Source organism: Haliotis cracherodii, unplaced genomic scaffold (genome assembly GCF_022045235.1).
Source record: "Haliotis cracherodii isolate W230 unplaced genomic scaffold, xgHalCrac1.p SCAF_13, whole genome shotgun sequence".
NCBI classification, from domain to species: Eukaryota; Metazoa; Mollusca; class Gastropoda; order Lepetellida; family Haliotidae; genus Haliotis; species Haliotis cracherodii.
In genome coordinates, this window is record NW_027266268.1 from 27,012,449 (window position 1) to 27,084,537 (window position 72,089).

Genomic DNA, 72,089 nt, shown 5'->3' on the forward strand with positions numbered 1-72,089 from the left:
GTTGTGATATTACAGTGTTGTGAAATGTAGTGGTCGACAGTCACAATTTGAAGCAGACTGTGACATAAAAAAGGTTGTCCACCTCAGATGCACACCCTTGACACACTGACAGAGAAGTGAAAACAACAAAAACAATCAATTTGTTTCATATTTTAAATTTTTGGGGAAGGAGCAATTGTAAAACAAAATTGGTGTGGCCTGAACAGTGTAGCCCCACAGCATGGAGAAAGAAACACTATCCAATCAAAGATCCCCATTTACAGATTAATCATGGCCGTATACAACTGTTTCTCTCCATTAGACTCAGAAGTCCAGGCAATGGGCTAGAAATCACACTAGAACTCATTCCATTAAGTGATGACTCAGCACAATGTCTATTTTTACCACGCAGAACTCTTACAGACATATATTTTCAAAATTATTATTAAATATTATTACTAAGGTTAAGGTTACAATTGAAGACACTGATCTAATAGATAACAGATTGAGCAGTTGCCCTCAAGTATAATCAGAGATGTCTCATTAAAGTAAAGGGTCACAGTCTCATAAGTAATAGGTTGGTGAAAAAACCCAGAACTATCAGCAATGTCCTGAAATGGAGATGAGCTGATACACTTGTTGGAAATGAATTGCTCTCAGACAGTGACATCATAAGGGGACAAAGATACACAATGACTGACAGTGGACAAAGAACCCTACCAGCAACCATGCTGCATCTCTAACAGAGGCATGATAATGGTAGTTAGAGTGCGTTGATCACTTTGTGGAGTGAGCGAGTATGGTATTACACCGCCTGTAGGACTATTCCAGCAACATCATGGCGGGGGACACCAGAAATAGGCTTCACACACTGTACCCATCGAACCTGGGTCTTTGGCGTGAGCAGCAAATGCTTTAACCAGGGATGAGAACGGATATTTTCGTTTCCAGCTGAAACTTCTTTGCAAAGGAGCATGGTCCATAATTTGTGGGAGTTTATGAGGGAAAGCCATCAGATTTTAAGAAATTTGTTGTCACTAAGATTTGTGGAAATTTGCGGATCCGCGGACGATTCTCACCCCTGTTTAACCACAAGGCTACCCCACCGTTCCCCCTTTGTTGAAGGGGCCCAAATGGGTTGAGACGGAATAAACAAAGTAAACAATAATTATCATTACACATACAAATGTTGCACCTTCATCACAGATCAATGCAGTAGAAAGACCCTACTGACGATTTCAAACAAACAGCAGAAAGCTCTAGCAAACGACTATATACACACTGCTGAGAGGAACAGCTCGGGTATATAGATCTGTTCAGGAGTTCAGCTTCTTGACATCTGCTTTTTGCAAATGTTAGACAATTGCACAACGTGATCAAGTAAAACAAGTTGTAAACATTAGCAATAAAAATAAGAACATTTCGTTCTCTAGGATTTAACTTACAATTTAGCACAGATGACCTACATTAGTTCAGGTATTCTACATATTAGTGTAGATAACTTACAATTTAGTGCAGGTGACCTAGATATTGTTGAAGTGAGTAAACTTAGACCACAATTTTCATCTTTGACGAAAAGCAGGAGTGTTTTGTACATGATAAGTACCCAAGAATAAAAAACAACTCGTTTCTTCTTCCTCATTAGCTAATTAAGGGTAAGGCTTAATTACGATGCCTCATTCACAGAAATCATGCATTTTGCGAACCCATATTGTTGCATAGCACAGGTAAAAGCCACACTGATGGACAAGCAAGTATTTGCAGGAAGGAAAGGGAAATGTCAGAGTGAGGTCACTGACCTCATGCTTTGTATACAATCAGGAAGGACGATATTGATCTAGGTTATATCGACGTAACAATGTAGGAATCTTTCTCCCCGTATAAACAAATAATATACAGTGATAACAGCTTCTGCAGAGAGTAACAGGCAGGGAGTCTTCAGTCCGCAACTCTAGTGCAGGCAACTTTACGATACGCTTTGTGATATATTATCAGTCAGTCAAGCAGTGGCCCAACTACTCCATGTGGGTGAGTGTTAGAGTGTCAGTGTCGGTGGGTGGGTGGGTTTATGAGTATCTGTGAGTGGGTAAGACAGGGAGTGAATGAGTGAGTGAGAAGGGTTTAACTTATTATTCTAGCCACATGACAGCAGGGGGCACCAAAATGGGCTTCACACACTTTACCCATATGGGCAATTGAACAGGGTCTTCAGCATGGATGCCCATGAAGATCTGGGTTAGAATAGGTCTTCATCAACCCATGTTTGCTGCTTGTCGTAAGAGCCGACTTACGGGATCGGTTGGTCTGGCTTGCTGACCTGGTTGATGCATATCATTGTATCCCAATTGTGTAGATCGATTCTCATGACATCAATCACTGGATTGTCTGGTCCAGTCTCCATTATTTACGGACCGTCGTCATATAACTGTAATATTGCTGAGTGCAGCGTTAAACAGAAACAAAACTTGTCTAGTGAGTGAGGGTGTGTGGATGTCTGGAAGATTGAGTTAATGGGTGGGTGGCAATATTGTGAGACTGACACTGAGTTACATCCAACTTGGCGGGAGGGTGGTACTCGGTGGATGGGTGGAATATGTGTGGGTGGGTCAGTGGTAGGGTGTGGATGAGAGGGAGAGATTGATGGGGGTTTGGGAGTAGGAGTAGGTGGGTGTTTGGATGCTAGTGTATTTTACTTCAACATTCCAGCCACATGGGAGATAATGTCCTGGGCTTGTCATCGCAACACACACTATTGAACACATCTGCTCTGTCACAGCAGCTAAAAACATGCTGATGTTTTAAATGATGATATGTCACAGATGGCTGTCAGACAGTGAGAGTGATTATGATTTTCATGTACAAAATGAATTCACTTTCTCGAAATCTAATTTCAAAATCCTTTCAGGTTCTGATAAGTTTACAAACACATAAAAACAAAGCCCAGACACTGTCTGTTGTCGTTCAGAACAAGCCCTCAAGCAAACAATGAAAGTATGACAGGAGCAAGTGTCAATAAGGTGCACCAACATAGTGATGAAAGAAAGGAGTTTGGTTTGGTTATGGTCAAGTTGCATACATTCAGTACTTGCTGGACAAACCAAGGATCATGATTTTAGATGATCTGCTATTCCAACCCACACTGAAACTCTGACTTAGACTACACTTAAAAGTGGGTCCAAAGTGTCAGATGGATGTCCGAAGAAACACCAAAGGCAATCCAACAGGGAGTCAAACCTGGACTTTCTAGGTGAAGGAGCAAGTGCATGAACCATTAGGCTACCTTACCAGTACACCAGGACAGGCCAAGGCTGAATCCAGCAGGGAGTCAAACCTGGACCGTCTAGGTGAAGGAGCAAGTGCATGAACCATGAGGCTACCCTACCAAACCACCCAATGTCACCAACACAAGACATTGTTGCTACTGGGCTAACCACAAAAGCTGTATGTTACCAGATGCCTGCACTGCCGGGGAGGAATCATTAACAAGCACAAACAGTAATGATTTAAATAATATAGCATCACAAATTACAGCATGATATTATACACAACTGCATCCTCGTCAACTAAGAAGTTATGTGCATGCTGTACATGACACAGAGCTAAAACAAGATCACAAGGGAAGGACAAAGGGCTAAAAGCAAGTCTATGTTGTCGGGATACCAACGTGGACATTCCTCAGTAGGGGATATTCCTGTAGTGTGTATGCTGTCCATATATATTCCTACATTAGACAAATGTCTATCAAGACTGTTGACTTCAGTCAACACAATAAAGGCCTTTTTTCTTAATCAAGTTGTGTAGATACTAAAACAATATGATGTTGTGAAAATGATGTTTTGAAGAATTTCACAACATGACAAGAATTCAACATATTAATCATCCAGCTACATAAAAGCACGTGCTCAATTCAATTCATCGTTACAGAGGTGCTTTCCTTTTTTCAAATTCGAGTGCATAATTCTATCAAATTTCTCGGCCTTCATTGGAAGAGCATCACTACTATAGAGTTACTTCCCCTACTTTCACAGGCTTCTCCAGCAGTCAACAGGTGCCCTTGGCTGTATCCCGACTGAATGCTGATGATCTGTGCAGGCAGCAGCAGCAACAACAACAGCGTACAGCAAGCCAGCATAAGTACATTAGTATCAAATATATACAACATGAATGACTACATATATCAAACAGATTAAAAAGGTATAAAGTGTACCTTGATCGTTTAAAAAAGTTGATCTGTTTATCTCCAGCCAGAGAATTTGATTGCACGATTTAATCATCAGCGTAACATGAACCTCTCCCCAAACTACAGTCGGAGATGAAGCCGAAAGACAGCCCTTTGATGTTGCAGCATTAATATCCAATCTGACCACCAACACATCGTAAACAGCACACAATGTAAATGCATTGTCAGCAGTCTTCTAATATCTGTTACCAAAGAGCTGCCTTTCAAACATCAGCAAGATTAAACCTTACTCCATCATTCAAATCTACATCAAGAGGCAACTGTCTTCATTCAATCCTCTTTTGTCCATTATCAATACGTTTCCTCGACAACTGTGTTACTCTTGTATACGTACATTCTTTCTAGAAAACTACAGAACACATTTATATCAAATCGCATCCTTCTTCGGTCTTGCTCAGGGTCCATGATGTTGCGGTCAGCATTTGAAGCAGGTGTTATACATGATGTTGATGAAGCTGGGTGGGCGATGTGTTGCAGGGTTAACTCAATGCAGTGTTGGACTCCGATGGGTAATCTCACCGCGTGAAGTAATGACACCATCAACCCTACCCTACATAGATCTGACTGACCTAGTTACTAGATGAAGCAGATGGACACTGGACAGCAATGGCGTGACACAGCATCATGGACCGTGGACTGTAGTGGGAGAGGCTGAAGCTGCTTCAGGCAGATACTGCCCAGTGGAAGGTATCATCAGTCATCTCCGGTACCCACAAGGTCACAAGGTGAATCCTACTAGCTTACGAACTGATGCAACCCTGTCCCGTACAAGGTCATAAGATGCATCTGTGTAGCTTGATAATTGATGCAATCACAAGGTGAATGTTACGTAGCTGTGTAACCGATGACAACGCAAGCTAGGGCTTCTCCATCACCTGATGGGCCTGCGCAGGCATCTGACTGATTGCAAGCATGGAGCTGTGGACTGACCACCTGAAAGATGACCTAGGTTACCTTGTCACCTGATGATAGTACTTTCACACATTCCAAGTCGGCTCTCAGTCTGTTAAAACAGGACGGTGCATTTTCTAGCATGGCTTGATGAAGGAACTATGGAGACGGTCTGTTCCAAACACTAGTGGGATTTGCCCGCTCCAGACACCTCAATGTTCTCCTGGTTATGAAACACGACACTCAATCAGCAGCTTGCATCCTGGAGATCTCGTTTTAACAACCGACAGTGACATCTTTCAGGTCTGTGAACTAGAGTAATGCTATATGGTGTGCTAGACTTGATCCTGATCGTACAGGTGGACCTCTATGTAGGATGTCGGCACGAAGCCCTCGGAGGTATCGTCCCGCTTGACCCGCGTCCACCCGTCGCCCTGGTCAGCCTCTATGATGTTGAACTCTTCATTCTCCAGCATGGAGATCGACCCTTCGCTGCTTCCTGAAAACCACAGCAACAGGGTGAGTTTATTTGGGAGAGGTAATGTAAAGTGAAATGGGGTTAATGTCATTTTAAAGACTATTGCACTTATATAGCGACGTGCATGCGTGTGCGTGTCTTCCTGTATTAGTCCGAACTATTGCCAGTCTTATAGTGCTAGCCCACTGAGAAACCATGCCGCAGTTCAACATGGACACTCCACTCAGACACAGTATACTGACTCCGAGCCAACCAGTCCTTGTCTTGTCCCCAAACTACTGAGTGTCAGGCAGGATAAAAACAACTACCTTCTTTTAACGTCTATTGGCATGACGTCTCCAGGTAGATGCTGTTTCAACAAGACCATGGAGGCGGTCTTATTTAGGAGGACTGTGTTTTCTGCTGTCTAATGACAGATGGTCAACACGTGTACATAAAGATAAATCAGCATCAAGCTACTTAGGTACGGATGTTGTGATGAAAGTTGGCATGGGCTTTGCTACAGTTGTAGAACTCACCATCAAAAGGATATAATGCCCGACAGGTTCCGATGATAGGAAACGTTTCAAACTCATCCTCCCCCTCCTCATCTCCATCAATAGGCCTGAAACAGAAGGTCAGTATGAGACGTTAGCAGTGAGTGGGAGGCAGTTTCATATTACGATACAGTGAAGTTTCCACACAGAAACATAAATATCAGAGGTACATATCATATATAAGGTTCAGCTAGATGTTTGTTTTCTATGGATGTGAAATGAACGTTGCAAATATTCAGAGTAACATTTGTATCAACATCAAAACAATTGTTATTGTTAATAATTCTTGGAATACTACCTCTATTACATCACTGCCATAATATTGTATTCAGGCTGCGACCACACTAAAACTAAACAATCAGATTTTCATCAGAAGTCCTCCTCACTGTCAACTATACATCATTAGTCGTATCCCTAATAGCACTCTGGACGACCTCTTCCATGTGCAGAGGCAGGTCATTTCGGGTCTAAATGACTTCATTTCCTTTCTAGATGTCATTTCCGGTCTCTCAAAGGTCATAAAAGTGTCATCTATGACGTCACTTCCGGTATTGGTTCCGGTCGTGACGTCACTTATTCCACTTGTGATGTCACTTCAAGTCAGGAGGAAAGACCGAAGTGATTCAGGTCTCAGAAGTTACCACTTTGGTGAAACCCACAAGCTCGGGTGTGCTGCTTACAAATCTAGAAACATTACCTGGGCGAACCAGGATTCAAAACACACGGCAAACTGCGGCACCTTAGACGACTGGGCACCCCGTGCCCCCACAGCACCATGATGTGACAGACACGGACAGCATATACTTACGCATACACATTATGCTGCAGGTTTGGTGTTCCTGGCTCGGAGACCTGCTGTTGACTGGCTGGGGTACTGCCATCTGACACACTTGGGGACAGCGACTCGTTAGACGTACTGTGGCGCCGATGTTTACCATCAGCCTCACCTAGATAATTCTGGAACACATAACACAAACACTCATTTCATCACTCAATATGTCCACACTACCTAGTAAGTTGAATGCTGACTTTCGTGGAACCTCGATAGCCTGGAAATAATTTAGGGACAATGTTGAACATGAAACTCATTATTGCCGGACACTTGTTTATCCAAACAACTAATTTCAGCAAGCAAGTCATCTCTATGAACACAGTAGGTAGATTTACGTAGTCAGTAGTGATGGGTATTGGCCTTTTCTATAGCCATAAATTGCAATAATGATTCATGTATTGCGATACATACCACAATATATTGCATGCCTTCTTTCATTTGTAATTTGTAACAAAATACTAAAAAAGGTCACATACATCACACTTCCCCTGCAGTTTTTTGACAACTTTGTAGCAGTCCACCATTTTGTTGGATGTTACTCTGGCCACAACACAAACGTAATAGACAGATCCTATACAGGAGGCTGGTCGTGAATAATTGGGCTTCTTGGATCACAGGAATCAGATGCTAATTTCATAATTTCAACTGGAGTTGTCACTGATGTACATTTTGCCAACGAGATGAAAATATGCATGATTTTGAAAAACCCAATATACACCAGTATTTTCCAAACATATTGTCGGAAGTATTCATACGACAATCCTTAAGAACTCTCCAGTATAATGTTATATGTTTCAGGACCTACTGATTGACGAGAGTGATCTAACTGACGTGTCTGTGTGTCCACCTGCCCCCTGTGTCTGTACTTGGAATCATATTGTTTAAATGGCATCAACGTGTTTTCACTCACCTCAAACTTTTGCAGATCTTGCCGTAGATCATCTATCTTTTGAGCATTTTCTTCTATTTTCTTATCTAAGGTACTTGGATCTCCTAGAGCCGGGTTGTTTGCATAAACATCTTTCATCTTCAACATGCCTTCCCTGTAACAGCAAGCCATGTATACAGTCAAACACCGTTGTGTGGAAGTTGAGAGACCTATGTCAATACTGAGGTTCCACACAACCGAAAATGATAAATAAAGAAGGAACATGCAGGGACAATGCTTTTACTTCGAGACAACAGTAAGTTTGACACAACAGTGTTTCACTGTAATCTCAAGGTATCCCTGTAAAGGCAAGTCCCATGTAATCTCAAGTTGAACTTTATAGCTATCCCTGTAAAGGCAAGTCCCACATAATCTCAAGCTGAATTATAGCTATCCCTGTAACAGCAAGTCCTATATAATCTCAAGTTGAAACAAAGCTATCCCTGTAACAGCAAGTGCTATATAATCTCAAGTTGAAACAAAGCTATCCCTGTAACAGCAAGTCCTATATAATCTCAAGTTGAAACAAAGCTATCTCTGTAACAGCAAGTCCTATATAATCTCAAGTTGAAACAAAGCTAACCCTGTAACAGTTTAACTCTACATTACCTCTGTCTGTCCTACCCCCAAGGACTACCACAACCCTACAGTTCCTCTCTGCCTGTCTTACCCCCAAGGACTACCACCCTCCCTCAACCCTACATTACCTCTCTGCCTGTCTTACCCCCAAGGACTACCACCCTCCCACAACCCTAGAGCACCTTTCTGCCTGTTCTTTGGCCATTTCCTTCTTGATTGCATCAATCTTCTGCTGCAGCTTCTTCCGACGCTGATTGGGAGGCAGGTCACTGAAGTCTTCCTTTGGGTCATCCACCTGAAGACAATCAAACCACTCATATCTCACTCTAAACTGGTCAATATCCATGTAAACGCCCACCATCTAGCAGATATGTCACAAGTATCTTTAACAAATCGTTTCTAACAAAACATTTCGTATTTACCACAAAGCATGTCATTCACATAACAATACTCTACATGATCATTAAGCAAAGCGAAATAAGCTGCTAAATTTGCGTTCTTTATCTGTGGGATCATGCCATGTTACACAAAATTACTCAATGTTAATTTCATGGCAGGTCACAATTCATATACAATGATATGGCTGTATGTCACTGAAATGACCGCACATCATCATTCCTAAAGGACAACTGTATTAATGACAATGCCACAACGAGGTCAAGGGACCTCATACTAGCATCTACCACTGATAACCCTCAACATGCACGCATGCAATACCAAAGCATACCACAGCATGCAATTTCTACCACTGCTGTTTATAACCACCTAAAACCGTTTTGGTATTCCACTTACTCATTTGTAAGCACGAGACAGCGATTAAGCTGTCTATACTGTTTCATTACTAAATGTTATCAGATGAAATACTTAAATTAATCTTTTTGTTCTGTTTGTTGTTTAAGACCGCACTCAGCAATATTCCAGCTATATGACGGCGATCTGTAAATAATCAAGTCTGGACCAGACAATCCAGTGATTGACATCACAAGCATCAATCCATGCAGTTGGGATACGATGACATCCATCAACCAAGTCAGCGTGCCTGACCACCCGATCCCGTTAGTCACCTCTTATGACAAGCATAGTTGCCGTTTAGGGCAAGAATGGGTTGCTGAAGACCTATTCTACCCCGGATCTCCACCGGTCAGTTAAATTAATCAGTAGATCATAAAGAGCATTTACTGAGCACAGCAAAAATGTAAATAAATATCCCAGGCATTGATTAAATGTCCAGTGAATGGTGCCTCAGTCCATCAAATATCAAACCTGGACACTTGCTTAGGAAAAGTAAAGCATATACTGCAAATGTAACACATTAAATCAACAAAAAATAATTCCAGGCAAAAAAAACTTACTGCGAGCCTAAGGACAATGTAATGTTCTGTTATGGACAACATGCAGAAAACACTGGTGAGAACGCAGGGAATGTTAAGTAGCCTCTTACACCAGTGTGAGGACAGGGTTAAGGAAGTCAACCTGACCCGCCTACTTGTGAAGTCAAGTGTTGATATTGTGCAGCAACACTCCGATGACCACATGGCTTGATTTACAGCTTCTGGCACAATAACAATACTCACTCTCTAATTGCACCTTGTAAACAAAGTCGTACCAAATAGTTGTCACATACTGTTCTCGCTTAGAATTCATAGCCTGAACTTCATGTAATACAAATTGATTTCGTTATTTGTCAAGTAAACTGTAGTCTTCCATATTACAGAGCACCATGTTATCAAGACATTAATCCATCCTCGTGGACAGTTGACATTAATGTATAGTTGCATGTTAAGTCAAATTAACATTTACACAAGCATATTTGTCAACTGTGGTTTGTATTCTGACTTTATGACTGCCCCGTGGCCTAGTGGACAGAGCGTCCGCCTGGAGAATGGAAAGTCAATGGTTCGCGTCCTTGGCCATGTCATACCAAAAATGGTACTTGTTGTTGCCTTGCCTGGTTCTCTGCATCAAGGGGATAAAACAAGGACTAGTCAGCTCAGTCTGTACACTGTGTCTGAGTGGAGTATCCATGTTATACTGTGGCATGGTATCTCAGTGGGCGGGCACTATAAAACCAGTTTTAATCTGGACTAGTAGTACAAGCAGCCATTCACACTCATGCATGTACGTTGATATAAGTAAAACAATCTTGAACACGACGCTAAACCCCATTTCACCTCACATCAAACTTTAGAGTTTAATGAAGCATTTGCACATTTCAGAGTGAGTGAGAGAGTGAATGTTGTTTTTCGCTGAAGTATTTCAGCTATATGGCAACATCCAGTAACTGAATTTCACACAGGAAAACCAGTGGTTGACAGTATGAGCAACTATCCACGCCAGCTAGAGCCATAGTATCAGAAAGATCCCAGGTTTAGAAGTGCTTAAGACAAACATCAGATACTTGGAATCCCCACCGACAGGTCAGAGGGTATAAATGGGTATCAATGGAGATCCACTTCAACATCACTCCGTGGACATGTCATTTGTTTGCTTGCTGTCAAACCCCACACTCAGCAATATTCCACCTCATAGAGTCTGGATCAGAAAATCCAGTGATGACATCATGAGCATCCATCTACACAAATGGGATACATCAACCAAGTCAACAAGCCTGACCATCTGAACCTGATAGTGGCCTCTTGCGGCGAGCATGGGTTGCTGAAGACCAATTTTAACCCGGATCTTGACAGGGTTGAATTCTGAATCAAATCGCAGCCACAAGAAATAACTTTACATGGTGTCGTACATTTGGGCACCTCCAGGGCACAGCCATGTTGTATTAGTAACAGTGTCATGTTAGAACAACACTGATGGTAATTAGAGTTCCCGGCCACCAACATCCAAAGGTCAAGGTCATCATGGTAGTTAAGTACAACAGAAATCATTTGGTTAATAACTCACAAAACAGTGCTGGAGATGGAACTAAATGGGACGGCTTGTTTGCTTTTCTTCCTTGTTTCTAAAAAAAGTATAGTTGCATCTATCTTTTTCAAAAGTTAGGGGAGATAATTATATAAAACATGGTGCTCAGGCTGGTTGCTTGTGACAATGGACGTATCATCTAAAGAGATGAAGATTTAGACACGGTCACACTATGTAGCAAATTTGAGTTAACTTTCTCGAATATTTCTCTCCATAGATAGATATCCATATTTCTGTACCAACACTGCTTTGATGGAACAATTTCCTGTTATATACAATAGATAGACATGCATCTTTCTTGATGACATCACAGAGTCGCTACATGTTCTCTAAGACAGTTACCATGGTTACATACTGAAGGAAGTACATCTAGGACTACAAGTTGTAAACTTGTAACCTGGGCATGCCCTCTGTGAAACTTTCCCAATCATTATGCTGTGCTGTTTGTTAAAGTGCTCTTTGACAATGATTAAGAAAATTTCCCAGACCATCCCACGTTTTATATCCCCATCTGGTGTTGTACAAGGGAGAAATATGTTCTTAAACAATAGCCCACAAGTGAAAATCAGATGCTGAAGCTGTTTTTTCAACCTATATAAGATTTGTTCCTCTCTGAAAATCCTGTTTTCAAACAAGATACAGCATCACAAGTCTACATAACTCACCTGTCCGGATTAATTTTGATTGTATTCCATGCACTTTAAACAGTTGCAACATAAATGTATTTCCTTGGGACTCTTCTGCAAAGATGCCCCATGCCAAACATTGTTGTTTGCGTATTTGATAGCACTACATGTTTGATAAACATCGGATCTTGACAACTATGTGAAAAGAAACTGTCATCTATCTTCACTGATAAAAGAAATTTGTTGGAGGTGCAATCTTCTGTTTGAGAACATGTTTCAAATATTTCTGGATGACAGATTCAACAGTCTTGACTGTTTGCTCAGAAGCCAGAGTGTGATGAATTATTTCCCCTTGTATATATACACCAGACAGGGTGGTAGATTCACAGTATATACCACAGATCCAGAAGTCTATGGCTAACCCAGTTGGAATCATATTACTTGTCATTCTGCTGCCATTTTTCAAAGCAAATGTCATCATGCTATACACATTCAGAGGAAATACAATTTGTTCCTTCCTGAGTAAAAGGATGCAAACACAATTCTTACTTCACAGAGCTCTCAAAAAAAATGAATTCTTGTGATCGTTAAACAGGAAAAAGCCCATTGTGCAATTTCCGACATTTGCTTTGTAAAACAGGCAACAGAAAACATTGTGGAGCAGATTTGCCACACAGTGACAACTAACAGGCTGTAGTTATGACATTTCATTAACTAGTTTAACACTGTGTATACAACTGACTACACTAATCCTAGACATGACCAAATCAACTGTCACAGTGTGTTGCATCTGCTAACTCTAGGAACTGAGTAAGATGCAGGCTCAGTAGATCATCATATCAAACCATATCTGCCCAGGCCAGGATTGACAGCTCCATAATGAATACCAATAATGGTAGCAATATAATGGAGTCAAGAAAGAGACGTCCTTTTGTACATGGGATTCAAGGGTCTATTTAAAGGGAATTTGGGACGCAAATAAAATCTATTTGGTACGTATATTCAACATTTAACAAAATATGACGTACATAATAATTCCCTTTACCGGTATGTATTCTATTTTTAAAATATTTTTCTCAGTCATTCAATTTCAAATCATACCCTTTCATGAGCTAGGAATGAGTTTGAAAGTTTTTCGTCTGCGATCTGGATTCTGCCTTCGTAGAGTGAATTTTAAGAATTGTGTTAAGTAGTCTTTCGGATTCAGGGGTGAACAAATGAGACCGACTGAAAAATGAGAGGGGATTTGGGATTCAGGGGAGCAGGGGATGTTTCCTGAAATGCCATATTCTGATATGATCATCTACTCAGCCTGTTCTGACACCTGGGTCTGGATGCTACAAGATATCATAGACACGGCATACCTGGATGAAACCTTCATATACACTGGGTACATGTGTGACACATAGCATACATATTTGACACATTGCATACATCTGTGACAAGTTGCATACATCTGTGATGTGATTGCAATATATTCCATACTTTAAGCTATGTTAGTATTAAATATATGCAAAATGTTACTGGGATATAAAAAATGATAATTTCGAAATGGTGTAAAAGTTGTTTGTTACAGGGCACAGGGATTACGTTTTAGAAATTGGTTTAAAAAAAGATGTGGGTTGCTAAGAAAGTGGACACTGTCCTATCAGAACGAACAGTTATCACACTTAAACATGACAGGTTGTCATGGTGACATCTTAAGTTTACCAGAAGTGATGTTTTTGTGAATTTGGATGATACTTATGAAACTTTGGATAGCTATTTTTCAACTTGAAATCTAAATTATAACTTTTTAAAGACAAGAAATTCAGAATTTAAAGGGAACATATTTCCTGCATTCCAACATAGGAACACCTAGTTTCTGAGAGCAAACATAGGAGTACTGTGTAGAGTGATTGTCTGTGGCTGTAATGCATGGTCTGTCTATGACATAGTGCAGTAGATCCAGTGAGAGAGACTGACGGACGACGGACAGTGACACAGACATACGAGGTGGGCGACATATTTACCGTGGTAGAGATTGTGGGTAACTGCGATAACAGCTAGAAACAAAATAAATACACACATAGCCTTCAGTTCCAAAGTATCTAGCTTGGATGAGCATCTCTAGCGCTCTATGCTTATATGGATTCAACTCTCTCTGTATGAAGCTACCCAAACTAAAACCAACCAATATCTTCATACCAGACCGAAGTTGCAATTCATAGAAACATGTAAGCACATTGTACCAAGTTGGGATACATTATCGTTAAAGAAGATGGATTAATTTTGAATTTTTTCACCAAGTCAAATAATAATTAACGCATCAAGATACTTTCTGGGTGTTGATGAAATCATCCAACTTGATTCCAAGTAGGCCTGGAAAACGTGCTGAAGAAGGTGAGGTTTCTAATAAAACTGTGCCAACCATCACCTCAGTTCGTCATACTTCCAAACAAATGAGAAATGTAAAATTCTATTGTAATAAATCTTTGTCCTGGAAAAAAGCAATGTAAACAGTGACGCACAAAAGAACAAAATTAACAAAACAATACCTGGAAGCAATCTGACCATGCACCTTGACAAAGATACCCAGCATTATGCCATGATCAGCAGCTACCTCTAGTGTTCCATGGACTTATTGACTTCATAAAAGGGCTCCATTTCAGAACTTTAATTGTTGACTTATTATTGTGGTTTACCATATCGCTGTAGTAACCCTATCTCAGTGCTGCCCCCTTAAAACAATTTAGATTTGGACTTGTTGCTACACGGAGCTGCTGACTGTGCCAGTGTTTTCCTAATAGATTCCCGATCCAAATGTGCATCGTACTTTATAGGCTTCAGCAAAGTGCCAGCGTCATGATCTAACGACAAAGGCAACATGATTTACTTCATGAGACACTCGTCTTCACATACAAGTACTTATATTGTAGATGGAGCAACAATATATTTACTTATCGAGTTGGAAATCGGACTGGTAAAGATTTTTTATCTGCAATAGCTCTCAACGATGACAGCCATAAATCTGTACCTTCTCGAGGATCCATACCCGGTAAGTACATGGAAAGCTGCATGATGGAAAATAGATGTACACATATTTGAAGGCAAATCTATTAGGAAGCAAATTGTCTTGTGGTCCAAATCGGGAATCTATTAGGTAAACATGATGGGACAGCCCGTAGCTGTGCATGGCGACATGTCAATATCAAGGCAGCACAGAGATACACTTACCTCAGCTATCTTTCCATATAGCTTTTAAAAACGCATTCATAAAATTAAAATAATGTGACATTATTCGGATGCTACAAAACTACATGGAACACAAGGTGTCCTCCCCATCTGGCCGACGCTGTCAAACTGCTTGCAGCACAACTACTCACACACCTACTCATGCCATGCTGAAAACATAGGACTGGGTACTAGACAGGAAACTCAGGGGAAACTATAATGCAGGATGGAAAACAGGACTGCATTCTTTACATACCAATAATCCAATGATCTTTAACATGAGGAAAAACAAATAATAACGGCTGGCTAGAAAATAAAACTTTGGTACAAAATTCTCCCGAGAAATTCTGTTGGTTGTTAACACTCACACAAATACACTGAAGAGAAACCTACAAACAAATTGAGTCAACAGTCAGACACCAAGCACTCAAATCGAAAAGAATATATCCTGACGAAAAATTGGAAGCGTCATAACATTAATACGTCTCTTGAGTTAAATCAGTTGTCAGGAAAGATGTATGCAATTCATTAAAATGAACTACGGTGAAAGGTCTGCTACGTGAGACATGAGAATACATGTGAATACATGTGAATTGATGTGATGAACGTTATGTGCCCTTGAAGGATGAAGCCGACGATGAGTCAAGATGAAACATGTCTGACAACTGATCTAACACAGGAGCTTCACTGACATCCAACATCTAGTCTAACTGCCATCAAACAGACCTGAGATTTCTGCAGCAACAGTTAATAAAAATGTTCAGTCAATGTTTAAGAAGACAAATCATCTTTAGAAAACAAACTTGGAAATTCCACATATTTATAATTACAAATTGGGAATAATGGTAAAAACAACTGAGCACAACATATCTGTAGGAATGACTCCATTACGCCCCAAATTTTTAAATAAAAACCTTTTAAAAAAATTAAAAAAAGAATCTGCAAAAGTAACACCTAGAGTAGACCGTACAATGAAGTGCATGATAAATATTCACTTTACACATGATACAGTAGGTCAGATGACCATATGCAAGAGGTTGTGAAATACATCGGAGTGCATACCACACAGTCTCTACAGTGAAAGCTGTATTATAATCTAGCCTATCTGCCAATGCAACAAACACTCTAGCTTGGGTTAGTGGCATATGGCTGCCTACACATAGTTAAGAACATTAGGAATAAAGAAGATTTGCTATAGTATGGATAAACATCTTGTCTTTTTTTGAAAGTAAGACAAACGTTGATTCATTGTAAACAGAACGAATTCCCTCCCTGTAAATCACATCTACTGACAATAATACCTTGCCCTACAATAGTCAAAAACACATCTTACAATCTAGCAGTACTACCAACACAGAGTAAGGGAACAATAAAGTGGGCGAAATATTTTGGCGTTCTTAAAGTTCCTCATAGTGTACCACCTGCTAACATTTTGTGAGTTCACACACACAGCTTGAGACTGAATACTTACTGATCAATTACATCTGTGAAATAAAAGGGGGCTGGCAACGGTAGGATATTGTATTATGTGGGTCTTTTGGTCAAAGGTTCAAACACAGGATTTGAAACAGATATGTAGGATGCCCTATTCACTTCAAAAGTTTCTTTAAGTCTAGATGAGCCAACATGAAATAAAGCTTGGAAAACACCAGCAAAATCAGTAGACATGTGAGATGAGATGTCACAGTCATTACATTTAAAAGAATCTCTGAGTCTAGTTTACCTAAAGGATTACAATAAAATGTGGACTAACATCTAGTCTCTGAAATGAAAATATTTTACAGATAAATTATCATCTTAATAAAATACAACAAAAAGGAGCCCAGGGACTTCATTTTGAGAAACTGCAGTAATCTAGACTTGCCAAATATTACAGACCAGCATGGGCTGTATGGGATCAATTTGTTTTCAGGTCTGTATGACAGACAAAGCAAAATGCATCGTTCCCTTATGTTCGGTTGGTAGTACATGTGCTTCCTAAAAGAACAGTGCACACTCCTGTTAATATGCTAATTCAAAATGACAAATATGTTAGTAGAGAGACCAACAATCTGAACATGACCTACCTTTGATGACTGAAATAAACCAAATATTCCCCCTCGTTTCCGACTCTTGCCAGAAACAGTGGATGTCTTATAGGTATTTTTCATGTCTGAAGGCGCTGATTTGGGTGTGGAGTGGTTCGAGTTTTCGGTGGCCTGCATGTTGCTCAGATCTTCGAATGGAATGTCACTGGGGACCTGAAACCCTGACTTGTGCCTCTCGATAACCATCTTTGAATCCTGAAAACATAAGATGAGGTCCGATGAAATGGAGTAAACGCCACGTCCAAAAGTATAGCACTTAAATAGTGACGTACAAGTGTGTGTGAGTGTGAGTGTGAGTGTGAGTGTGTGTGTGTGTGTGTGTGTGTGTGTGTGGGATTGTCTGGTCTGGACTCAATTATTTACAGACCGCCGCCATACACTGGAGTATTGCTGAGTGCGGGGTTAAACAACAAACAAACAAACAAACAAACAAACAAACAAACAAAGACTCTAACTCTGTCATCTACTTCCTGGTAAGCATAAACATATTCTTCTCTACTAGCAATATTCAACACTACATTCAGACATTAAACAATTGTGCATGGTTGTATTGAAGTCTCACTTCTTTTGCATTTATGGCTGCTGCAGCCTTCTGCATGCCGTCGATGCAGGTGTTGATGATGGGGATGACATTCCTGTCAGCCTCTGCACTCTGACCTATAGCTGACTGGAGGCGGTTGATTCGCTTCTCGTCCATATCTTGTAAACCCTGAAACACACACAAATAAGCTTGTACTTGTAAAAAGATGAAAGGGTAATATGATATAAAAAGTTGATTAAGATTTTTGATTTGATCTGTTTGTTGTTTAACGCCGCACTCAGCAATATTCCAGCTATATGACGGCGGTCTGTAAATAATCGAGTCTGGACCAGACAATCCAGTGATTGATATCATGAGCATCGATCCAAACAAATGAGATATGATGACATGCAGTGAGCCTGACCACCCGATCCTGTTAGTTGCCTCTTACGACAAGCATAGTCGCCTTTTACGGCAAGCATGGGTTGCTGACGTCCGACAGATTTGTTCTTGGGCTGATAGTTTATATAAGTAATTATTAATTAAGTATTTTTAAAGTAATGTGATAAACATGACATAACTTTCATATTTATAAACAGTAGGATTAGACCTTTCAAATGGTGTATGACATATAGTCGCAAACATGTTTTACAAGCTGATACTTTCCTTGATAAATGAGTGAGTGAGTGAGTGAGTTGGGTTTAACACCGCTTTTAACAGTATTCCAGTTATATCATGGCATGTCAGCTTAATGTGGGAGGAAAGCCCGAAGTGATGCAGGTATCAGGCGTCTACCACTTTGGTGAAACCCACAAGCATGGGTATGGTGCTGCCAAACCTAGAAACATAATCGGGGCGAACCGGGATTCGAACCCACAATCATAGGTTTCTAGCGAGTCCAAGGGACGCAACTCTGCACAGTGAATTGCGGTGCCTGAGACGAGTGGGCCACAAGTGCCCTCCCTTGATAAATGAAGGCTTCATCTATCACTACTTAATCCCTGGGAACTCGGTGTGATAGCAGTAAAAGCTTCTGTTTGACTGGTTGTGTTTTGTAATTGATATTGCAAGTGTATGTCTCCCTGCTTCAACAAAAATGTTTGGGTCGAATAGGACTGGAACAAGTCCAAATTTACTCCACTCTATTACCCGGGTACCCACCCCTCTACTCCCCGGGTACCCACCCCTCTATTACCCGGGTACCCACTGTGGGTCTCAAGAGACAGGTACAAAATGTCCAATTGGCAAAACGTATTTAGATACATGTATCAAACAATCTGGTCATGTATACAATAAAGTTGACTTAAGTTATATCTTTATTCAACAATAGTCCGAAAGAATGGGTGCATAGTCAGAAAGAAATGCGAACATAAGTGACTTGTAGCGTAACCATAGAGTTTTAGATAATTTTTGTCTTTAAACAATATATCACGTGACTAACCACAAGTCTGGGTTGTCCTGTGGGTACCCGGGTCCTACTCGTCCTTACTAATTAGCCAAGTCGGTGAGCCGGCAAAGCGCTTTCGAGCCCCCACAGCGCTTATTGGATCTGAAAAAGTGCGCCTGGTAAAGGGCACTACTCCCGAGACCTCTCCCACACTCTTGTATGGTATAATTATTATGTTATCATCAACTTGCTGTTAGGCATAAGTCATATAATTGGCAAATGCAATGTTTGAGGGGTGTCTTCTAAGACTCGTTCATGTTTTGAAAGTGCAAGTGGAAACCACTTGGTTTTGTATTCAGAAATGATAACGTAGACCCATACTGTCAGATCATTTTCTTCAAACATGCTGTCTGTTGTCCCAATCTCACCTGTCGTAAGTTCCTAAGATGGGTCTGACCCTGTCATAATTTTGGTACTAAACTTACGATAACATAGCACTAAGACAGCTTCAAGAAACGTAGCACTAAGACAGCTTCAAGAAACTTAGCACTAAGACAGCTTCAAGAAACGTAGCACTAAGACAGCTTCAAGAATGGGCTTAGATAAGATCTTTTTCACTATGAGACATTTATGACAATCTTAGTAACAGGACTGTGAACAGGCTGCCAGGTGAGCTACAAAAGGTCCTTGCTCAAACAAATTGCATACAGTAAACTACATTTATAACCAAGACGTTTATAACCAACTGACGGATATAACGAACAGTTAGTTTTTTTGTCCTGTCCCTAAGCTGTATATGCTGCATACATGCTTATAACAAACTACGGTTATAACAAACTCAAATAAGTGGTCCCTTTGAGTTGGTTATGACTGTAGTTCACGGTATGTTGTGAATGATGAAGACGGGTGTACTACCTGAAATACTTGTGGCATGCCGGTGGAATAATACTCTCTCTGATGAGCATTGGTCTGCTGGAGCTGGGCAGCGTACTCGTTTTTGCAATCCTCACATTGAGAAGCCTTCGTATTCATCACAATTCGATGCTGCAAAGTTAAGAAATAAAACATGGGAGTCCAAGCATGGTGAAACTTGAAATGGTAAAAGTCCTACTGCAGTCCGTGCCAAATACTCTCAACCTCCTAGTCTGAAATTTTCACAACTTTCAGCTGATAATAGTATATACATAACACTTTTACCTATGTTCCATTTGAGGAACAAACCTGGAGCCTTCCTGTGACAGGAAGATCATTCTCTCACTACACTAGCTCTTCCCACATACATAGCCCAGTACTGAAGTCAAGCTCTACTCAAACAAGACTGACACACAGGGTGATAATTACCTTTTCCACTTCAGCTCGGGACAGATTGATGTCTGCATCAGCCTTCCTGTAATTGTCTAGAGCCTTTTCACTGTCTTTGAAAGCCCTTTCGTACTGTCGTTTTGACTGAAAGGTGTAGAAATAATGTCAACACCATGTAAAGTTATTCTTATACCTCAGAAACAGTACACAACATACCTTTAACTCAGAGATATTGCATCAATCTACATTTCTTCACTTGAGAATATACAATCAATACAAAAATGACCATGTCATATTTATTTTTACTACAATTTGAAAGCATTAATTACTTGAAATGCCGGATGTCATATTTGCATGCAATGTAATTACTCTGATCAGTTGTTTAAAACAAATTCCTCTGCACAATTTTTGTTTGTTTGTTTGTTGTTTAACGCCACACACAGCAATATTCCAGCTAAATGACCAGACAATCCAGTGATTGAAATCATGAATATCGATCCATGCAATTGGGATACAATGACATGCATCAACCAAGTCAGAGAGCTTGACCACCCGATCCCGTTAGTCGCCTCTTCCGATAATCATAGTCGCCTCTTACGGCAAGCATGGGTTGCTGAAGACCTATTCTACCCCGGATCTTCACGGGTCTCCTCTGCACAAACATCAATTCAAGTAGTGTAGTGTCTACCGCTGAAACTGTGATAGCTGGCACACAGTCTTGAGCGTTACCTCTCTTTGTTCAAGAACACGGAAGCAGGCAACCACATGGCATATGTAATTGAGACAAACACCTAAGAAAATAGAGCTTGCATAGCCTTGTACTTATTCTACAAGTTGGTATCTAACAGTACTCCCAATTGTCTCCCCTTGCTCAGGTGTCCCAACCTGTTGGTAACTCCCAACAGAGAAGTCACGGCCATGCATCTCACCTTATCTAACTGTTGGTATGACTGTTTAAGTGAATCTTGAATCCTTGTTCCTTCATGTAAATGCTGAAATGATAAACACACATCCATGAACACCCCACAGGAGCTAAGACATGAAAACGTGGCAGATTTTAATCATTATCACACACGCTTTATGGGGATTGTGTCCTGTTTGTAAATGTGTGGCCATTTCTATATTAAGTGTGTACATATCCTATAGTTTGGTTGATCCCTGTAGGTTGGGAAGTAGGCCTGTAAGGGATGGATCTCTCCACCATTTGGAAATCTATAACTAATGTCTATATGACACCTCTTTATATGTATCAATTATAAACAATAGGGTTTCTATGAGTTTTGTAAAAGCATGAAAACAATAGTCTATTTTTAAACATCTTTTAATGTGTGCATCTGTCAATAAAACAACTTAAAAAGGATTTTGGGGGTAAATTAACCAATGATCAACCAGACATTCTAACTTCTTAATTTGCATTGCATCCAGCTTCACTTTAAAATACAAAATTTGGTGTGTTATGATTAAGACTGGTTTTACGCCACACTTAGCAATATTCCAGCGATATCATGGTGGTGGTAACCAGAAACCCACATCACACCCATCTAGGGAATCAAACCTGTGCTTGCGACATGACGAGCCAATGCTTAACCACTTGGCTACCCCAGGCCCCTATTAAGACTGAGTCTGAAACAAGCAATCACCCTTTTCCTCTCCTGTCTGAGCTCCCCGATGAGAGCCTGCAGGTCTTTAAAGACGGTGCCCTGCAGGTTCTCAGCCACCATCTCATGCTGGCCCGCGATGTCATGCAGCTCCTTCACCATGTCCACAAACGCCCGCGACCACGTAAACCTGAAACACAAACCCACGGATTAGTTACAATAGCCACCAGCTGTTTACTTATGTAATGTTTGTTGTTAAAGTAGGACCATTTTGGTCTTCACTGTAAAGTTTTCCCCAAAACCAGCATCACATGGCTGCAGTATTCCTTCCATGTAAAATAAGACCTGTTTTCCCCCAAACCAGCATCACATGGCTGGAGTATTCCCTTCCTGTAAAGTAAGACCTGTTTTCCCCCAAACCAGCATGCCTTTGCTGAAGTCTTCCTTCCATGTAAAATAAGACCTGTTTTCCCCAAAACCAGCATGCCTTTGCTGAAGTCTTCCTTCCATGAAAAATAAAACCTGTTTTCCCCAAAACCAGCATGCCATGGCTGGAGTATTCCTTCCATGTAAAATAAGACCTGTTTTCCCCAAAACCAGCATGCCATGGCTGAAGTATTCCTTCCACGTAAAATAAGACCTGTTTTCCCCAAACCAGCATCACATGGCTAAACGGATTTTCTTCAGACCCGACAAGAGCTGTTGAGATAAAAGACTACAGGATGGAAAGAGCTGGAGTCCCTACCTGACTGTCAGGTATATAGAGGGGATGTCATCCACCTGGGAGGGAGGGAGGGAGGGAGGGGGTAATACACAGCCCCACCCACACCTCCGGACAGTTGCCAGGAAACACAACTTTACACAGGTAGGTGGGTAGGATCATGCAGAGTTGCCATAGATGAAGCCAGCTAGGAACGAGATAAACACACTGGGGCAGCTATAGATACTGGTTACACCTTCACAGGTGAGATGTCAGTATAGAAGGACTGTCTGTGTCATTCCTTTGGGTCAAAGCCATTCCAGGAAGAATAAAGATCCTATTGATGATTAGATGCAAGATGGAATGTTACTTAGTCACTGTCATAGCAGTGTGAGAAATTGGCCTTGACTAACTGCCCAATAGTTAAGGTATCATAAGGACTAGTACAAACTTGCCCTTTTTAAGGGTTTTGCTAGATGTAATCATTATTAGGACTAGTGGACGAAAACTGTTAGTTTCTACCGCTGCATAGGGTCAAGTCATAGGGTAATAGACAAGTGCTTGACCATGTCTGTATTATTACAAACTTTGGTATGAACAATCAGCCAGTGTTTAATTGTCCTCACATACTTAACACATTTATTGCTAAGCAGGAGCAGTGACTGAGTCAGTAAGTGAAAGTTATTGCATGGTACAGATAGCAATACTACACCTCTACCAGTCTGTAATAAACTGAAGGTTAGACAAACCAGAGGTTGATAGCATGAGCACCAATCCATGCCACTGGGCATACTGACACTCAGCCAGGTCAGCTCTCATGACAAGGAGGGCATGGAATTAGTTCTTAAACCTGTTTCTCTGAGATCACTCACAATGTATGTTTTACTGGATTACACCTCTTCAGCCCAGTGAAGTCTCCAGCCCATATTCATATGTAGCAGCCATTGTGATCACCCAATCTCCAAAATAGTCCTTTTTGTTTGTTGTTTAACACCTCACTCAGCAATATTCCAGCTACATGACGGCGGTCTGTAAATAAGAGTCTGGACCAGACAATCCAGTGATTGACATCATCAGCATCAATCTACGCCATTGGAATACGATGACATGCATGAACCAAGTCAGTGAGTCTGATACCGTTAGTCACCTCTTACGACAAGCATAGTCGCCTTTTACGGCAAGCATGCCAAATTAGTCAGTTCATACAACACAGGGTACTGAAGGCCAAAGCTCAAACCTCCACTGCACCACTGTTACAAAGCATTGCATGTTCCTGTAATCATGGTAATGTTCTGTCAATCATGTATTTTCTTTGTGTCGCACACACTTAGTCTGATTACACCATCACAATCTATCAAAACCAAAACCTAAAGCCCGTGTGTTTTATTTCATATGAAAACAATCAACAAAGAGGACGAAAGAAGCCAGCATTGCCTAATCACCAGCCTACTACACAAGATAAACAGGATTAAATTGCTTTTTATGATTACGCCGGTGTGGAGACTGTACTGGATGCCAGGCCAGGTTCACCAGCTGTTTCTTATCATAGCCTGGAGTTGGTAATAATGTAGAAGGCACAGAGCTTCGGGTGACTATCTGCCCTGGCAAGGAGGAGGAGGAGGTATCTTCAACACAAAAACCTGTGTCAGCAGTTTCTGGTTGACTGCAGCTAGACATGATATGGGTGTTACGTGGCTTGTCTTCCAGGTTGTTTAAGCATATCAGGCCAGTTGAAGGCTTTTCAGAGCTTCTTGGTGAGAATGAGTGAGGTGGGTTCTACACTACTTTTAGCAATATTCCAGCCATATCACAGTAGGGTACACCAACAATAGGCTTCACATACTGTACATGCATGTGGGGAACCCAGCCTTGGCCTTTCAAGATGGACCACCTCTGAGGTCTTGTGGTAGAAACTACGCCCGGAGAGCAGCAAGACTGGGGTTCAATCCCAGCCGCGTCATACCAAAAGAAGTTAAAAGATGGTACTTGTTGTTACCCTGCCTGGTGCTTGGTATTAAGGGGCTAAAACAAGGACTAGTTGGCTTGGAGTCAGTATACTGCGTCTGAGTGGAGTATTCATGTTAAAACTACAGCATGGTATCTCAGTGGGCTAGCACTATAAAATCTGCATTAGTCCTGACTAGTACAAGTGTGAGTGCACGCTCGCACACAGCGATATAAGTGCAATCATCTTGGACTCGATGTTAAACCCCATTTCACCCCACCTTTCAGGATGACAAATGAACACTCTAACCACTAGGCTCCCTCACCACCCCTAGTATGGTAAGAGGCAGGATACAAACTGTGGGAAGGCTTGTCTGTAAACAAGGAAATACAGTGGTGTGGCCTTATGTTGACTGCATGTTGAAAGGGACCAATAGATAAGTAGGTCAACAGGGGTTAATAAGAATATTCAACTGTTCTTATTGTCCTCCATTTTCAACTTTTAAAGTACACACCAACATTGTAACATAATGAGGCAAGGTACGTGCTAATCCGCAGCACACATGGCTGTCACAGGTAAGCTGATTGTGGTCACTCCATGAGGTCAAATTCTCAGCCAGATAATCAGGACCTCAGGGAGTCGCCTCTTTCTTTATATCATTGTACTTTACATGGGCCAGATGACCATGTGACCTCGGGGAAACGCCCCCTTTTTTATACCATTGTACTCACATGGGAAAGCCGAACTATACAATAGGTGTAAAATGTTTATTCTGATTACCAGCAGGATGCAGTTTACCTGCATACCTTATCTGTTTGGAAATCTACCTCAGCAATTGTACAATAAATACGGTTATTCTGTATATTAGCTGCATTTTCACTACAACCCATGTTGTTTATTTTCAAACACAATTGTGACTACAATGTCAACAATACTGTGGATAGATATCTATCTGTTTTTAACATGACACAGATTATGAATCATATTTGATTTATAACCTTCACATACCACTAACACAACCACCTTTCTTGGCTGACCACTTGCTTGTCGTGTGCCACGCCCCCTTTTCACCATTATGGTCACAATTACAGCTGACCACTTGTTTGTCGTGTTCCACGCCCCCTTTTCACTATTATGGTCACAATTACAGCTGACCACTGGGGATCCAAGTGCCACACCCCCTTTTCACCATTATGGTCACAATTACAAGAGACCACTGGTCATCTAAGTGCCACGACCCCTTTACATGACTTTTTGCATGGGTGCCTCCTTATCTGAGCTGCCATTCCTGTGACTCCATTCTATATGGTAATGAACAGAATAAGCTTGCTCTGTGATCACCTGTGTGATGGGCGAGAGATTGTGGTTATCCTACAGAGATCAGCAGTGTGCCATGCAATACTGACATCTGACACCTAGTGCTGCTAACACACCAGGATTTATATCACAACAGTTCTGTGAACAAGAAAATAAAGTGAAATGGCCTTATGACTGTTGACTGCATGTTGCTAGGGACCGATAGACAAGTAGGTCGACAGGGGTTACTTAATAAGAATGTTCATGACCAAGTACTGTTTCTCATTTTCTTCCATCTTCAACTTTTAAAGTACACACCAACATTGTAACAGGTAAGCCAATTGTGGTCACTCCATGAGGTCAAATTCTCAGCCACATAACCATGTGATCTTGGGGACACGCTCCTTTCTATAGATCATTGTACTTTGAGTGAGCGAGTGAGTGAGTGAATTGGGCGTGACGCCGCTTTTAACAGCATTCCAGTTTTATCACGGCATGTCAGCTTAATGTGGGAGGAAAGCTCGAAGTGATGCAGGTCTTAGACATTTACCACTTCGGTGCTGACAAACCAAGAAACATAACTGGGGCAAACCAGAATTCGAACCCACAATCATAGCTTTCTGGCATGCCCAAGGGATGCAACTCCGTGCAACGAATTGCGGCGCCTTAGACAACTGGGCTAGATGGGCTAGATGACACGCCCCTTTCTTTATTTTATTGTACTTTCAACATGGGCTAGATGACCATGTGACCTTGGGGACAGGCCTCTTTCTATCCTTTTTTTTTCCCTTTACATTTTTATTGGATGTAGGTCATTCCAACAATTACATGAAAAGCATATGACATGTTGACCAGAAGTTGTAAAGTTTATCGATATTGTCGGTCATAGCAGCTGCACATTTTGTTACATAATAGTATTCTGACTGTTTAAGTATTATTGGACTCACATACTGCCATACATCTGACACCCGCTGTACCCAATACACCGAGCTGTACATCAGAACAATTCCTGTATCTGCATCAGTCAACAAGGCTTCCATATCAACACCAGGTGTTAATGGCCAATGTTAAAGTTGATTAATGCATTTAAATAATCCATAAAGTAAACATCAATACTGACTAAGTGGCAACCCATCTGCTGGCAAATTGTTGTCGGCAGTGTTATCATCAAGTATAACAAATACTGATTCAGTGGTGCCACTGTCGGTTGTCACGTACAGCATGGTGATGGTGATGTGGTGGTGTGGTGTTGTGGTGATGTGGTGGTGTGATGGTGTGGTGGTGTGATGGTGTGGTGGTGTGATGGTGTGTTGGTGTGGTGGTGTGGTGGTGTGATGGTGTGATGTGGGGTAACAGAGTTGAGTTAGGTAGGTCCGACATGGAATGTTGTATGACAACAGTCTGTATATGACAGCGGTCTGTAAATAATCGAGTCTGGACCAGACAATCCAGTGATTGATATCATGAGCATCGATCCATGCAATTGGGATCAATGACATGCATCAATCAAGTCAGCAAAGCTGACCACCTGATCCCGTTAGTCACCTTTTACGACAAGCATAGTCGCCTTTTACAGCAAGCATGGGTTGCTGAAGACCTATTCTAACCCGAGATGGGTGTGCTGTGGGTGTGGGTTGTGCTGTGTGCAGTTGTGTAGTTGTCAGGGGTAGGCACCATGGGTCAAATCTAACGAGTCCACAGCTTATTTCGGAATAGTGTTTATGTAAAATTGCTAGATTATGGTAGAAAACAACTTAGTTAGTCCCTATGGATTTTCACGTCTCTCTGACTAACAGACAAGAGGTCGTGTCTATCCCCAAGTGTGGGGGGTCTGTATTGGGGTTGTGTAAGGTGAGGTGTGATAATGCCATGGTGAGTTGTGTAGTGTGGGATCAGTGTATAAATTCAGATAAACTCAAGTCAGGCAGCTGAACTGGCAAGTCTAATAAATATGCCTTAAAGAAACGTGTTAGTTTCAAAAAGGTGCAGTGAAAAGCCAAGTGTCAGGCTTGATAACAAAGTACCCGCTTCTAATGTCTTTTGTTATGACATGGCCTGGGAATCGAAGCACTGACCTTTCACTTTCCAGACTGATGCTCTATCAATATGCCATAGCTTTTGATTGTCTATTTAAACTTCAAAAGCATACCGAAGTCGGCATATTATGCATCCTGCTCGAACCACAACCCTACTAAGAACGAAAATTTACATTGAAGTCCACATTTTACTGTCTATATTACATTTTTTTTTTTTAAGCTTATAAGTGGTATATAATTGGTTCGTAACTCTTATCCAAAAGGTTTAGTTTCAACGAAGTTTGAACAGCTTGCCACCCCCTTAAAAAAGCATTTCAGTTATATCCCAATGTGTCAGCTTCAGGCAGAAGATGCAACATCGCCTGGCATCTCAAGTGGTCTCTCTCTTCCCCATCTCTATGACGTGATCTAACATGGTTTTCACATAAAGTCAAGGTAACAGATCGTACAGTATTATTGTGTCGATATCTAGCAGAAAATAGTGTTGATACGATTGGGTATCATGTCACGATTACATTCTATCGATATGAAACGCTCATATGCAAGAGCCATATCTCAAACCACAAACCAACACTTTTCTGCACGAATATTCAAATCTGTCAGGTTATTGGCACCATCTATAAAATGTCCACTCTTTAATAAAGCAACCCAATCAGGTCTTAAATCGTGTTGTTCCTGCCATGAGATTGACTCGGCTAATTGTTGAACTTGCGATCAATACACTGGAACAGACGGAACCATAGGCCATAAATCTTCCAAGAATATTGGCTTTACTTCATCCCACCAGACCTCTAAAAGACATATACTGATTTCATTAGATTTTGTCCCTTGTGAATTGACATTCAACTGGAAAGTCATAATGAATTCTTCAAAGGAAAAAAGGTGACAGAAACCTTTCGATATGACGAGTTCCATTGTATGTTTCAGTGTAGTATTTACTCTTCATGGTCGTCTTGACATGGCAGCTGAGTGTTCCACACTATCTTCCTAACAACCAGTGTCCGAAATAACTGCCTGCACGTGGCTGGTAACCTTTTTGCTGAGCTGCATGAAATTTTCCTCCACCTGCCTGACTTTCTGGCACATAAATATATGACTACTTTCGTATTCAGTTTTATTATGACTCCTTGTAGATTCTCAAGTAATTGGTTGCATTATTTCAACTGAATCGAGATGCTATTTGTCTCTAATTTTGCTTGGGGTGATTTTTCATTATTTATTATGTCTGAGTGTGGGCAGGTAACTTTGAAGATGGGCAGGAAACACTGATGGGTCACCTGCCCAACTGTCCTGGTTGGGTTTTAAAATAATTTCAAACAACTGAAAAATCTTTCTTCATGACAAACTATTACCCTCGTGTTCAGTATAAGTCTAACTTGTCATAAAAAAATAGTAATTCAAAAAAATAATTAAAAAAACAATTAGTCAGATCCACATTCAGGGCACCATTGAAACGGAGAAATATTCAACAGTTTAAGAGTTCTGCTCTGGAAATGGAAAACGGACAGCTGACAGACGATGATTGTTACACAGATTATGATAGGTAATACATGTCACACAGGGGTACAATGATTGTATGTGAGCCCACCATCAGAGCATGGCTCCTCGCATGAACAAAGTACAATTCCACACGTGTCATACTTACACATAATCATCTTCTTCTTTCTTCCGTGGTTGATAACTCTTCACTAGTTTTCTGAAACAAACAATGACAACAATTACATGATTATATCAATGTGGTCTCAGTTGAAGTCATAACACTCACAGCAATATTGAGGAACATCAAGGCTGCAGACATTTGGGTTTCACTACGGCAGTTTGCGACTATATTCAAGTATGATTATGTCATGCTTCAATAAGGGGTGGTCGGGGAGCCTGGTGGTTAAAGTGTCTGCTCGTCATGCCAAAGACCCGGGTTCGATTCCCGACATGGGTACAATGTGTGAAGCTCATTTCTTGTGTCCCCTGCTGTGATATTGCTGGAATATTGCTAAAAGCTGCGTAAAATCAAACTCACTCACTCATGCCTCAATACAGGATACATGTATATATACTGAACCAAAAAAGTTGGGGGGTCATGAATATTTTGGGGGATAGTGAAATTGTGTGCTCAGTCTTAGACTATAGAGATCGATAATTGTTTGTTCCAATCTGATTTTGAATACATTTGTTGTTGAATTAGTTGTGAAAGCATCATAAGGGTATGTACAAGGAATAATGAGTGTAATTTCTGAAATGAGTCAATATGTGATGTGTGCTTAACTAGGAGTCAGACACACAGGATGAGACAGTGCTCAACTCGGTTAAACATTGAACAAAAGCAGGGCTCCCTTTCACAAAGTGAAGTGTTGTTAACAACGTACTCATCAATATTCCAGCTATATTCCAGCTTGACCACCCGATGCCGTTATCGCCTTCAACGTGACCCATTGTAACCCAGGGCTCACAAGTTACAAATTATATCAATTACAAAATAAAATTTCACTATGAATCTAGTCCAGTAGTCAGAAAGGAATATGCACTTGGCCACTCCTGAAATGGCATGGTTCAATAGTAAAAATATACTTAACCAATGATTAGTGCTATAAATGGCTATACAAAGTTATTATTGTTCAACAATGAGATCGGAAAATGAGTGAGTTGGTCAGCTAATAGTTGAATTGACCAGGCTTCAAGATGGTGTGCAGTGACGAGGACACCATTAATCAATCAGTGGGAGTACACGCTGTCACCTCGCCATGACGGCTTGCACCTACATCAAACACACCTACCCCTGCAGGGCTCTCCCACAGCCTATCAAATAGCCAGGAGTAGTACCTGATTGAGTACTGTGTCAGTCCACACAGAGATCACAGAGTGTAGTAATTGTCACCTGCATCGGAAGGGTTTCCAAAATCAAAAGACTGCCCTTATCAATAAATGGCCTGTATTTTAACAAGCTGGAGTGAGTGAGTGAGCATTGCTCCCCGCAATTGGGATCCATGACATGCATCAACAAAGTCAGCAAGCCTGGCCACCCAATCCTGTTAGTCACCTCTTATGACAAGCATAGTCACCTTTTACGACAAGCATTGGTTGCTGAAGATCTGTTCTACCCCGGATCTTCAAGGGTTTCACTGAAACCACGATGATAGCTAACTGTTGGGCTTATCGTTGGCACAGGCACTATGAGTGTCCCAATGTAGGTTACAGTGTCTTATGGAGTCTGCCATCTACCTAAGCCACAAGCAATCTCAATCAATATCGGAAATATCATCTTAATCTCAACCCAACTATCCTTAGCGCTTAGATTCCCTGTCCAATCAAGAACCCTTTTACAATCATTAGGGTCAACCCCCATTTACAATCCTTATGGGTAACCCCCCAGGGTTTTACTGGATGCAAGGTATAGCATCCTACATGCATACAAATTGTGAATGGGCGCAAATAATACTCACTGTGAGTCCTGTTGGACGGAAGAAAAATTGACTGTGTCAATAAACTTATCAACATTGCAGACTGCATGTCACATATTAGTGATATTTCTTTTCTCGTAAGAAATACACTGAAAAGTTCAAGGTGTCACAGGGAAACTTCTTCAGTCTAACATTAGAATCCCTATCTATAACAGGCTAAAAGTTCCTGATCATGCGCAATGGCTTGACATCCAGAAAATCTTGGCCCCCAAAATCTATTACTGAGTTCTTTAGAAGCCAAAAGTAGATGGACCCAGGTAAATCCCTGACACCCTTTATAATTTTCTGGTTAACATCCCTTACAAGCCTTTCGGTTAACACCCCTTTATCGTGTTCTGGTTAATACCATTGATGACCATTAGGGTTAGTTGTGAGTTAGGGTTGGCTATCCCACCTCTTGTAGCGAATCTTTCCTGAGGTAATCCAATGAAACCCATTGTAATCTGGGGTAACTCTGTATTCTTATCAACAAAATATGTACCTCTGGAACATTCTAATTGTATTTCTTCTGGCTCCAACAGCATTGATGACTGTTGGAATCACACAAATCAGACAACTATCGAAATGCATCAATATGAAATAGCCTTCAGAAATAAGGTACAAGGACCAAAATTTTCAATTAATTATTTCAAAGAATGACTTTGCAACAAAATCAATATGATGGCATCAAGTTACTCTCAAATTCCCCTCTTCTGAACATGCAAACTCCTCAGGCATTTCTAAATCGGTACAAAATTACAAATTAATTCTATTAATCTACAATTTCTTTTCCTTTTCGATTGTTCAGCCAATGGCCACCAAATACTTCCACTCCATTCTGGAGATGCCTGGCTAAGAAGCAAGGACAACAGAGAATGAATATCATCTGGCTGAATACAATTGCAGGTGTGGACTACATTCCAATAGTGGCCAGACAATGGAGTGTGTTCCTGCGAGGTGTACCAAATTTCCAGAGCCCATCGGCTTCAGCATGGTGCAACCAGCCATATTGTATTGGCTGAAGGCCACACATAGTCAGGATGCTCCGCCATTACGACCACTTTCACTCAGACCCCCAGTGGCCATACTAGATGTATGGCAAGGTGTTTGACTTGGTCAACCATATTTGTCTTGGCCTCCTTTAACAATGTTGATTATGCTAAAACAAAAGCTGTATCCCTCTGGGAATATAAAAATAATCCACAGTGCTAACATGCTTCTGATCTGTCCATCAGGTAGTGTTGATTCACAAGGCTGTGAAGTATTGGTCAAGTATTACAATAGAGTCATACAATAACGGACAGTGTGTTGTCCGATCTCACTTGACAATATGTCAGCCTACCATGGTGGGTTGGTAATTCTGGGAGAAAGACCTGAAGTTACCATGTATTGAACATAGGGTGAGTTGAGTTGAGTTGAGTTGAGGTGAGTTTAAACCTTTTTCAAATTGTATATCATGTTATTATATGTGCCAAATTATTACTGTAATGTTTGCATTGTTCTGAGTGGGCACTTAGTTCAGAAAATGTTCTTCTTTCTTCTTCTTCTATCTATCAAACATATTTTCAGCCAGAACTCTTCAGACAAAATGTGTGAATGATAAGCATGAAAACAACTTGAGAAAATATGTCCAGAGTTGATGAGAAGGCTATATTTGTGCTGTGACAGCAGTAATTAGACTTGCCCAAGTCTTGGAGGAAATAACTTTCAGAAATCATAATTTCTAGATTATATAAATAATAAGAACAAGTTGTCCCTATAAGAGACTTGCTCATTGATGTACTATCCGCTCATCAAGACTTGCCTATAAGGATATAATAACTATACACCCATGGACTTGTCATTCAGCACAGCCATGGAGCAAGGCTAGGCAATGATGTGAATCATGACTTATGACCCCAGGCACAAGCTAACCAACCCATCACCAGGTCAGTCATGCAAGGAGCCTGTGGTCACACTTGATGCTTCAACCCAAATATCTTTGTCCAAGGACAGTCATGTTTGTTGTGTAAAACATCGTAACTCCAGGACACATTCTCCATGTTGAACAAAGGTGTTTTGGCTGTATTGGGTGGGTCCAAACAGCAAAGATACACAACTGATTTTAATTACAAATCTTGCATATGGTAGATGGTTCTTGAGCGGGTTTAGAAGCTCGGCTACCCTGCAGCGATGTACATCCAAACCAGCTGCTCCGGTCCCCCAAAGCTGGGTTGAGCCGACATCGGTCCAAGATTACACACACACAACATTTTCACTCAAATCTCAGTGTTGTTTAGAATAAAAATTAGAAAAGTACGACAGGAAGGGCGGCAATGGCTTTTTCAAAGTTATGTCAAATGGAAAAGTTGACATATGGCACCAGAGTGGGGAAAGGTAAACCTCATGATGGCCAACCGCTGTTCAAATATTGGACCAATGTGTAGAAGTGGTCCATCGTCAGCACACTGCGATTGGGAGGATGAAGAGATGCTGTTCGTCTGTTTATAAAAAAGCAATTGTATTTATTTTCTACGGCAATGCCATAGCAGTGGGACTCTGACTATGACAGTGTGTATTTATTTAAACACAACTACACTTCATCAGTGGGGAACAAGTATACTTTGACAATGTGTATTCATATGCCACCATGATCATGTTTCTGTGTTGAATGCCCACCCGGAAATATACCAGCTATTTGATGGTGGCCTGTAAATAATTACCAAATACGACTAGAACAGATCCTAGTCTAACCTGGAATCCCCAAGGGGGTAATAGCTTTCAGCCAGCACAGGTTCTATTCTAACCCGGAATCCCCAAGGGAGCAACAGCTTACAACCAGCACAGGTTCTATTCCAACCCGGAATCCCCAAGGGGGTAATAGCTTTCAGCCAGCACAGGTTCTATTCTAACCCGGAATCCCCAAGGGAGCAATAGCTTACAACCAGCACCTTGTTTTATCCCCTTAATACCACTAGACAATGGAGGCGGTCACAACGAGAAATATGATCCACAATGTGCGACATTAACCTATTAGGTCTAGTAAGCTCAACTAGTAATAGTTCATAAAGTAACACTAAATCTGAATATGGTGCTTTATGCTAGTTCGGGCCACTAGCTCAAAAGTTATTGCACAGATTGCTTCCATGTCTTTTTCCATGCACTTATCCCTGCAGTACTAAAGGGCATGATTATTCCTTATCAGCTCAGTAAAACCTGCACCCCGCCAATCAAATGTTACTCTAAAAGTGTGACCTATCAACATAAACACATTATTATGTCTTTTAATTTTAAAAACCTACTTAATTATCTGCATCTAGTCAGCAGATGGTTGCACAGGAGTCATGGGCAGCAAGATACTATTAATTGCACAACTATTTATGGATAGTTAACAATGATGAGGGCTTCTGTTGAAAAACTTCAATAAGAGCACTTATGGCGATGATGTAATAGAGGTTTTATATTCGGGGAAATTATTCTAAAAACACAAATATATTAGACTAAATAGCCATGATAATGAATGTAAACTCTCTTTCCAAAATTGTCAGTTCAGCAAAAAAATCTGATATTTGTGACATGTCTGTATGATATGAAGCATTTTCACACACAATTTCAAGAAAAGATCTGAGGAAAAGTTAAGTCTACTGGCAGACCAGCAAGCCAGTGACAACAGACTAGTATTGTTTGGATGAGAGAGTTCATGGCGTCCTAACAAAAACACCTGTGCGCACCAGGCTTTCTGCAGAGACGTGTGTTGATAAGAGGGCTCTTCTTCAGGGACTTCAAGCTTAAAGGATTCCCTTCCTCTGTAGCAAGATTACCGTAGCTTGTATTCGTCTTCGCTCACATTTGCAAATCTCCTTTCGTGTTTAATTTGTATATTTGTAAACTGATGATCTGTCATTTTCGACAGGAGGGCTTCATTTTAGCATGTGTTAAGAGATGCAACTAATGGACAAGGGATATGTGTCTTTATGTCTTGGTGCTACAGACAGTACGTCTTTGGCTATTTGAAGATGGATGCTTGGACTGTGTCAATTCTTTCATTTGAGCTGCACACATCTGTCTGGATAGAAGCTGGAACATCATCATTTATTCTGTGTGAAGATTAGGAACTGATAAAAATAATCCACATTTCACAATGGATTACCCAAAACAGAAATAGACAATATAAACCTGAACATTAAAACAGTCGCATTAATAAGAGATAACTTTTTCATACCTGGCTTTACAAAACTTGGAATGTTACAATAAATCTGAACATTAAAACAGTCACATTTAATAAGAGATCAATTTTTCATACCTGGCTGTGCAAGATTTAGAATATTCTAAAGCAATAACAACAAAGATGTCTTTGGTGCTTTGATTACAAATTCCTAATTGAATTAACTGTTGTTGTTTTTTTCATGACAATGGCAGGCATCCAGATAAACCACGTTCAAAGCTGGTGCCAAACTTACATGAACTGAATTACAACTGGACTTGCTTCAGGAAAAATAATTCCAGAGTAGCTTGATTGAGACGCATGCAGAATCGTATATACTTAACACATCTTTGTAAGAAAAAGCCACCTAATGCTTGGGTAAAAATCCAACATCCTTAGTTTAATGTAATTAGTTTTGGGGGCATAGCTGCTAGTCCTTACAATTTGTCATAAGGTCTAACCCTGCAATACAAGGAAGATGTTACTCTGTCTGTTGTGATATAAATTATCAATGTTATAATCACAACGAACTGCCACACTGTCCCTAATAATCCTTCTGAAATCAAATGTTACACCTGATCTAGATGCTCAGATGTTTTTACGACAGAAAATTAAGGTGGTCTCTGGGGTCCTTGAAGGTTTCTGTTATAGTGCATTTATCTGGGGATCCCTTATTCAGGAATCTTGAACATTTGGGTTTTGACAACATGGAAAAGGGCACCCTGACTTTTAGAATACTGATGATAATCTATCGTAAGAGCCTCTCACAACAGTTTGTGAGGTCTTCGGGGTCCTTGTTAGACTAAAGCTTAGTCTCTGAAAACAGTGGTAGACACTAACATTTTTAGTCCACTAGTCCTTATAATGATAACAAATAGCAAAACACATAAAAATGGCATATTTCTACTAGTCCTTATGATACCTTAACTATTGGGCAGTTTGGCAAGAACTACAGGACTAGTGCCAATTTCTAACCCTGTGAAAATATATCAGTTTGATAGAAACTACATTTAAATTGAAAAGGAAACCCACAGTAGTTCTTGAACCTGTGGAAAATCTAGACTTGCTTCATTTAGGGTATAACATCACAGAAGGACTGAGTGGAAGGGACAATACAATGGTTCTGGACTGTCAGACAGACTAGGCCTTGTCATAATTCAAAAACAAAAGATTTAGAAGTCATCAGATTCAAAAATGATCATGACCCAAGCAGCAACCTTCAATGTTCCCCTGACCTTCAGTCCACACACCATCAAGGTAATCTTAACACTTTTTGCCAAGCACGCCACAAGAGCATTACACTGATTCAATGGAAAGTCAAACCTACTAATCAGCATTTGGGCTCGTCAGGCAGTAGTGCTAATCCATATCCCAGACTGCGCCAGACAGCCTGTGTACACACACCCCTCCCCTACATGCATTTAGCTGTGTAGAGGTACCTCCTTTATCCCCCCACATGGGGAAGCAAACACAGCTTGTGTTTCACAACATCGTTCCTAACGGCAATCATCTCCACCCCATCTGTTGCTGCAAGTGAGCCATCTCACCTTCCATAAGGTTGAGGTGAGGTGAGGTGAGGTGAGGTGAGGTGAGGTGAGGTGAGGTGAGGTGAGGTGAAATGATGTTTAATATCACACAAAAGATTATTGCACTTATGCAACATATTGTGTGTGAGTGTTTGTCAGTGTGTGTGTGTGTGTGTGTGTGTGTGTGTGTGTGTGTGTGTGTGTGTGTGTGTGTGTGTGTGTGTGTGTGTGTGTGTGTGTGTGTGTGTGTTTGTCAGTGTGTGTGTGTGTGCGTGCGTGCGCGCCAGTGTGTTTGAGCATGCGTGCGTGTCTCCTTGTACTAGTTCAGACTAATGCCAGTTTTACAGCGCTAGCCCACTGAGATACCGCATTCAGACACAGTAATCTTTGTTTTATCCCATTCAATGCCGAGCGCTAGGCACAAGTACCATTTATAACATCGTTTGGTATGACATGGCCAGCGATCGAAGCACCAACCTCCATTCTCTCTTCCACAAGGAACAACATTACTTTCTTTGAAAAGCCAGATACAACTCATTCCAAGTCTCTAATCACAGGCATTAAACATGTTACATGGCGACTTACAGAGCAACTGAACCAACTAATACTAAGCAAGCTTGTATATATCAAGAAGAAGAATCAAGAATGTTTATCGTACAGAACACCCTCGTAGGGCAGGGTACTAACTATCTACATATGGACATAAATATAACTATCAACATGAGAGGTAGATATACATAATGTACATTATCATTACAGTATATCATGGCAGCGTATACTAAGTGTTGATACTGTATTGATCATAGAATAGAATTCTTTGTAGAAAAACACCCACCTGGGACCTGGTACCAAAATAGTGCATTTGTATGGTACAGAGATGAGAACATGGTATATATATATACACACCATAGATGCATGAATTTATCTTATCACTCAGCAATATTCCAGCTATATGATGGCGGTCTGTAAATAATTGAGTCTGGACCAGACTATCCAGTGATTGACATCATGAGCATCGATTCACGCAATTGGGATCGATGACATGCATCAACCAAGTCAGCAAGCCTGACCACCCGATCCTGTTAGTCGCCTCTTACGACAAGCATAGTTGCCTTTTACAGCAAGTATTGGTTGCTGAAGATCTTCATGGGTCTTATCTTATCAAATTTGGGCCTCATGGTGGTCTCAGCTTAAACAAGTGAAATACAGTCCTGGCAACAAGACTTGACCATTCATGCATTCTTTTGGAGGGTTCACAAATTGTTTTAGGAGGTTGGTTTTATCAGTCTGGGAAGGGTCGCCTGTTTCGAACAGTGTCATGAGAAGTCTTGTGCTGGGAGTGGAACACAAAACAATCTTTCTCTTTCAAATCTTTTTTCTTTAGACTTTGAAAAAACAGTACCTTATATCCTTTTTAGTCAAAGATACCAAAGTGAATTTACATCAAATATTTTCTCCATCTACATCCTTTTCAACTTCAGTGTAGCCGAATGAGTTTATTGACTGTCAGCATACACCATGTTGATAATAAACAACACATGTAGCAAGACCTCTGCCAGTCTGGACGGACTCTCTTTAATGAAGGAAATAGTACACGTCCATCTGTCAGACTCCAGCAAGAACATCAATGATTGATGCTCACTAATACTAGTAATAGGCCTCTCACTCACAACCCTTTCCAGCAGCCAGAGTGCAACTGCTACAGAGTGTCAAATATTCATGTCACTGACTTGAGAAATCAATTATTCATGCTCAGCACTCAACAATGAATTAAGAAGCTAAATTTGTCACTATGTTCTATATTCATGGTATCACAATGAAGTGTGTTCTAAGATTTTATTAGTAATATATTTTCAATAACCCATGAAAAAACCCAAATGATTCAATTTCTGAGAAATATTGGTCCCTCAGTGCTGCAGTTTGATTTGAATAACCAGTGGTCAACTGACCTGTGATTACATGGACCTAGTATCCACACCCTCCAACACAAGTGTTACATACTTTTCAAAAATAGACAAAAACGGTATTAATTCCGAGGTCAATGAACCTGAATCACAAATATCTGTGAAAACAATACACCTTGGACCCATGCTGTTCAGAAGTGGAGGGTCACTGTTCTCCCAAACATATCCTTCTTTTTCACAGGTAAAGGGTTACAGGGATTCCAGGTAAGAATATAGGTCACCAGCCACTTATGCTTGTCCTAAAAGGTAACTAAATGGATCAGCTGGACTTTGTTGAATGCATGTCATCGCATCCCAATTACATGGATCAATGCTCATGATGTCAATCATGGGACTCAATTATTTACAGACTTCCATCATATAGCTGGAATATTGCTGAGTGGAGCATTAAACAAAATCTAACAACAAATTGGCCCATAAGTATTATGAAGCTCAACATTGAGCACAGCTACTTTCCAGAGCTCCCAACACTTGTCAAGACTCTAAAGTGCACCATAAAATGTGCCCTATCCATGTCCTACAACACCCCCCTGATACCAACATAAGTAATCTATGTGTGCACATGGCTACCTGTCAGCATGGCGAACCAGGAAGTAAGGGGTATAGAAACCAATTGTGTGACACACACGTACAGCTAAATAGCACTTGGCAGTTGAATGCAGCCTGTTGATTTACAATGATAGTTAATATTGATATGACCTTAACTTTTTCAATGGTTTGTCAACATGTGTGATTGTATCGCCTGTTCAATAAAGCAGTATCTGAATGCATGGTTGAGTGAATGTGGGTTCACTCCATGGTCTGCATAATCTCACAGCTATAGTCCTTTATCTCACAGCTATAGTCTTTCAAGGACACAGACAGCTCTAATTACTTACTACCAAACAAGCAAACAGAACACTTCAACTGTGTTTTGTAAAAAAACAAACATTTTTTTTTTTTTTAAATCTGATGTAAATGATTAATAAATGAATCGAAACAAAATATACAAAAGAAACCAGAAGATTGAACGGTGTTTGAAATTAAGCCTTAAAGAGGAAGGGCCCTCATTAAAACCCAATTGTCAAAATAATAAAATCTGCTGGCCCTTTGATTCAAATAACATAGGATCATCCCTTTTGCACCCCAGAACCCCGTTTTGAACAGTGTCAAAGATAACAATCTGATTGGAATGTTAAGAAAGTGTACTACGGTATATTCAATAATTCTAAAACAAAAGATCCTGGGCTGACTGGTCTTCAGAGTAAATGCCACACTAACACAGCCCAACTGCCACAACAGCCGGTCCTCCACTATTTCAAAACACAATTCAAGTTTCCTGTTTCTGAAATTATGCACCTCTCTTGTAAAAATCCCATTATTTTTTTGTTCCTGTTCAAATGTTTTCAGGAGATAATTTAATCAAACAAGGATGTAAATGTGGCTTAAATTTTAAAATGTCGCTCAATACAATCCTTTCACTATCTACAGCTGCGGTACAGGCTCGGTACAGGCTCAACATGGCCTTGTGCTGTTGCTAAATGTCATATTCTACCTGACAAACTGCCTAGTTCAGATTACACAGAAACCCCAGAGATACAGAAACAAGATAACTGGCACTGAATTAAACTGTCGGCCATGAAGGCACATCAAACATATTTCAGACCTGACTCCTGAACTCGTGATATTGATTTCTGAAGTTGGCTACAAAGAGTTGCTGTATCAGGTGTCATAATTTCATTTTCCAAAGTCTGGTTTTGAAGATATCCTTATGAGCACAAGGGATTATTCAAACGTCAACATGTTGATGTAATTCCACTTAAAGTCCATCTTGAATCCTGAACTGTAAAGTGTTCAGATGTTCTTGAGTTATTCTGCTGCTGATTTCATGACTGATCTGGTCAAAACTACGGTGTTCAGGATCCAGTTTGGTTGTGTTTAAACAATCAACTGTGTTAGGCTGTTGTAACCTATCAGATAGAGATCAGACATCTTTAAATTGTGTACCCTTGTACAAACTATAGTAGGCTCTTGAGGCTTCTCATGCTTATTGATAACCTTTGATAATGTCATGACCAGTTGGCATGGAGTTGATGCAGTACCAAGAATATTAACTCAATCACACACTCTTCTGAGCTGTCCTGATTAAAATAGGGTACAAATCTCAAAGGTCTGTACTGAATTATAAAACCAACTTGATATGTCTCAAACCATTATTATACAAGTCATTTGGTATTTTTTCCATTTTCTTTTCAAAGCTGTTAGTTTGCCCTTTGGAAGCTTAGTGTGATCACACACAAACAGTCTTTTGATCCATCTTCAAACTCATTTGAAATGACAATTCACCATGAGCTAGATAATAAGAGGTTGTACTTGAGAGAGTTTTCCCATTCCCCCCACCCCCAATTATCAAAAAAGCTTTTCTTTTCCAACTTCTGAATCCCCTGAATTATTTTATGAAGCATACTATGCATTAAGGATGTCCATACTTTTAATTTTGATGTTGTTTTAAACAATAGAAGAACATGCACAGAACTTGCACCATTAATTTCCAATCTTTTAATTCTTAAAAATTATATTCAATTTAAATCAGATCTTGTATATGGTGCATGGTCATGTAAGAACGAACAGTGGAATCACCCAATGCACAAAGGTGATTTTTTGCAACTTATTCAAGACCTCTAATTGTGCACAATGTAGCCATGCACTGAAATGTGGAACACTCCCTCCACAAGTGCGTGAACACAATCCAACGGCTAGATTGTCACCGTGACCAGCAGAACATATGGAAACTTCAGAGTCGGCTCTGAAATGTTTCCAATACTGCCTGGTGATACAGAAACACCAATTACTGGCAAACAAAACAATTGTGGAATGTCAAAATTCTATTTCAGGAAGTCCTGGCTGGATAGGGTCCAGATGTGGACTGCCAGAGGTCACTGTCAGGTCCAGACAGCAAAGCACCACCATTGCCCCGACAGGGGGGAATGGCGAGAGATCTCATGGCCCATCGTTTAAAATCAGCCTACTCCAGTCGCTATCTGAATGGCTGCAGCTGCCAAATCAAGCATTTCTAATCCGATAGTTTCTGTCCATCTTCCAACAGCAGGGCGGAATCTGTTGCTACAAGACCAATGTCCATATTCATATCTGTTCCCCCTGCCGTCTCAGTACTGGTATCTCCTTCGGCTAAACAATGGAACTATGGCACCAACAAAAGTCAAGCTCTCTTTCATTTTGATGTCAGTCCAGTCAAAATGTGACCATACTCTGGTGCCAGCTTTACATGATATAGAGAGGGACAGAAATTCAGAAACGTTTTTCTCTGATTAGTTGTTTTTAGTTGGATTCTAATTTCAACTAAAGAAGACAAGGACACACAATGGATCTAACATTGGGACTATTTAGCTTGTGTGTCGTAGTGACAGTTTGGTTGGGTTCAGTGGCACTTGCTGATACCGTGGGCGGCTGTGAAACGGTGGAGGTGCCGATGTGTAAAGGGCTGGTTGGATATAACTATACCAGACTCCCCAACCAGTTCAATCATAGAACACAGGCAGAAGTCTACTGGGCTCTGCAACCATGGTGGCCTTTCATGGATACTCTCTGTTCCTCCAATCTCAGGATTCTGCTCTGTGGGCTCTACTTGCCCAAATGCACCCCAGGATCCCCAAGGGTTCAGTTGCCATGTCGAGAAACATGTCGCAAATCCAAGGTAAGGTGCTCGTCAGACATGCAGCGTCAAGGACGACCATGGCCACGGCAGTTCAGGTGTCCTCAGTTCTTGCCGAAGAGGACCAACCGCTGTATCAAACCAATCCCGGAAAAGAAAAAGAAGAGTCAACGTGGCCATGTTGCCTGTGAGCGTAACACACTGTCCATGTGTTCTAGCATTGCACCCCCTTTCACCCATGGTTCCCTGCCAAACATGTTTCTTCAGGGCAGCCTTGATTTGATGGAGCTGGAGATGCAGCAGTACAAGCCGCTGATTCAGTCCGGATGTTCTCAGAACCTTCGCTTCTTCCTCTGTGGTGTCTTCATGCCCTTCTGTGTCCAGGAACGTATGCAGGAAATCCCTTTCCTCGTCCCATGCCGGGAATTGTGTCAAGGGGTGTATGATTCCTGTCACGAGGAATTTACCCGCACTCGAAGTGGTCTCCCCTGGCCAGGTAAGCTTCACTGCCATCGCTACCCGTCCTTTACGGATACATATGGAGACAACCGTACCATTCCGTGCACGATGTCACCTCAGTCAGGCAGACGCACAACATTGATCCAGCGACGAGCACAGGTACCTACTGGCAGACCTGCCAACCGCAGACAACCCAACAGACAGGGCAACAGACAGGGCAACAGACAGAACAGACAGGGAAACAGACAGGCAAACAGACAATCCAACAGACAGCCAAACAGACAATCTAGCAGACAGCCAAACCGACAATCTAGCAGATATGCAAACAGGCAAGCAAACAGACGAGCCTTGAGACCAAGGGAAAGAAGTCACATGAGAAATTGAGACAGACAATGTTTTGCAACTACTTCTTGAATGACATGAAGACAGTTTCACCAACTGGACAAAATGAAGTGAACAAGCCACATAAGGAAACTCAAGTCTGTGTCAGTGACCATAACAGAAAATCATGGTATGTTGTGAAAATTTCAGATTGGTATTTGGGGATCAAGTATTCCCTGCTGATAACATGAACAAATGACAAACAGCAGTCTAGGAAAAGCTACCTTGATAAAATCTTAAATGTTAGACTGTATCAGACAGTACACGATAACACATAGAAAAGTATTGAAATATAGTATTCTATGACAGCACAACAACTTTTGTCAGATCAAAATCACTATTATTAGCACCATCCTATATTTTATCTGTATCAAAAACTTTCCTCATATAGCACTAAAGCAAACGATACAGATAAAATGCATGCGTATTAACACAATTTATCCTGATAAATCTACAGGGAGAGCATGCACAATTTGTCCAATGTTTGGATACAATATTAAATGACCGCGAATGACACTGTGTGGAATAAGGAAGTCTGGTAGAGATATATAGGCTGGTGAAACTGAAAGTAGGTCAAACTACATTAGAGAAGTGACAGCATTTTCCTTGAGAAACAAGTGAAATATACAGTAATGAAGAGTGTAGCAAGATAAGGGAACCAGTTTGTGCAAAGGTATTGAATGTCATCCAGGACAAACATGGTTTTTTTCATCAGTAGAAGATTATTAGCTAAGGCCAAATGAATGTTTTACTAAACTTTGGCTTCGGGGTACTGACTCCCAGACAAGGAACCTCAGGTTTCGGAAGATGTTTTTGACAGTTACTGTAGATGCCTGTGTATTGAAATCACTTGAATAAACAAATCTTATCTAAGACTAATGGTTTCTCTCATCTGTAATGACAACTGCTAACTAGTCAATACTTGAGGATTTTGTTTTTCCACAAACTATAATTATAACTAACAGAGGTGATGTAACTCTGACCTTGTACCACCAACCAGGAAGGTGAGCTTCAGCTGTTGTGGTATTCATGGCCCATCACGATTCCTACATGTCATAATTAGTAGGGCTGGGATGATACACCAACTGTGCGATCCGATATGTATCACGATACTTACTCACGATCCGATATGTATCACGTTACTTGCATGTGCTCTTATCTGTGATGCACAAGCCATCTTTTTTATAGAAAGGATGGCCAAATATACCTGGCACACTGATGATTTACAGTTGGCAGTGTCAAGTATGGCACAGTGATGAAAATGTTTTCACTATTAACTTGCACTACTGATTAGTATTAAGCATGTTAAGTGGAACAGTTATCAAAGCAAAGATTTAAGGTCAGGATCGATAATTTTTTACCTAGTGTGCGACTGTGATTGATACTTGTATCGAGAAGTAAAAAATTGCGATCCACCGATGCATCAGTACATGTTTCCTACATGTCGTAATTAGTCCAGCAGATGGGGAAGCAGATCAACATAGCGATGAAGCATGTTTTAAGCAGCATCTCACTCTCTGATCAGACCACTTCACTGAAGTCGTAATGACATAGGCTGCACACAGGGCAGGTGTATCTACCTTCTAAACATGGTAGTCAAATAACATTAAAGAGGGGGTCTCCATCTAGGCTTACATTTACAGATAGTTCTCTTACGTTGGACAGTGAGATTGTCCTAGCTATTCCAATGGCTCACAGCGAGATTGATTTAGCTATCCCAGAGGCTCTTATCAACTGTGTCCTTAGGATAAAGACAACACTAGAAAACTAGAAAAGAGCAGCACATTGAATTGAGGAACTTGTAATTAAGTTCCTTAAAATGAAGCTGCATTTATTGAAGTTCCTGGGCAATATTGAATACTGATTGTGTGCCAAAATATCTCGGCAATCAGCCACATTCAAATCCAACCAGGACACTACAAATATCACTATCAAAAGTTGAGTCATATCTATATTATGATCTCAAGCTTAACATTGCATGATGCTGAATAAATCCCTGAGCACAGTAGGGCTGATAAAACATGACATTCACAGGATATGCATGCCCAGTGTGTGATGCTTGGCATCAGCAGGTATAAATATGACTGATACAGGGACCATGGCTGCTATCATGGGTGCTGCAATGTATACATCGTCAGTCAGGTGGGCTTGACATGCAGTCCGATATTAATCCATGCTCACAGAGACTTACACTCTTGTGAATACTTTCTGGTCAAGCAGGTATCAGAAATAAAGGACCAAGGGATCCATATTTCTCGGAAACTGTATTTTAATTCGCCCAGGACCCACACACGTCTTGAAATGCTAATGAATATCATTATCACAATATCTTCTTTGAAAGGCTTTTAGAAGTTGGAGTACGATGTAAGGATGTAAGGATGTAAGATATATGGATGAGTCACTTGCTTGATAACGTTGTTAGCACCTACACCGAAAAATTGTTCCTAATTGTAATACAGAAGTTGTTCATCCATATATCTTCTCCTTAATTATCACAATATGTTTGGAAAAGAATGGTATATTGTGTTTTTCAAAATCATACATATTTTCATCTAGTTAAGTGACAGTTTGAAATGAAATTTTTTAATTCAGAAGTGATGGAAAAACGAACCAGTTTCCTGTATAAATATGATTATTATAAATCCCCCCAAAGCATGCATCATAATGATTAAAACCTGAAACATTTGGAACAAAACACAGTCAATCAGGCAGACTGCAACAAAAACATTGCTCATGGATTCGGTTTGTTGCGGTCTCCATTGAAAATGTGGTGTTTTTTAAAATATAATGATGCACACGTTATGAAGATTGTGTCGTTTGTCATTTGTGTGGCTATTTCTATTGAAATTGTGTACATATCCCCTAGTTTGGTTGCTCTGTGATAGTTTTCCTTGGTAGGTTTGCCATAGAGAGCCTCCTTACCTGTACTTTCACTGAATCAGTAACACTGACAACAGGGTCCCCAATAGAGACCCTCTTAACTTGTACTTTCACTGAATCAGTAACACTGACAACAGGGTCCCCAATAGAGAGGCTCTTAACTTGTACTTTCACTGAATCAGTAACACTGACAACAGGGTCCCCAATAGAGAGCCTCTTAACTTGTACTTTCACTGAATCAGTAACACTGACAACAGGGTCCCCAATAGAGAGCCTCTTAACTTGTACTTTCACTGAATCAGTAACACTGACAACAGGGTCCCCAATAGAGAGCCTCTTAACTTGTACTTTCACTGAATCAGTAACACTGACAACAGGGTCCCCAATAGAGAGCCTCTTAACTTGTACTTTCCCTGAATCAGTAACACTGACAACAGGGTCCCCAATAGAGAGCCTCTTAACTTGTACTTTCACTGAATCAGTAACACTGACAACAGGGTCCCCAATAGAGAGCCTCTTAACTTGTACTTTCACTGAATCAGTAACACTGACAACAGGGTCCCCAATAGAGAGCCTCTTAACTTGTACTTTCACTGAATCAGTAACACTGACAACAGGGTCCCCCATAGAGAGCCTCTTAACTTGTACTTTCCCTGAATCAGTAACACTGACAACAGGGTCCCCAATAGAGAGCCTCTTAACCTGTATTTCACTGAATGAGTAACACTGACAACAGGGTCCCCCAGGGAGAGCCTCTTAACTGTACGTTCACTGAATCAGTAAGACAATGAAGGAGCTTCAGTCAGACAGCCAGTATGTGTTAAAATCAAACAGGACTTTTCCAACACATACAAGATGTCTACACACTAAAATCAACAAAATCATCGAAGATTGAACCAAAATCATATGACAAGTAGTAGAAGCATAAGTGATTCACTACCTTGGGAGAAATAGGAATCAATACAGCAATCTTCATGCACTTCACAGAACTTATTTCTAGAACAGACTGTCTGATGTAAGAGATGCCAGAATATTCCATAATAGTGCCTTGTGTCAACAGGCAGACTCTACCCGACAGACTCCAGATGAAGCCTTCCTGTAGGGTCTCTGCCAAGGGTGCTCCTACCAGACTCTGAACTAGCTCTGCTGTTTAAGTCAAAATTCAAGCTATATGACAGCGGTCTGTAAAAACAATCGAGTCTGGACCAGGCAATCCAATGATTGACATCATGAGCATTGATCCACGCAATGACATGTAGTGAGTGAGTGAGTTGGGTTTAACGCCGCTTTTAACAGTATTCCAGTTATATCGCGGCGTGTCAGCTTAATGTGGGAGGAAAGCCCAAAGTGATACAGATCTCAGACGTTAACCACTTCGGTGAAACCCACGAGCACGGGTATGGTGCTGACAAACCTAGAAACATAATCGGGGCGAACCCAAGGGACCCAACTCTGCACAGCGAATCGCGGCGCCTTAGACGACTGGGCCACCCGTGCCCCCCAATGACATGTATCAACAAAGTCAGCGATCCTGACCACCCGATCCCGTTAGCCGCCTTTTACTGCAAGCATGGGTTGCTGAAGAATTATTCTACCCCGGATCTTTACTGTCAGTGCAAATTCTGGTCCAATTACAGTATCTCATGCATTAAGCACCACAAAACACCCCTAGTGTTAAACCTGCGCCTAATTTTTCAAAAGTAAAAAGCAATTTAAAGTGCTGTGCTTCCTTGAAACTATCCTCTCATGAATATATTTTTCAGTTTTGTAACAATTTCTAGAGTTCTGATTAACCTCAATTTACCATGACAACACACTGTGTTTTATCCTCACTGAAAACCAGTACACATACAGCATGGTATTTCAGAAGTACACCATGCATAACACTATTCTGCACTTCATTACTACATTTGTGGGGAAAACCATTTTCAAGTTTTCACTACATCCATGAAGATCTGGAATAGAATTGACCTTTAGGAACCCATACTTATTGTAACAGACAACTAACAGGATCAAGTGGTCAGACTTGCTGACTTGTTTGATGTATGTCATCGTGTCCCCATTGTGTAGATCGATGCTCATGATGTCAATAACTAGTTTGTCGGGTACAAATTCGAAATATTTAAGGATTACCGTTAAAGAGCTGGACTAATGCTGAGTGCGGTGATAAACAAACAAGTTTTCACTTGTCTTTGCCTACAGCTAACATACGTGTGGCCCTGTAATACTGACAGTCTTTTGATGAGATGTACTGTAAAAAGTATGTGAATTTAATTTGGTAAAATGATGGTATAACTGTGATTGTTAGTGGCTCTACCTTCAAAGGGGGTTGAAGTAACGTAAAATAATTGTTCCCCTGAGAGGGTACGTAAGTCCCACTTCATTCAAAGTATGTTTCATTTCCATGGTTTTAATCGTAGATTTTTTTGTGTTTTTTAATGGTTTGGCTAAAACTTACTAACAATCACCAGTGGCCAGAGGGATGGTGTAATTCCTGCTAGGGTACCATGTAGGTAGCAGAAGTACCGTAAGTCCCCATGGTACCTTGTATGGTGACCTACCTTTGGTCATTGGTGATCTAAAGCCCATTTTTATTGTGTACTGTTGTGAATAGTTCAAATTGATGATATGCCTGTTTTAAATCTACATCTGTGATAGTCTAGTGATTTTACTGTCCTTTGTCGACAGATTTTAATGTCTATATGTATGTATTATTACTGTATAACTTGATTTAGTCACTACATGGCTGAAATATTGCCGATGTGACTTTAAATCACTCACTTTCTTCATATACACAGGTCAGGCTAATTGCCTGGCTCAATAGAGATAAGTTAGGAGACTTCCCTGAATCTTATCTTACATACACAACCACATAATGAGGTCAATTAGGAGCAGCCAAGATCAGATGTGTCCATTAATGAGCTGACCCTCAAATCATGCTCTGGTTGTCATATTTGTTCTTGACAAGATAAATCCAACACACAGCCGCCAGGCCTAATTGAAGCTTTGAAGATCTTTATTGTTTTGTTTGTTGTTTAATGCCACACTCAGCAATATTCCAGCTATATGATGGCATTCCTTAAATAACCGAGTCTGGACCAGACAATCCAGTGATTGATATCATGAGCATCGATCCACACAATTGGCATACGATGACATGCATGAACCAAGTCAGCAAGTCAGACCACCCGTTTGTCACCTCTTGCATGGGTTGCTGAAGACCAATTCCAACCCGGATCTTCAGAGGTTGAAGCTATGGAGTAATCAGTGGGGTGTAAAGGTAATTCCATGTGAAAAAGAGCAATTTTAACAGTACCAGTAGTTCCCTGTCTGCCCCAACAAAATTGAAAACAACCAATCATAAACCATGTAACACTGAGTAATGGATATTTTACAACCATGTGAATTGAAACCATAGCCATCACTGGTCAGCACTGTCTCACTGTAGAATGCTTCACGTCATCGGTGCATTAACAATTTGTTCTCCATATTTTATGCATGTTGATAATATCCAGAGAAATGACAAAAATCGTAATTTGGGGGAGGAGAAGTGTAATGGTGTAATTTTAGGCTCAAAATCATAACTATTACGTGAAAATCATAATGATTGGCATCCCTGATCTAACACACATCATCATCTAGCTGTCAACCATGAGACAGATGGACATTTGGAAGACAGTTTGGTATTTTATGTGCCATTCAGCAATTGTCAATCTATGTCACATCGACCTGTGAACAATCAACTCTGGACCAGACAAACCAGTGGTTGATATTACAAGCAATGCCCCACGCAGTCAGGGTACAATGACACCAAGTCTGAACACCTAACTATTTTATTTAGCATTAACTAGGGACGTGAGCTGAGGCCCTGTTACTATCTGGTGAGTGAGTGAGTGAGTGAGTGAGTGAGTATGGTTTTATGCCGCTTTTAGCAATATTCCAGCAATATCATGACGGGGGACACCAGAAATGGGCTTCACACATTGTACCCATGTCGGGAATCGAACCCGGGTCCATGGTGTGACGAGCGAACGCTTTAACCACTAGGCTACCCGACCGCCCCTACTTTAAGAATGACCTTCATCGTGACCTTGACCTTACACAGAGGTAACTCAGAACCTTTCCAAATCGTGGCCCAGCCCAAAGGATGACATCTAACAAATTTTATTTACAGACCGTCTTCATAAAACTGGAAAATTGCTGAGTGTCAGGTTAAACAACAATCAACATGTCCACGTGCCACATGGTTTTAAAAACAAATGGCAGGTGGTGGTCAAAATCAGACAAAACCATAAAGCCCCAATTACATGGGTAAAACTGTTACGGAAAAAGAGAGAGTATGGTCTTATGTCTCTTACAGCACTATTCCAGACACATCACAGCAAGGGACAAAATAGATTCATACACTATAGCATCATCAGTGCTTAAAAGTAAGATTAGCCAAAGTGTATGTGGATTTGACACTGACACTAATGACTTGAGCATCGACACCCATTTCATAGCTCTTAGTCAGCTTGAAACAAACACAGCATGATCTGGCAACTTGCATCACGATCCTGATCATTTACATCTATGCTTCTCGCAACATGCGCAGGCAGTCTGTGCCAAATATTTCTGAATCAACCAGCCTGAAGTTGCCTTTTCACATCATTTTCACAATAATATTTTCATTAATATAAGGATTTTTACTTGATGAACACATCTCACAATCGATGTGGGTTTCAGACTAGGGGCTGAAGTTGCAAACTGATGGGGTACTTGGAATCTATTCTGCTCTACATTATCAAGAGCTCGAGATCGAGAGCGATGAGTGAGTGAGTGTTTCTACACTGCCTTTAGCTTCTTTCCGGCCAAATCAAAGTTGGGGACACCAGAAATAGGCTACACACATTTCCAATAGGGAAGATAAATACAGTTACATTTATATTCAACAGAATATCACATTTCTCTGTTAAACCTATTTACTTCCTTCTCCAGCTCATACGTTCGCACCCATTCACATCAACACACTCATTTAAACACACTTTCTGCTTCAACTTCAACACATACTCACATATACACACTCATGTAAATATGCACACAAGACGTTGTGTTTTAAGACAACTAAGGTCACAAACTGGCAACTTCTATCTATATAAAGGTATCACCTCATTATAACTCCACTAACAAATAACAGATTTTGTGGTAAACAATATGTTTGTTTGTTTGTTGTTGTTTAACGCTGCACTCAACAATATTCAGCTATATAAAAGTATCACCTCATTATAGTGAGTGAGTGAGTTTGGTTTTACGCCGCTTTTAGCAATATTCCAGCAATATCGCGGCGGGGGACACCAGAAATGGGCTTCACACATTGTACCCATGTCGGGAATCGAACCCGGGTCTTAGGCGTGACGAGCGACCGCTTTAACCACTACACTACCCGACCGCCCCTCAACTCATTATAACTCCACTAACAAATAACAGATTTCGTGGTAAACCATATGTTTGTTTGTTTGTTTGTTTGTTTGTTGTTGTTTAACGCGACACTCAGCAATTTTCCAGTTTTATGACGACAGTCTATAAATAATCAAGTCTAGACCAGACAATCCAGCGATTGATATCATGAGCATCGAACCACGCAATTGGGATACGATGACTTGCATCAACCAAGTCAGCGAGTCTGACCAGCCGATCCTGTTAGTCGCCTCTTATGGCAAGCTTAGTGGCCTTTTACGGCAAGCATGGGTTGCTGAAGACCTATTCTGACCCGGATCTTCACGGGTTCAAACCATATGACACACACATAAAGTGAAACCAAGTCACCATTAAGCTATGCAAGTGGAAATCACCCTTCACAAATGAAACTCTAGACAGAAAGAGCTGCCACTTCTGGATTCAAGTACTGGAATCAAATTTCAACAAACTGAGATCCAGACTCATGTTCATTGAATAGCTTCAGCATGCTTTAGATCTTCTTATGTCAACCCTAATTTAAATTGAAGCTTTGGAGTAATTATTTTAATCAGTGGGGTAAAATATAGTAGACACAAAAAGTGAAACATGTCTTCAAAGCTCCACACATACATAACATTTATCACGTAACACATACTAGAAACCTTGTATCACTGAGTAATGGACATATTAACATTATGTTATGAAAGCATGGCTCTAATTGGTCAGTATTGTCTCGCATCAGAATGCTTCATGTCACCAGTGCATTAACAATTTGATCTCCACGAAATTTTAAGCATGTAATTATTTAGCATAAAAATGACAAAAATTGTAGAAGCGTAAAAGCACATTTTTCGGCTCAAAATTGTAACAATTATGCCAAAATCGAAATGGTTGGCATCTCTGCATGTTAACCCTGCTCCTTATAACATAAACGTACACATACAAGATCAAAACATCATTGCAACACTTTAAATCAAAGATCTATTTACACCAAGATATATACCACATCTAACCATGAGCCCCGAAATCTTAGTTAGTGTGACTGTAGAGATATTAAAGCCATCATCACACAATCATAACCCTTTTGTATTTACAGACTTGGCAGGCCTGTATTTGAACTGTCCTTAAACATTACAACATTGGATTAGAGTCCACTGACACGGGTCTTGTCAAAGTTGACATCAAGAAACATGTATCATTTCAGTTTTAGCCTTAGTCATGTGCTTGATGTGTGGGCTCAATATTGACCAATTTGGCAGAGTATTGAATTGGACCCAAGTTTAAATATGACATGTCTACTGAATGAATTGGACAGAAATACATCAATATTTGTCCATGTTATCTGCCAGAATGCAGCACAACAGTTCCAGACCAGTATTGGCCTGATTTGTGACCCATGACCTAGAGATGGCTGAGGACAGTTTAGAAACAAAAGACTCATTTCAGCTGTCTTTGGCCATACCCAAAAATTTGCTTAAAATGCATGAACATATTTTAACCCAGAACGCAAAAACAAGAAGCATGTGACCTTAACCACTACAAGTAGCTGAAAGTCAGATAACATAAAACTGTAGGGTATAGTAAACTTGGCTGATGATAGTGAGTGAGTGAGTTGGGTTAACGTCACTTTGAACTGTATACTAGTTATATCACGACATGTAAAGATAATCTGATTTGTTTATCACTGTGGTGAAAACGAGAACGGGGTATGGTGCTGTCAAACCTAGAATCATAATCTGGGCGAACCGAGATTTGAACCTACATCATAGCATTAGGCGTGCCAAGGTAAGCAACTCAGCACAGCGAGTTGAGGCACCTTAGATAAAATAAGGCTGATGACAGTATTTAGCCTTAGTCTGAAATCTGTTCATGGCCAATAGATTGGAAAGAAAATGCAACAGGCTGAAAAAAATATCCAAGTTCCAGGTTGTGAGTGCCATGAATCAGTCTGAATCAGTCTGCAAAAAGAAGATGGTACTTACTTGAGGTTTCTGGCATATTCCATTTCCACGTTACATCTTTCCTTTAAGAAGTGAGTATACTTCTCACAGAACTCTATTCCTTTCAATGTGTGCAGCGAAACGTTGTCATACTGATCCTGAAATACAGAGTTCACAGTTAGTCATTGTATCTACATGAAACAACTGAGTGAGTGAGTGAGTTGGGTTTAATTCTACTTTGAACAGTATTTTAGTCTATGACAGCATGTCAGGTTGATGTGGGAGGACAGCCCGAAGTGATTCAGGTGTCAGATGTTTACACTCTGGTGAAACCCCAAAGGTATGGTGTGGACAAACATAGATTCATGACGATAATCAGGGTGAATCATGCACCGAAAACCATGATCACTGGCTTCAGGCACATCTAAGGGATTTTGACAGCAGGGCCACCTTTCCCCAGCATGCAGCCAATAAGTGAGATTCATTCAGACATAATCCGACTATTCCCACATCTGGGATTTGTAGACTGGGTGAATGTTGTTACTGATACAGTCAGCAATATTCCAGGTAAATCACAGACTCTGCGTAATGATACATGCCATCAGGTCCAGTGACACTACATCAACCACACTGTGACCATACTAATACTCATTAGAGCTAGTGCCTAGGACAATCACGGTGTACAGGGGGACCTATCAGGCTTCAAAGTCCATACGGGCAGGACGTTTTAAGACTATTTTTTAAAATCTATTTGTCAATAAATAAAGTCTTCTTCACTTATGATGCTTAAAGTATTAAGTTGGTTGGTTTGTTGTTTAACACCTTAGCAATATTCCAGCTATCTGACGGCGGTCTGGATCAGACAATCCAGTGATTGACATCATGAGCATCGATCCACACAAATGGTTTCTTGAGTGCCCAAAGGATGCACAGCGAACTGCATCTTAGATGACTGGGCCATCATCCGTCCTCCCAATAAGAGAGTGGGTTTGTTCCATTTCAACAATTATACCTATCGACAATTTATGTGACGCAGGGTTCCTAGGAACGTTAATCCCTCAATCAAAGACAAAAGACTAAGGATCACGATCATGCAAATCTGGGATTCAAACTCCATTGTCAATCAATCCTGGCACAACTAAAGGACACAACTCTAATAGGGGTGCCTTAGACGACTTTCATCAGTGAAAAGTAACCAAACAAAACACTGAGCTACATCAGCACCACCAAATAACTATTCTCACAGGAAGGTCAAGTCCGTAGTTACATTTAAACCAGGAAATTAATCCAGTGAAGTTGTTCTATAGCACATTTCCTCTAAGGCATGACGCATGGACAAAAGAGGTCAAGTTGCATAAGTAGAAACCGTGGAATCAATCAGTGAGTAAGTAGAACAGATTACCAGTTCGGTGTGAAACCCATGAGTTTGGACATGGTCTGACATAACATCTGACTATTTGGACCAATCTACAGTGGTGAACAGTAGAGCATGGCTATACCAGGATCTTGTTGTAATGCATTAACAAACTACTTCTATATTCAGTCAAAATGTCCAAAGGAAAAAGCAGGTATCAAAGGAAAATGTCTGAAAATACCATTATCGAACAAATGATTTTTGCCCCTATCTTTTGCTTCCTGGGAAGGTTTATTCACTACTTAGTACTTTGAGGAGAAAAAAGAGAGAAAGTGTGAGGCCAGTGACTTTTTTGACCATAACAAGTGCTGAAGTAAGTATTGGGGGGGGGGGGGAGGGGGGAAGGAGGAGGAGAGAGAGAGAGAGCGAGAGAGAGAGAGAGAGAGAGGGAGGGGGGGTCCGTATGATCTACTTTTCCTGGCAACAACTGATTTAATTTGAAGGTTATTTGTTAGGATGATCCAGTCATCATGATCGCACAACCAATTCCCAATACTTACAGTACAAAAGTATGACACTGGACAACAGTGAGTGAGTGAGTGAGTGAGTGAGTGAGTATGGCTTACGCCGCTTTTAGCAATATTTCAACAATATCACGGTGGGGGACACCAGAAATGGGCTTCGCACATTGTAACCATGTCGGGAATTGAACCCGGGTCTTCATCATGACGAGCGTACGCTTTAACCTCTAGGCTACCGCCCCCAACAGACAACACAGCCAGTAACATTCAGTAACTAGAAGGCCATCATTTTTTTCAACTGGCACCGAGCCAAACAAACCAGCAGTCAACCTCCGGGACTGTTTCAATGATGGAAAACCTTTCCTACGTTTTACATTTCCTGCAATGTGATGAAGATAATACTGCTATTAATCAAAGTGAAAAAAAAGCAGCTGATATGTTATGGAATTCGGCTTAAGGCACACATGAAACATCTCTATCTGGTGTGTGTGTGTGTGTGTGTGTGTGTGTGTGTGGTGTGTGTGTGTGTGTGAGTGAGTGAGTGAGTGAGTGAGTGAGTGAGTGAGTGAGTGAGTGAGTGAGTGAGTGAGTGAGTGAGTGAGTGAGTGAGAGAGGAGAGGGAAGAAGAAGAAGTGTGAGTGAGTGAGTATGGTTTTACGCCGCTTTTAGCAATATTCAAGCAATATCATGGCGGGGGACACCAGAAATGGGCTTCACACATTGTACCCATGTCGGGAATCGAACCCGGGTCTTCGGCATGATGAGCGAACGCTTTAATCACTAGGCTACCTGACCGCCCCCAAGAAGAAGAAGAAGAAGAAGAAGAAGAAGAAGAAGAGCAGGTATCCATTCCACCACAGTTTCACTGCACACAGACTTAATTGTGACAACAAATTTAAATATTCTCCATATTCAAGGTCAATAAACATGTGACTGTTAACAGGAAATTTATTCACCTCAAACACAAGGAAAACTTGTACCGTACTTGATCCATATTATCAAAAATAGTTTCGTTGTTCTAATCTGTTGGTGTAACCAAATTTGTTTAGGAAAACAATCATGTTGTGCTTACCTGGTTAAGAAGCTTCATGTCTTTAAGAACAAGGCACCAAGGTGGCAGAGGGAGCTCTTATCAAACTAAAATCTCACAAAATCCTCTGTGCCTGTTCTGAAATTCTTACAAAATAACAAACTTCAGCAAGAACTGAGGTTATCTTCGTTGTTTTACACTGAACCTTAACAACCTAATTACTCAGGACAAACTGTAATTAATTGGGAGGAAGTAATAGATCCAGTGCAGAACCTTAGAAGACTTGGGTAGAAACTTCACAACACCTACTGATAGTTTCTTACACATGTTAGATTCATGTTGATAAGAACATAATTACTTACATGAGATAAAACATGTTTCAAAAACATCTGAATAGACTTGTGATAAATCTATCTAATGCTAACTCCAAAATTGTATACAACACTATAGAAACCATCTACTTCCTTATTGGGATTGTCTGTATATTGAAAGTGTAACAAACCTTTAACCCTACAATCATAATCCACCAATCCGCTCACCACAAGAGACTCTTACGGTTCCAAAACAAGCCCCTGCTATGCCCCAGTCTGCTACAGCTACATCGAATCATCCCCTCCACAAGTGCACACCATGGACGCTGCTTGCTCACTAATGATTACAGCAAGGAAATACTTCCTCTTCAGACTTGTTTTAATATAGAAATGAACTTAATATTTCCTTATAGCTGGCTGTAGACTTGCTAATGTTCTACAGCTGATACACTGCAGATAATTTGATTACACACAAGGGCTTGAGTCAGACAGGTGCTTCGAGAAACCTAAGACCGATCTTGGAACTGGAATCTCAAGGTGATCTGTATCTATGTCATCTCACACTCTGCCCATGTAGACAACACAGAAGCATGGTCTTGCGGAACGCTCTTACAAGTCATCCTTGATCATGGAGAAGACTGTAGGCATTCTACAGGTACTGCTATATGAATATTGAGTTGCAAACAATGATCAACAAATCACTAAGCCTATAGTTGTGGTTCCTGTCTGTATTCCAACAATATCCCCACAGAGTTGCATGCGATGCACAAATGTAGAGAATGGACGCACACAAAAAATATACTGCGTCCCAAAGGAGGCACAATAACATTCATTGTACCTAGAGCTATGATGGGTCTGTTATTTCATCTATCAATAATGAGTGAGTGAGTGAGTGAGTGAGTATGGTTTTACGCCGCTTTTAGCAATATTCCAGCAATATCATGACGGGGGACACCAGAAATGGGCTTCACACAATGTACCCATGTCGGGAATCGAACCCAGATCTTCGGCATGATGGGCGAATGCTTTAACCACTAGGCTACCCGACCGCCCTCTCTTCAATAATGACCACTGTCCACTTGGATCATTGATTCATTCCAGGCTCTAAAGTAATAATCAAGATGTACAGAATACTACACCATTACATTACTTTACAGGACGCCCATACAGCCTGCACAGACCCTTAGGAGTAATTATTGGTGAACCCCCGGATCCCCAGTTATATAAGTCAAGGTAAAACCCTGTTAATTAAATATGGGTATTTTTTTAACTATGGATTTTAAGATGTAATAATGTCATTTCACCAAATAAGTACATTTTCTAAAGACCACAATGACTGTGAAAATAAATATCTGATACACAATTAGACTGTGAGTTGTACTATTTCATCACAAACAGAATGAATAGCCTATTGTCAACATGAAAGTGGAGTTTCCTATGGTTGTATGGCTGGCATATAATGACAGACTGTATGGCTGTTGTATTGATTACTTCACCATTTATTCATAGAACAACAGTTGCCATTTGCAGCTCCTCTCAGAATGGAAACTGATTGTGTAATGCAACATGAATCGAAGAACGACAAGCACCTCTACAAACGCTTCAGTTCATAACATCACAAAACATTAACGCTGATGCTTTAGATTCAGTGAGTGATGAAACAGGTCCGTTACAACAATTCCTGTCGGTTGTGAAGTGTTTACATTTCTTAGAGATCACATGGCAAGTCAACAGGTTCCCCAAAAGCGTTTTTTTTACATACTACACTACCCAGGTAACTCATAATCAGTGATGAGAATGGATATTTTCCTTTTCAGCTGAAACTTCTTTGCAATGGAGTGTGGTCCATAATTTGGGGTGTTTATGGGGGAAGCCATCAGATTATAACAAATTTGTGGTCCCGGAAATTTGCAGAAGATTCCCATCCTTGCATAATATACCAACATAACACCGTACTCAGTGAGTGAGTGAGTGAGTGAGTGTCAGCATATTTGTGTATGTTTGTGTAACGGTTTGTTGCTTTGTTTCTTTGCTCCTACCAGACTCTGGACTAGGTCTGTTTAAGTCTATTTGTTTTTTAATGCAGCACTCAACAATATTCCAACTATATGACGGGGTCTGTAAATAGTTGAGTCTGGACCAGACACTCCAATGATTGACATCATGAGCATCGATCCACGCAATTGGGATACGATGACATGCATCAACCGAGCCTGACCACCCGATTCTGTTAGTCGCCTCTTACGACAAGCATAGTCGCCCTTCACAGCAAGCATGGGTTGCTGAAGACCTATTTTAACCCATATCTTCCCGGGTATATCTGTGAATGTAAGAAACCAGTTTGTCATACTACAGTCTGCTTAAAAGTGATTAATACACACTGTGACAAGCCAACTGGCTTTACATGTACATGGTCATGATGGTATTCAACTCAGTCCAAAATAGGACTGCATGGCATACTGCAACAAACATTTCAATCATACGTATTGAAATATTTTTCTGTGTTCCGGTATATAATGTATATTGGATATAAAAATATCTAACAAGTTTTGATATAATTTGTATCGTTCAACCTAAAATCTACACAGTAATTCAATCACAAATGCTGTGTCCCTTCGAAACTGATTGACAAAATGGCAGAAAGAAGGAAGTGATTTTTCGTTAAAATTGTCATCTCCCCTGTATCCATGACTACAAAATGGCGGCGACTGACCATCCTGACTTTGACATTGTTCTAGTATGTAGAAAATAGATCTGTATGTTCAGTCAATGTCAATCAGCATGATCAGTGTCAAACTCTTTAGCTCCTAATATATTGCAATACACAGCCCTATTCTGAAATAGCTTCCGTGGTGACGACAAAGCAAAACTCAACCCTGTGTACTTGAAGCTAATAATGGATGATCTAAATATGCACACCAGCCTGTTCCGGGCAGTAAAACAAAAGCTGTGTCCCCTGATCCTTGTACAACACAGCCCAAACACTCCACCTCTCAGTGCACCCATGTGACAGCCATAACAGCCATGACACCCATGTGACTCAGGCTGCCACACGTGCCCACCAAATGTTACTAGCACTGCTGAAAGTGTACAGTCCACTTGTGGCTTCTGGGGGAAATCAATGCGTCTCTAATTTTCATATTGACGGGTTATACTGACTCCCCGTCACTGAATACAGTAGGAATTGCGTTTTGATGGTGATGAAATAGGTGTGGGCTAATGCCATTATCGGACAGTTCGTAAGAATTGGTTTAGGGCAAATATTTCCATAACCAGTAAATTCAAATACAAACATCAATTTGATCATTAGTGAACAAATATCAGGGTGTGAATTATTTGTCATTTGTAACGTATTTCACATCACTGTAATGATATTTATTTCACCCCAACTGCCTGATGGAATCAATGATTTACCAGCACAAGAAGTCCAAGTACTACCTCCATATCAATATTTCTGATGTCTAGACTACAGATCATAAATGCCAATATGCAAAAAAACAAGATGAAAAATGATGTTGAAATATTTGGTTTTAGCATTAATGTGTGTAAAGGAGTGAGTTAGGCTCAAAATAGCTTTGACTAGTATTAACAGCAACAGCTTTATACAGTATTTCACAGCAGTTAGACACAGTCATTATCCTGAAGAGTCCACTAGCCTGAACAGCAATAACAGACACATATAACCAACCAACTCAGTCTTGTGGCAATTTCTATCTCTGAATTCAGTCATATCACAGCAACCATACCAACGGAGCTATTACCATGTAATCATATCAACACCACACTCTGTCATAGCAAATATGACAATCCTGTGTTTTCTGCTTTTATATGTTTATCTAGAAACTCATTTAATCTTTCATTTGTAACACTAGAGTTATAGCAAGAACTCCCACAAGAACAAAGCTAGCCTTGCTCCAAGGCTGTACTGAAAACAAATCCAGAGATGTGCAGTAATTCTATCCTCCTAATAGGCAAGTCTAGATATGTGGACAGTACAAAGGACCCCAGTCTCTTACAGGGACAACTTGTTCTTATTACATACATAACCTAGAAATGATTTAAACTAATAATTATTGGCTTAGAGACTTGTGCAAGTCTAGAACAAAGCTGAAGTCCCTGCTTCTCCATGCTTGCCCCGTGCCTACAGATACCATCACAGTGAGGCAGCAGCCAGAAACTGTCTCCACAGCAGGGTTCCCTCCTCACATATGAATAATGCATCTCAACCGTCCTGCTGCTTGCACAACTTGGCAGAAATTGCAGGTTACTTTTTTCTGTTTGAAGGAATTGCAGTTGGCAACTGGTGGTACAGCTACCATGATCCCAATCACTGACAATGACCAGGCTCTAGAAAATGGCAACCAATTCTCAGCATTGAATTTTTTCAACTGTTCAGGGCAATGTCAAATCAAATGGTTTTCAATGCAACAGGATAGATTTTAACCTCTCTGCTTAAGTGATAACCTTTCATCCAGTGTTCTCATTTCCTGTACGTGGAAACTACAAGTGACAGGAATGACTGGTACAAGTGTCCATGAATCATTGTCAATCAACTTGGAGGTAGAATATTCCACAATGTAGTAAGCATCCCTTACAGTCATGGAAGACAGTGATGAAGCATGTTCAGGCTGCTTGTTACTTTCAGTGTTGCATCATCTACTTCCTGCATCCGGCTATTGTCACGCGTGTCATTCACTGCACATCTACAGTCTGTCTCACATTCCCTGAACCATGTTATTTTCCATTCTGCCCAGCCCTTACTGTAATGCCATAGCCCCAAATGAAGCAAGTCTAGATTTGCCACAGTCAGTCTCACAGTTCCTGAACCATGTTATTTTCCCTTCCGCCTAGCCCTTTCTATGTTTAGTGTAATCCTAGAGCCCCAAATGAAGCAAGTCTAGATTTGCCACAGTCAGTCTCACAGTTCCTGAACCATGTTATTTTCCCTTCTGCCTAGCCCTTTCTATGTTTACTGTAAATTAATGCCATAGCCCCAAATGAAGCAAGTCTAGATTTGCCACAGTCGGTCTCACAGTCCCTGAACCATGTTATTTTCCCTTCCGCTTAGCACTTTCTATACTTACTGTAATGCTATAGCCCCAAATGAAGCAAGTCTAGATTTGCCACAGTCGGTCTCACAGTCCCTGAACCATGTTATTTTCCCTTCTGCCTAGCCCTTTCTATGTTTACTGTAAATTAATGCCATAGCCCCAAATGAAGCAAGTCTAGATTTGCCACAGTCGGTCTCACAGTCCCTGAACCATGTTATTTTCCCTTCCGCTTAGCACTTTCTATACTTACTGTAATGCTATAGCCCCAAATGAAGCAAGTCTAGATTTGCCACAGTCGGTCTCACAGTCCCTGAACCATGTTATTTTCCCTTCTGCCTAGCCCTTTCTATGTTTACTGTAAATTAATGCCATAGCCCCAAATGAAGCAAGTCTAGATTTGCCACAGTCGGTCTCACAGTCCCTGAACCATGTTATTTTCCCTTCCGCTTAGCACTTTCTATACTTACTGTAATGCTATAGCCCCAAATGAAGCAAGTCTAGATTTGCCACAGTCAGTCTCACAGTCCCTGAACCATGTTATTTTCCCTTCCGCCTAGCCCTTTCTATGCTTACTGTAAATTAATGCCATAGCCCCAAATGAAGCAAGTCTAGATTTGCTAGTCGGTCTCACAGTCCCTGAACCATGTTATTTTCCCTTCTGCCTAGCCCTTTCTATGCTTACTGTAATGCCGTAGCCCCAAATGAAGCAAGTCTAGATTTGCTAGTCGGTCTCACAGTCACTGCACCATGTTATTTTCCCTTCCGCCTAGCCCTTTCTATGTTTACTGTAATGCTATAGCCCCAAATGAAGCAAGTCTAGATTTTCAAGTCTAGTCTGAAATTCCCATCTCACTTGGGATCCTTTTCATTCTAAATGTAGTTGGTTGTTTCTGTCAAAACAAAATATTTTCAGTAAGCACTAGTCTAATCTCCGTAGTATACACAAAACCAAGGAGAATCAAGACACTTGCCTAATCTTCAAGTTTTAAAGGTATCCTTCGGCCAAGAGGGAATTCATTATTTGATAGTTGAAATATTATCCAGTGCTGAAAAAAAATCATTTTCCAGTAATATTAAGCAGTTACATATTATCGCCTAACATTTCTTATGAGGCAACATTCTCCACAGATCATGCAGACCAAAGCTTGTACATTCTTCAAGTTGTCCCAACTGATCATGCTGATTCCTGACGTGGCCCAGTCAGAGGAGTAGATAATGTGGCCTCTTCTACAGAACTACTGCCACGAAGATTTAGTGAGAAAATAAATAGTAAACAGGGATTTTCACCATTTACTACAGGGCATAATAACTTGACTGCCTGAAGAAAAGCTAACTTTTTCAGGCATCCTTTTGGAGAACTGAAGTTTCTTTTCAACATCATTGATTGCTTGCCAATATGATTTCATTTTTATGATGAGAGCTCAACAAAACAGTCATTTGTTCTGATTTTAACAGCATGTCAGACACTTCATTGATGTGAATGTCATAATATAATCGCAAACAACTTGGTCAATGTGTGATTTGATCTGGGGCCGTCGCATGATGTATAAATCAGTGAACAATGGGAAACTGCACCACAGATGCAGCATGTCACTTTTTTCAACCCTAGGACCAGCGCCAGAGGTTTATGAGCCTTGGTGCGCCATGTTTACATTAATAATGTTGTGCTGTATGCTTTCCTTCTGCTTCTCTCATTCTCGCAATTCCTCAGTGTAACAACTGACACAGTCAGTATTGGCCAGTAACATCCCTCGCATCTCAACAAACACGCTGATCACGTAACCCCGACACATACAGTCCGTCAATACCGACCTGTCATATGTCATAAAGGTTTCTGTACAAGCATGAACACAGCAGAGATTGCTGGCATTACGACATAAAACAGCTGTTTCCAGTTACAATAACAGCAACAAATTGCTATGCGAGGAAGGTATTTGTCTCTCAGCCACTGCTTTTCTAATTGGAATAGGAAAACAGAACCTATTTCAGGGCTGATTTGTTACATCTGATTAAATTCTACACACTTTGACTACCTGGGTCTAACTTATACATGAGTGAGTGAGTGAGAATGGTTTTACACCGCTTTTAGCAATATTCCAGCAATATCATGACCGGGGACACCAGAAATGGGCTTCACACAATGACATTGTACCCATGTCGGGAATCAAACACGGGTCTTCGGCGTGACGAGCGCTTTAACCACTAGGCTACCCAACCGCCCCTACTTATACATGAAATATGTTCAAACTGTTTACATAAAGACTCATCTCATTGCTTATAATATTTTGATTAAAAATAGCCCTTCATAAATGACAATGACCACTGCAGAATAACATGACTCCCAGAAATAAACTTATCTTATTTAAAAATAAATATCTACAAAACAAATAGTAAAATCCAAACGGTGCCCAGAGCAATGCATAATTTCCTAGAGCTGTGTGAGTGAGTGAAGATTCACAGTAACATCAGCAGTATTTCAGTTATATCGCCTAGAGCTGAGGAACATTGACTTGCCAAATCATTCAAGACTTTGAGTTGGAAGTCATTTTTCAATTCTGGGGGACAGACTAACTGCAGAGATAAGAACATGAGAGAAGACATCAATAAAAAATGTTGAGGCCAAGTAGAATAACATTTAGTCTCTAAAATTAAAATATATAAATTATTTATTGTCGTTAAAGGAGCTCAGAAAAACTGGTGAAATCAGTCAAAGAATTTAGACTTGCTCCAGATATTATTGTTTAAGGGTCTGTATTAGGGATAAAAAATGTCTGCCTATTTTGTTGGATACATTAATAAGGCAAACACAAAAAATAGCTTTTTCTAGATCAACCAGTATCATCTTGTCAACTCATACTTCAGGTATTTTCACTCCATATAAATCAATTTCTTGTTGCTACATTTTTTTTTGTCAGTTGACCACATACAATAAAAATATCCATAAAAAAATCTTGTCTGGATTGATTAAAAGTGGTTAATTGCCTTGAAAATAGGTTGCAAAATAATTTCCTATAAATAGCTTGTGCAATATTTTGAGCAATGCATAAAAGGCGAATATGCTTGTCGTAAGAGGCCACTAACTAGGTTCATGCATGTCATTGATTCCAATGGAATGGATCGATGCTCATGATGTCCATCACTGGATAGTCTGGTACAGACTTGATAATTTACAGACTGTCATCATATAGCTGGAATATGGCTGAGTGTGTCATTAAACAATAAACAAGCAGCAATAATTTGATTTGAAGTGGTTAATTTCCTAAAAATAACTTTCACAAAAATAAAAAGTAAAGCGGACAAAGCATTTTAATGATTATTTTCTTTCCATTTTGGTAAGGACAGGTAAGTAATGGTCTGGCCCATCTAAGGACATGTGCACCAGACATTGATAACTTGAAGCATATCAATCAAAATGAATGAAGAAATCGATACAGTTTCCCAACAATAATCTGAGCTTCAATGTAACTGTAATGACATGAACTATTTTGACCTAGGAATATCAGATCACAACCAAATCGGTTTAAAGGCTTCTATAAAAAACACAATCTCTGCTTAAGAAAATCAAAGCATCACAATATTGCACCTAACTACACTGGTATGACCAGTCACCAAGCTAATAGTATCTGTCTCCATTCAAATGACCAGATGAATCACAGTCTCTCGGGTGTGAAGGAGAGACAAGCGTCGCCATGTTGTGAAGGAAGCGAAATGTCGCACTCCAGCGACACGGTGTTACAGTGATGGGGAAGACGGTTACTCCCTCCCAAAATGAAAGCAGAACGTGATCTGTGTCAACAGTCAAAAACACAAGATGAAGATGAATCTTTTTTCCTGTTCCTTTCGTGTGGCTCTTCTGGAGTCATGGTCTGTCAACATTAGGGATAGACATCCCTGTCTTCAACTCCAACATAGGCTCTCATTCACGTCTCATTCCAGGGTCAGAGAGACACTTGTCCGTCGTCTCACACATGTGAAATGTTACAAGAGGTGGTTCTGTACAGAGCTTCAGACTATTGTGAACAATAATTGGTTGAGATACCATGCCACAGTTCAACATGGATCCCCCACTGGCACTCAGACACATTATATTGACTCTGAGCACACCAGCCCTTGTGGCATCCCCTAAATGCTGAGCGCCAGGCAGGGAAACAACAAGTACCTTCTTTTAAACGTCATTTGGTATGACATGGCCGGAGATCTAACCACTGACCTTCCGATCTCAAGGCAGAGGTAATGACCTGGATGCATGGTTGTCTGAAGCCTGGACCAGTTCCAGGTGAAACAGACTTGCAGTTTGATCATGTACAACCATGAACACAATAAAGAAATCATTTGTCCAAAATGGAACCATATCCGCATCAGTGTTATAGACTGTCACCTGTCCTATAGACCCAAGCAAGATTTTTTTTACATCCATATGACTAGTAGCAATTACTTAAATTTGGATCCCCGTGAAGATCCAAGTTAGAATATGTTTTTAAGCAACCCATGCTTTTCGTAAGAGGCAACTGACGGGATCAGGTGGTCTGACTGCTGATTTGGTTGATGCATGTCACTGTATCCCATTTCGTAGATTGATACTCATGATGTCAATCACTGGATTATCTTGTCCAGACTCAATTATTTACAGACTAACGTCATATAGGTTGAATATTGCTGAGTGCGGCTTTAAACAACAAACAATCAAAACAAACTAAAATTTGGAAGGCATTGCAAAATATGTCACACCGCTGGCAGACAAGGTGGTAAACAGAACGCCATCAAACTGGACGAGACAATATGCAAATACTTCCCTGTAACCACTGGTAGCTAGAATAGATACTACAGTGAATGCAATGAAAATATTAGATATAGATAAGTACATATATCCAAAGTATATGACTAAACTGTTATTAAGCATGCTGAGAGACATGACACATGACCATCAACAAGTTCTCTATTATCTGACAATGTTCATCACCAAGTTTGAAATAATGTCGAGGACCAATAAATATTTGTTATCCAGAGATCTAGTGGTCCCGAGGCCCTTGAGGCATGTATTATGACAAAGATCCTCAGACATTTATCACAAATTTTGAGTAAGTGGGTGAGTATGGTTTTACGCCGCTTTTAGCAAATATTCCTGCAATATCACGGCGGGGGACACCAGAAATGGGCTTCACACATTGTACCCATGTTGGGAATCAAATCCGGGTCTTCTGCGTGACAAGTGAACGCTTTAAGCACTAGGCTACCCGGCCATCCCTCACAAATTTTGAAAACTCTTATCCATAAAAGTGATAAAAATAATAAATTCATGTCTTTCTGTCCAACCAACTTCTACATCCAACACTTGGTGTTATCACCTATTAGAGGATTTGTGCAGGGTTTCACATTCAAGGAAATTTACTCTACCCAAAACGTCCTAAAGATTCTTCTTAAAGCTGTTAACAATACAAAAGAATGCCCTTTCAAAAATTGATAAAATCATGAAAATGTTCTGGAATGTCCTAATTAGATGCTATATGTACAATGATGGACTGTACTATGTGCCTGATCTGCTGATTTAAAAATAATTGAATATATTGAAGTGAAACTACCATTTATAAAAGGCTCCAACTAAAATATCCGTTTCACATTTCTGGATATATATATGTATCAAGACTGATGGTCGGGCTGTACACAAACAGTCAGTAGTAAGGCAATGACATTTGTTTGACTGCATAAAACTGCTGTTGATAGTTCTAGTTACATAGCAGTAGATTTCAAAGGAAATTGTGTTCAAGATTATTGCACTTCCATAGCGATGTGCATGCATGGACTTATGCCAGATTAAAGTGCTATCCCACTGAGATATCATGCCACAGTTTAAAATGGATACCCACTCAGACACTGTTTTCTCTGAGATTGCTAGTCCTAGTTTTGTCAACTAAATGCCGAGAGCAAGGCAGGGTAACAACAAGTACCATCTTTTGACTGGGATTGAACAACCTGCCTTTCACTCTCCAATAGGCTTAGAGGCAGTCTTCCACAGTAAGTGAGTGAGTGAGTGAGTGAGTTGGGTTTAACGCCGCTTTTAACAATATTCCAGTTATATCGCGGCGTGTCAGCTTAATGTGGGAGGAAAGCCCGAAGTGATGCAGGTCTCAGACGTTTACCACTTCGGTGAAACCCACGAGCACGGGTATGGTGCTGACAAACCTAGAAACATAATCGTGGCGAACCGGGATTCGAACCCACAATCATAGGTTTCAGGCGTGCCCAAGGGACGCAACTCTGCACAGCGACTTCCACAGTAAGAGTAGCTGAGCTTGGATATCAAGGTGGTACTATAAAATGGTTATTTGCAACCGCATGCGAAAGGAACAGGTTAAATGAAATTTCGATTTTGCAAATGTGAACACTAAAAATGTATAACAAAAACTATATAATGTGTTTGACCTTTTCATTTTAGAGTGACATGGTAAGAAATGTGAATAGGTATTTATGTGAACCCATATTCAACAGGAAAGATCTAGTAACAGTGCATCTCATAACACCAGCCTGGCCAAGACAAACCAGAGGTTGACTGAGTGAAATATCCACATATATGACCACCTAATAACTATTGAAAGGTGTTGAAAAATGGTTCTGCCCATGAATAGTTTAGCAATAACTTGTTTATGAACTGCCTATACAATAATCATAATTTCAGAAATATTTTCTGTAAGGTTCATCACAAAATCTTAACTGAGTAAACAGACAAGTGTCTGTCATATCTACACTTTCGAACAGTGAACCACCAGCTTACCTTGTAATGCAACACACAGTCAACTATTGGGTTTGAACCCGGTTCCGGAGGTGGAGCAACAGTAGTTACCATCATGTCTACTAGATTTTGCATCTTTGCTGGCGCCAGCATCCAAGCCGAGGGTCTTCGCGTCTGACACTCCATCGCAAGTCAGCGGCAGTGCTTACAAGGCAAACTGGCCAAGTGGGAGTATGTACTTACACAGACAGGACAAATACAGCCAAGACCATGCCCAATTAAACAGTCTTCCTTACCAAACACACAGATAAGCAAACTTGATTCTTGGTTCTGTTTCTACAAATCAACAGTCACAGATTGAGAGACAATCTGGATTGGATTTCAGGGTGTCTCCAGTTGAAGTTCAAACTGTCATTAACTCCAGCTGAGGTAAATATTCAAAAACATTAAAATCACAAATAATCACATGAAATTGTCCACAGCTGTTTAAAAAACATGAAGGTCGTCAAATAAGTTGCTGTTGTCATGCAATACAGCATGAATCAGAAGAACGAAGGTTACTTTTTGCTATTCCACAATGGTAAAGTGTCCGTTAAGTTCTGTGCATCCAACCCACACCTACCTAGTCAGGTGTAAAAATAATTATACCACTTCTCAGCTCAGCTCAGCTCAGGTGAGCCCCTCTGGCTATAATAAATAGGAAGTTGATGATCAAAGTCACTTACTTTCCCATGGGACATAACAGTTAACATGCTCCATCGCTCAATAATTAATGACAAGGAAACTGAGGGACTCTTGTGGCTAATGTTTTAAGAAGATAGGCATGACCTGAAAGACTTCATACCTCTTCAAGAGGTTATAACTAACCACAAGAAAAATTAAAAGCAGATATAAAGTTGAACTAATTAGTTCATTCCTTTTCAACCAGAAACCATAAATATTCTAACAAATGTTATATTTGGGATAACACTTTCTTTGTAAAGTACAGATTCTCGTACTTTTTTGGGTTGAGTCCCGTCCGGGATTCGAACCCACACTGCCAGAGTGAGGCACCTGATCACCAGAACACAAAGTCAGCGATCTAACCCACCCAGCCAACGAGGCTTAAACATAAATATTCTTCCTCCTTTGTGAAAATAATCAAAAGTTGATATGGTACAAATTCACCATGCTAGTTCCCCTTCTGTCACAAGATGATCTGATGAAGCCGTATTTACCAGCTGACCAGGGCAAAGTCAACTGTATCATCACTTGTTGGGCAGACATTACATCATAAACTGAAAATGTGTCATCTATCGTCAACAGTAGAAGTCAACAATCATAATCACTTCTTATGCCAATTGGCTTTGCCATGGAAGGATTTCAATTAGATTAACATTTAGTCCCAGAAATAAATTTATTGTATTAAATTATATACCTACAAGAGGATAAAATCAAATCAGGCTTGCAAACCATCATTGTTATTGAGATGGATTCCTTCCTTAATTTGTGAGTGAGTGAGTGAGTGAGTGAGTGAGTGAGTGAGCAGGGATGTATCTAGGCATCGAAGGCAAACCAAAAAAAAACAATACATGTGGATTTCACAAATTGTACCCATCGCATATTCGACATGGTGGCGAATGCTTGAACCACTTCAACTGCAACCCTCCTACCAAAGCATCAACACAATGTAATTGTGCAACACAATTACTTATAAAATATAAAGATGACATCATGTAAGTATTTATACTACTTAAAAGTTAATTACATTAATACTAAACTTACACTGGAGGCAGTTGGTAATGGCAATGCCATACAAATACATTTTCATTGCAGATGACAAAGTACCTCATCACTGCTCATGAATCATATAAGCGTTATACCTTGTACTCCACACATATACTGAAACTATACACAAATTATGACATCACTGCATCACTCTCTTGACGGTTGAATAATAGTCTTGATTCCTAGTCACAATGTTGACTCAAATATTACTTCTGAGTCATAGCCTGATACTTAAACCTGTGCAATATAAACAACCAATCCAGGATTACGAACGACATATTTCCTCACACTTTCAACTGCAATTATGGTGGCGACATATATTTTCTGCAATGAATCATTTTTTAACACCCTCTCTAGATATTTATACAACATGGCATTGCCCCAAACACTTACAGCTGTGGCACATGTATCACCTTCTATGAATCATATTTTCAAAAACACCCTTTCTAAATATTGGGGATAACCAAAAACATGGCCAGCTGAGGCAATGCTAATTTGTACCAAGTCAGGCTGTGTTCCCTCTCATAAGTGTCAAGTGATATCAAAGTTTTTCTCAGATGAACTTTAAAAGGATCTTCTACATACATTGATATAACATATTGAACATAACAGGTATTCACAGAGCTGTGGGGCGTGTAAAGCTGGTGTTTGTAAATCATTTCAGCACTAAATCCCACACTTATCCGCAGAGTAAACACAATCAATAGGTCAACCACTACTAATATATTCATGCAAATTGATATACTCCTCAACAGCAAATAGTATGTCAGTTTTACTCTGCCCTGTCTTAGCCTGGCCCAGATAAATGGCGGTGATTACAGAGAAGCAAACAACTCCACAGTTTGTAAAGTGGTTTCAGTTTAATGTATAAAGTTCAATGGCCATCTCGCATTCACAGAAGTATAGCAGTAGCTTCCTGTGTTGACACAATACATAAACTTGGCCAGCCTACCTTGCCCAGGTGTAGAGAGACAGAATGAGAGGAGGGTTCTCCTTGAAAACATTTACAGGTAACAGCTTACTACTTCATCATGCCAACATTATTATATGTCCTCGTAGCATCTCCCTCATCTCAAAGAAGCAACATGTCACACCTGCTCTAAAGGCTCTACACTGTCTCTGATCATGATGATGGCTAGAATTGAATATAAGATTCTTTCCACAACACATCAGCAGCGGTAGAAACTAACAGTTTCAGTCCACTAGTGAGGTGAGGTGAAATTGGGTTTAACGTTGCGTCCAAGATTATTGCACTTATATAGCGACGTGCATGCACGTGTATGTGTGTGTGTGGCTGCTTGTTCTAGTCCGGACTGATGCCGATTTATAGTGCTAGCTCACTGAGATACCATGCCGCAGTTTAACATGAATACCTCACTCA

At 40.5% G+C, this 72,089-nt stretch overlaps 2 protein-coding genes across 2 annotated transcripts; one reads left to right on the forward strand and one right to left on the reverse strand.

Moving 5' to 3' along the window:
* Positions 1-5,015: 5,015 nt before the first annotated feature.
* Positions 5,016-60,196, reverse strand: LOC139459807 (cdc42-interacting protein 4 homolog). Its single transcript, XM_071241493.1, has 14 exons — positions 60,083-60,196; positions 53,990-54,105; positions 29,738-29,788; positions 22,158-22,305; positions 21,447-21,509; positions 20,557-20,661; positions 20,131-20,259; positions 17,871-18,017; positions 17,288-17,503; positions 8,646-8,758; positions 7,867-7,999; positions 6,933-7,081; positions 6,107-6,192; positions 5,016-5,609 (listed from the first exon to the last, which is right to left on the reverse strand). Exons 1-14 carry the CDS (start codon positions 60,167-60,169, stop codon positions 5,446-5,448), a joined length of 1,707 nt encoding a protein of 568 aa, XP_071097594.1. The 5' UTR covers positions 60,170-60,196; the 3' UTR covers positions 5,016-5,445.
* Positions 42,155-44,559, forward strand: LOC139459806 (uncharacterized). The gene has a single exon (XM_071241492.1). It carries the CDS (start codon positions 42,561-42,563, stop codon positions 43,692-43,694), a length of 1,134 nt encoding a protein of 377 aa, XP_071097593.1. The 5' UTR covers positions 42,155-42,560; the 3' UTR covers positions 43,695-44,559.
* Positions 60,197-72,089: the final 11,893 nt, after the last annotated feature.

Coding starts and splice junctions, on each gene's coding strand:
- LOC139459806 (XM_071241492.1), top strand. CDS start 42,561: ATGGATCTAACATTGGGACTATTTAGCTTGTGTGTCGTAGTGACAGTT.
- LOC139459807 (XM_071241493.1), bottom strand. CDS start 60,169: ATGGGTGCACTGAGAGGTGGAGTGTTTGGGCTGTGTTGTACAAGGATC. Junction 18,018..20,130: donor GCATGCCACAAGTATTTCAG/GTAGTACACCCG, acceptor TGTGTGTTTCAG/GGTTTACAAGATATGGACGA. Junction 7,082..7,866: donor AAGATCTGCAAAAGTTTGAG/GTGAGTGAAAAC, acceptor TATGTGTTCCAG/AATTATCTAGGTGAGGCTGA.